Source organism: Nelumbo lutea, chromosome 6 (assembly GCF_056320005.1).
Source record: "Nelumbo lutea isolate HS-2025 chromosome 6, American lotus-T2T, whole genome shotgun sequence".
In the NCBI taxonomy this organism is placed as follows: Eukaryota; Viridiplantae; Streptophyta; class Magnoliopsida; order Proteales; family Nelumbonaceae; genus Nelumbo; species Nelumbo lutea.
In genome coordinates this window covers 40112194-40184282 of record NC_142689.1, presented here as the reverse complement: position 1 = coordinate 40184282, position 72089 = coordinate 40112194, and the positions used below count along the sequence as shown (strand labels likewise).

At 38.7% G+C, this 72089-nt stretch overlaps 3 protein-coding genes across 3 annotated transcripts; all 3 read right to left on the bottom strand.

The window, feature by feature from the left end:
* Positions 1 to 5384: 5384 nt before the first annotated feature.
* On the bottom strand, positions 5385 to 7791 carry LOC148848692 (cytochrome P450 87A3-like). The gene is made up of 8 exons (XM_088952283.1): positions 7544 to 7791; positions 7111 to 7435; positions 6873 to 7025; positions 6525 to 6776; positions 6350 to 6439; positions 6178 to 6256; positions 5980 to 6086; positions 5385 to 5864 (listed from the first exon to the last, which is right to left on the bottom strand). The coding sequence occupies exons 1-8, from the start codon at positions 7756 to 7758 to the stop codon at positions 5601 to 5603; spliced, it is 1485 nt and encodes a 494-aa protein (XP_088808409.1). The 5' UTR covers positions 7759 to 7791; the 3' UTR covers positions 5385 to 5600.
* Positions 7792 to 31224: 23433 nt separating this feature from the next.
* On the bottom strand, positions 31225 to 33301 carry LOC148848691 (aquaporin PIP1-2). Its single transcript, XM_088949248.1, has 4 exons — positions 32891 to 33301; positions 32346 to 32641; positions 31632 to 31772; positions 31225 to 31529 (listed from the first exon to the last, which is right to left on the bottom strand). The coding sequence occupies exons 1-4, from the start codon at positions 33216 to 33218 to the stop codon at positions 31434 to 31436; spliced, it is 861 nt and encodes a 286-aa protein (XP_088805374.1). The 5' UTR covers positions 33219 to 33301; the 3' UTR covers positions 31225 to 31433.
* Positions 33302 to 44693: 11392 nt separating this feature from the next.
* On the bottom strand, positions 44694 to 45953 carry LOC148848690 (uncharacterized). The gene is made up of 2 exons (XM_088951352.1): positions 45828 to 45953; positions 44694 to 45461 (listed from the first exon to the last, which is right to left on the bottom strand). The coding sequence occupies exons 1-2, from the start codon at positions 45951 to 45953 to the stop codon at positions 44694 to 44696; spliced, it is 894 nt and encodes a 297-aa protein (XP_088807478.1).
* Between the last annotated feature and the right edge of the window lie 26136 nt (positions 45954 to 72089).

Below are 72089 nucleotides of genomic sequence, written 5' to 3'. Positions count from 1 at the left end.
ATACATGGTTTGACCCATTCAACTTGGAAGTTTGAAGTGGTGACCCATGACCCAGATGCAAATACGATTCGACCTCTAGGTTAGTTTTTAAAACATTGGATCCCCATAAGACAAATGCAAACTCCTAATAATAAGCTCAAAAACGTCTTATAATTATCCCATGTGTGATTCAAACAAAACACTAGGAGACAAAGTACTTTAAGGAGTGGAGGGAAATTAAAATTTAAAATTTAACTAAAATAAAGTTTGTGTGGAAGTGGCCCCCATTGTATTGTACTTGTACGACTATAGTCAGCAGTTAGTTGGTAGTTGGCAGTTATTGGTAGTTATTTTAGTCAGTTTATAATTATTAGTCTTTTATGTTTTGCCATGTATGCAGTAAGGGTATTTCATCCCTTTTACCTTTATTTGAGAATTAATATAAATAGTAAGAGGGGCAGCAGATCCATGATCCTCTCCTTTTTTGAATCTCCCATTCGAATTCTTCTTCTCCTCTTCTCTTCTCTTCTCTTATCCTCTTCTCCTTTTTCAAATTTTCTTGTTAATTGAACACTAAAATCTAGGATGGATTGTAGTCTTATTCGACTACATGGTATCAGAGCCAACCTAGGAATTCTTACGGTAGTCTAATATGGCCGACTACATTAGAACTTCCTAGGATTGGAAGCTTTCAGCAAAACAAGACCATTGGCTGAGTCTTGGAGATTGTTGGCAGTGTGCAGCTACTACTCAAGAGATGATAGAGCCTAGGAGGGTGTTCAACAATCAGGAAGAGTCAGATGAAGGGAAGAACTTTCAAGATTAGGGTTCATACTTGGTTTTGAAGGTGGCACCCAGAGTTTCACTAAAGTAAGTTGAGTTTTTTGAGATTGATCTATTAAAAGAACCTTTTTTTTGTTATTCTAAGAGGTGTGGCTGAGAGATCTCTCTTCTTGGACTATTTTTTGAGATTGATCTATTAAAAGAAACTTTTTTCTGGTTATTTTAAGAGGTGCAACTAAGAGATATCTCTTATTGGACTAGTTCTTTGGGTTTTTCTTGACCTATGACTGGTTCTAGGTTTAAAATCCTAAATCTTTGACTGTCACCAATTCTAAGATAGTAGTTAATTCAGTTACAGCCTTGCAAACCAAGGTGTTTAGTTTTCTGGAAGATCAACAGAGTTGTTCTAACTTTTTGGGTGGATTGCCAACCTAGAAGGTAAATTAGGTTCGACTATTAGCAATTTCTAGGTGTAATTACCTAGTCTCAGTGATATAAGAGATGTTTTTTTACCTTTATATTGACAAAGAATGAAGTTTAAGAGCCAAGGGGAAAGTTTTTTGGGGGCTAGTGGTGCTTGTAGCATACCTGAGAACAATTTTCAAATTACCACTGTCAAGTTTAATGGATCAAATTACTTGGAGTGGGCCCAATCAGCCATGATGGCTATTTAGGGTGGAGAAAAAATAAATTATTTGCTGGGGGTTGTGAAGGAACCAGCCAAGGAGGACTAAATATATGCCAAATGGGTTCAGGAGAACTATTTGGTTATGACATGGTTGTGAAACTCCATGTAGCCACATATCAACTGAAATTATTTATGGGCAAAAACAACTAAGGAAATTTAGGATATCATGAAAGAGACCTACTCTCAACCCCTTAATGCTGCTAGGGCTTATGAGCTAAAATGTGAAGTAAATTACCTTAAACAATGAGAGAAACCAGCCTAAATTTATTTTTCAACCTTGAAATCCTGATGGCATGAAATTGATCATTTAGAAATAATTGAGTGGGAAAGTCAGAAGGATGCATAGGGCTTATGAGCTAAAATGTGAAGTAAATTACCTTAAACAATGAGAGAAACCAGCCTAAATTTATTTTTCAACCTTGAAATCCTGATGGCATGAAATTGATCATTTAGAAATAATTGAGTGGGAAAGTCAGAAGGATGCACAAACTTACATAAAGCAAGTTGAAACTAATAGTATGCACAAACTTATGACATTTTGAAACAACAACTTCTAACAAGAGATGTGTGACCTTATCACAAGCCTATTCTCTAGTGCACAGTGAAGAGAGTGGAAGGAAGGTTATGTTGCAACATCAACCCCTTGAATTATCTTTGGCAATAACTAAACCTAAGTTTGGGGGTGATAGGAGAGAGATATGAAGAAAGAAGACAAGAGGGACCTAATATGTGAGCATTGCAAGAAATCTAAGCATACCAAAGAAACCTATTGGAAGTTACATCCTGATTTAGTTCTATCAAAACTCAAAAACAAAAAGGGGAATGCTAATATGGTTGTTACTATTGATTGTGCAACCTCATCAGGTACAAACGCAATGCCACTACACACTCTAGCTACTTTGACCCAATTGGAAAATGAAGTTGGTAATTCAGCATTATCATCTCAGCCACCAATAACAACATCAGCTCCTCCCACCTCATCTTTTGCTCATTCAGGTACACGGGCCTCATCTTATCATGCTTTAGCCCCAGGTAACACTGAACATTGTTGGGTAATAGACTCAGATGCATCTGATCACATGACTGTCTTGTCATCATTGTTTACTACCTATCTAATGGAGATCGAGATGCTGGCCAAATGGCTCAAGCTAATATTCCCAAATATTCTCAAGATCCTTTGCAAGGAATCGGTGGTCCAATGACTAGGGCAAGGACAAAGAGGATGAAAGAGGCTTTATAAGGCTTAATCATGGAAGTGCATGACAAAGAGGTTGTTCTACAAGATTCTAAGATTGTTCTAGTAGTTCTCAAAACTTCACCAAGGATAATCATCTATCTTTATGTGCAAGACGATGTGCAAGACTTAGAAATTGAAGAACAAAGCTTGTTGGGCTTGGCACATGGGCATGATAAGAAAATGCCCAATTCGCATGCTAAGATGTATTGATGGGCTTGTTTTGTCTTGTTTTGTTTTACTTTGACTTTCCTATGCTTAGTTGTCATTAATTGTAGTCTTTTAGAAGGATTCCTATTTCAAAGCAGATTTGTTTTCTTAAATTAAAGGGATCCTCATCAGTTAGGTATTTCCTAATAAGATAATCATTATTTAGGAGTTTTCTTATAAGATAATGATGTTTACATGCCTATATAAAAGCCACAACTATGTAAAACGAAAATCATCAATAACGGTTCTCTCTCTCTCTCTACAACTTGCCGTTGCAACTTGCAATGACGGTTCTCTCTCTCTTGCTCGCTCGCTCACTTGCTCCCCTGTCTTCCCGCCATCGCCACTACAACTTGTAGTGGCAGTGCTCTCTCTCTCTCTCTCCCCTATCTTCCCACCACCGTTGCTGCAAGTTGTAGTGGCGATGCTCTCTCTCTCTCCCCTGTCTTCCCTCCACCGCCACCGCTGCTGCAACTTGCAATAGTGACGGTTTGATGAGTAATAATAATAATAATTTATAAATTATTATTATTCTTTATAAATTATTTTTATTAAATTTACTTGTATTATTAATTAATTATTAATTATTTTTATTAACTAGTAATTTTTAATTATTTCATTAATATTTAAAAATTATTAATTTTTATTTGTGTAAATTATTAATTATTTTAATATTTTTATAGTCATTAATTATTTTTTAATTTTAACCATTTCATTTATTAATTATTAATTACTAATTTTTATTTGTATTTGTATTGTTTCAATATTATTTTGAGGTTGAAAATGATTTTTTATTAGATAATGCAAATTGAACTCAACATTTCCAAATAGTATATTATAGGGGTAAAATAGTAAAATCAGTAAATATCAGATGTTAAAGAATTGATCCAAAATAAACAAAGTTATGAATTCAGAACCTCTAAAAAGTAGAAAAACACATGCTTCTTTTCAGATTTCAAACAAAATATATTTTTAACTTTTCAGATCTGAAATTTCAGATTTACCAAACGCCACCTAAAATTTTTGAATGACACCGGATGTTAACTATTAAAATTACCACATTCTTTTCTCTGAGCAACTTTCATTCAAGTTTACCTTTAATAGTTCCTGAAGTCATTTGTTGTAGACCACCGGCCTCAACCGACATTGACGAAATCATTGCCTCCTAGTTTTGACCGTAGCGTTGAGATGAATGTAGTTAAACCAATTGAACCGGTTCAAATTGCTCAATTCAACCAAATTGGTCTAGACCAGAACCAGTTGAGACTTGAGACCAATCAATTTAAATCAAATTTGGCACTGTTGCTCTTATCGTTACTGCGTCTACTCAGGCATTTTTGTCTTGGCCCATAGTGGCCCATCTTTGATTTAGCCTATTAAGGCACTTTGATGGCCCACTGGTCTTTATTGGTCATTTGGCCCACATTTCAGATTGATCCATTGTGCCCTGTTTCTATCAACTTAAGAAGCCAGCCCATGGTGGCATTATTGTTGATCTTCTAAGGTCTATTATTTTTGGGCCTGTTTCGGCCCATGTTGCCCCATTGATGGTTTTTGGGATCCTCTTGGAGTCTCTTTCTTGAAGAAGCAGTATTTGGAGCTTTAGATACAGCTGGAAGGTTTAGACACATCATCATTATTTGGAGCTTTAGATACATTATCATATTGTAGCAGTTTTGTCAATTACTTGCAGATCATTGATCTCATGTCTTTGAGGGAACGTGTTAGGGAATGAGGATATGAGATACAGATGAAGATAAGATATGTTTGGGTGGTTGAGATAAGATTGTAATGTAATGTTTGAGTTGGTTTAGGATACAAGAGATTGGGTGATTTTTGGATTTATCCATCTCAGTCAATAAATGGATATATTTTTCTTATAGTTAAGTAATGAAAAATTTTCTACATTTTTCTGATGTTTTATAGGTTGTGGGTAGGGACGACTGGCTCAAAAGATGTCAACATCTCCAGTGTAAACCATGGATGGTCCATATATTTTATCCTCATGTAATAATCACAACGTAGCATTTCTTCCATCCAAAAAGAGATAACCCCAGTTGAGTCAAGGTTTTGTAGCTGAATCAGTTTGTAATTGGTGGTTATAGAAAACATGTAACCATGGTTACAGTAATTCTTTTATTAGCTTGATGGGACCAATAGATTCAAGATTTTCTGTGGTAATAGAGTTGAAAAATTTTATATAGGAGTTACTTGAGTAACAGATTATTGCACAACTGTGGTTCTACCCTCAAGTGAAGGAACTTCAGTTCAGGAACTCAATCAGTAATGAATTGATATACTTCAACAGTAGAATAATCCACCAGTAGAGTGATTGCTATGCAATATTTATCTGTTGCACTGAATTATCTGACTTGAAAATTTCTATTATATATATGTGATTTTCAAAACATATGATTTTAATTAAATGACATAATTAATTCATTCCAAATCTCTCATGTCTTTGCTGTAAAGAACCTTAGTTGGGCTTCAAAATTCTGAAAGTGATATTGATACTATGTCCAGTGATTGCCGAGAGCACTTAAGCTTTCTTTCTTTCAAATTATTGAAGTTCCTTCAAATTAGCTAATTGACAGTACAGTATTACACACTGCAAACTAGGCAAACAACAATACCATTATAGCTTCTATTTTATTACCTTTACTTTGACCCTTATTCTAGACCTAAGAACTCTTTCATTATCTGCATCTAGTTTCTATAATCCTTTATTCCACCAATAGTAACTGACTGACTTCTTTTCTTTTCTGAAACTTGAATATGGAAACCATTAGGGAATGATATTGCAGGATTTCCAACTATTTCTCCTCCCTTGATTCTTTTCCACCTGTACTTTGTGACCAAGAAATGAAGAAACATCTCCATCAACATCTTGCTAAAGTCTGCTCCTGCACATAGTCTCATTCCTCCACCAAAAGGGTTGAAATTCTTGGACCAAGTGTTTGCTCCACAGCCCTTTTTGAAGAGGGAAAAGATATGATTATAATCCAAGTCTAAAATATGAAACCTGGCCAGTATCTGTATTAACAATCAAATTTGAGCCAAAGTATGAAGAAATACACAAACATACCTCCCATCTCCATGGATTGTAAGCAAGAGGATCTTTATACTTGCTAGGGTCGAAATGAAGAGTTTGTGGACAGATCATGATCGTCCAGCCTGCTGGGATTGTATATCCTGCACAAGAATTTATGCATAGTTTATTAAATTAAATGTTTGATGGGGAAACAGAGAGAAACCACTGGGTTTCAGATCTAAATGAACAAACCTTTTACTTGGATGTCTGTAAGTGCTCTTCTGAAAATCCCAGGGGCAACGTTGGACAGTCGGAGTACTTCGTTGATAACCTGTCATTTCAAAGGATGAACAAATTGAATAGAACCATGCACCAACTAGGAGAAACATGAAATACATTTAGATCACATTCATGCACTAATTACTTGAGACGTGAAGGTCATAGATTTGTATTCCTCCCATGTAATTGCAGAGTCTGCAGTTTCTCTACTTCTAAGTATTGCTTCATGCTCGTCCTGATGACAAAAGATCACGGACAAATGTGAGAGAGAGAGAGAGAGAGAGAGAGAGAGAGAGAGAGAGTGGTGGCACCATACGGACCGTTAATGCCATCAGCACTTGAGGATGGTCCGTGAGAAACTTAATGGCTAACGTTAGTGTTAAGGAAGTTGTCTCGAAGCTGGCAAACGTAAGCAGAAAGATAAGTTGAACAATAGCCTCCTCTGTTAAGAAGGCTCCCTCTTTCTCCATCTCTTCAATGAGCTTATCCAGGAAATCCCCTTTTATTCTCTTTGGTTGATTGCGTCTCTCCTTGATCAAATTCCTAAGCATCTTTAACACTTTCTCTCGTGCCTGCAGAACAAGCAGATTGATCGAGGAGCCATGCACGATCAGTAACAAAAGATAACAAAAAACGAATTAAATGATGATCAAGAGATTTTCAGTTACCTTGAGACACTTATAGAAAGTAGTACCAGGAATGTTTAAAGGGAAGGAGATAAGACCTTCCCAAAAGTCGGCAAACTTGTTCTTAATGATATTTTCTGTTGAATTCGATAAGTCAAAGCTAAATAGCTTTCTTGAGCCGAAATCAAAAAACATCTGTAGATGGAAACAGATGAAGTAAAAAACAAAGTAAAAAAGCAGTAATCATTCTCAATGGTTTCCTGGGTATCATAAAATTTACATCTTCTGTGGATTTTTTGACTTCAATGGTTTCCTGGGTAGACCAGAAGTGCAGTGTTTGACGTGCCATTTCTGCCACTTCAGGAACCATCTTTTTGAGGCTCTCGGGACCGAAGTAACTCAGAACCAAGTTTCTAAGGTGCTTGTGAATGGAAAGAGAGGAGGAGGTAGTAAGAACTTGATCACCAAGAAGCTTCATAAAGGAGTCCATGTACCACAATTCAACCAATTTCCCTTCTTGTTGTAAGATGTAATGGTTGAACTCAGAATCTGTGGATACTATAACTGGACGACCCACCAAGTTGGTTTTGAACAATGACCCATACCTGCATATATATTCATGAAAGAAGGAAGAGGTTAATTCGAGTGCTAGCTATAGCTAGTTTTCATCTATTTATGCAGGGATTTTGCGTCCAACTTAATTATAAGATTACCGTTTTATTCTCTCCTCGAGGAAAGGAGGAATATCGAAGGAGTAGTGGGGACTGAAAAACTGGAGGGTCTCTCCAATAAGTGGCAACCCCATGGAGCCTGGGGGCAGTCGTCCAGTACTGCATTTGGGGTTCCTCCATTTCTGCACTAAATGGACAATGCAGATTATCAAGGACGCTGCGACACATAAACTAACAGATACCAACATTTCAGCCATGAAGAGAGAGAGAGAGAGAGAGAGAGAGATTGCTGGGGTGCGTTTGATGAGCAAACCAAGATCTTTAAATAGACAAACCATCGAATCTAACGTGACGGCGCTGTAGGTGAAGGGCAAAAGAGTAATTGCATTCAAGAATCGACCAAAAAGGACCAAAAGGGGTATAAATGGGCTGACGTGTCATAGCCGAACCCTTTTGTTTATAGGAAAAGTTGACTGAAAAGTTATAATTGGGAATCACTCTCTCACAGAATTAATAGTAATACCACATAAGGAAATCTTTAACAGTAAAATTCGCTTATCTCAGTACAAAATGTAAGGTTTTGTTGTAGAATTTTTTTTCCCTTGAAATGACTTTTATTTAATAGTAAGAAAGACTTTTCATTCTTACTCTGAAAAGCAAACTTCTAATATATGTTTTATTAAAAGGTGCCAACCAGCTCAAGTGGTAAGATTTCCGATTGGTTGTAGCAAAGACTTGGGTCAAATTTCGACAATAATGGGGGAGGTCATGGGTTTGGGGGATGGGCTATACGGCTAACTAAAAATAAAAGAAAATGGCTCATTTGGTTCAAGGGAATCAGGGTCTGAAATCTGAATTGAAATGGGACATTCCAATTTCAACTGTTTTGTTAGGTGGAATCAGAAGCCGATTCCTATTCCCGGTGGAATGACATTTGTCCATTTGAGGGAATGGTCATTCCCTCCCCCTCCCTTGGGAATGGAATTCTATTTTAGTCTATTTTATTTTTCATTTAGATTCCTGTCTGAACCAACCTGATTATGGGACTAGACTGATCAGATTCTAATTTCAAGGGATTTCAATTCCGATTCTGACTGTGAACCAAACCAAATTCTAAATATTAATATGGTGAAGTAATGAGAAAATGAGAGACCTTGACTTTGACTTTTACTCAAATACATTTAAAATCATGAATGTCCAACCCATTTTTGATGAAATTGTTGGATTTTAATCTCATAAGAGATTAAATCCAATGGGTTTGATTCGTCAATTACATTAGAAATTGCACCAGCACACTTGATTGAAAAATTAGTTTTTCTCTTAGAAAACTCAGTTTTGAACTTGTCCCACATTGGAAAATTATAAGCTTTGTTTTTAGTATTTTAATAGGAGCTGGTTTACACTTCTTAGAAATAGTAGAGGAGAGTATTGGGGTTTGATATAGCGCAACATGCATGCACGCGTGTGTGTGCATGTGTGCAGCGCAATGAGGCACTTTAGAGGCACACTTTGCTCGCACTTCGTGTGCACCCGCGTGGCTCACGAAAGGTGGCTTTTGTTTTGGTGCGATGCTGACCGTTGATCACCGTTGATGAAATCAACGGTCACGATTCGATCGGTGTGATCAAGAGGCACAATTCAAAGTTAACAGTCATTAACACTTAACTACTTTTTAAACAGTCACAATGTTTGAAATTGTGACTGTTCAATGTGCCTTCTTTGAACCAGCACCTACCTTTTCATCATACATCTTCATAAACTATTTAAGGAGCATGAATCAGACTTCAAAAACACACAATTTCGAAATCCACTTTCTCTCTCTCTCTCAGTCCAGTCTGCTACAGTCTCACAGAAGGTTTCTTCAGAGATTCTTTAACTATGCTAGTTGCAGCCTCTCGCCCAAGGCCATCTTATATCCTGGGAATGGATTTGCCTGTAACCCAACAGCAAACTCGGTGAAACTAAGTGGGGCAAATAACGTTCTAAAGATAATGTCTTTAGACGCGCCTCAGAGCTTCTCCTCCAAAGATATAGTGACCCTATTTTTCAACAGAAATGGCGTTTCTCCATTTGAGAGAATGGTCATTCCCGGCCACTCCCTTGGAAATGAAATCCCATTATACCTGATTCCAATTCTCATTTTGATTCCAATCTAAACCTATAAAAATAGACCATTCTAATGCCAATTCCAAACCAATTGTGAAGCTAATTGGTGTTCCTCCATTTGAGGGAATGGTCATTCCCTGCCTCTCACTTTGAAATGAAATCCTATTCTACTTGATTCCAATTCTTATTTTGATTTCTATCTAAACCTATGAGAATAAACCATTCTAATTCCAATTCCAAACCAATTGTGAAGCCAATTGACCAGAAGAGGAGTCTCAATCACTTCATTTGTCACTCTCTGATTCCAAATATTAATATAACGATATAATGGCAAAATGGGAGGTTTTGACATTCACTTTTGCTCAAGCACATTTAAAATCGTGAATTGGACAAGTGACCAAGAATTATTTGGAATTTGCTGATTGCAGATTCTCGCCCAATGCTCTTTTGTATCCTGTGAACGGATTTGTCAGTAACCAAACAACAAACATGGTGAAACTGTGTGGGGCAAATAATGTTCTAAAGACAGTGTCTTCAGACGTGCCTTAGAGCTTATCCTCTAAAGTTACAGTGACCCTATTTCCCAACCGAAATGGCGTTCCTCCATTTGAGGGAATGGTCATTCCCTGCCTCTCCTTTGGAAATGAAATCCCATTCTACCTGTTTCCAATTCTCATTTTGATTCCTATCTAAACCTATGAGAATAGACCATTCTAATGCCAATTCCAAACCAATTGTGAAGTAAATTGACCTGAAGATGAGTCTTAATCATGTCATTTGTCACTCTCTGATTCCAAGTATTAATAACACGATGTAATAGCAAAATGGGAGACCTTGATTTGTCTTTTGCTCAAGCACATTTAAAATCGTTAAGTGGACAAGTGACGAAGAAGGATTTGGAATTTTCTAATTGCAGATTTTCGCCCAAGGCTCTGTTGTATCCTGTGAACGGATTTTCCAGTAACCAAACAACAAACTCGGTGAAACTGAGTGGGCAAATAACGTTTTAAAGACAGACTCTTCAGACGCACCTCAGAGCTTCTCCTCCAAAGTTACATGATAATATTTTCCAAAAGAAATGGCGTTCCTCCATTTCAGAGAATGGTCATTCCCTGCCTCTCCCTTGGCAATGAAATCCCATTCTACTTGATGCTAATTCTCATTTTGATTCCTATTTTAACTTGTGAGAATAGACCATTCTAATGCCAATTCCAAGCCAATTGTGAAGCAAATTGTCCTGAAGAAGAGTCTTAATCACTTCATTTGTCAGTCTCTGATTCCAAGTATTAATATCACGACGTAATGTCAAAATGGGAGACTTTGACTTTTACTTTTGCTCAAGCACGTTTAAAATCGTGAATTGGACAAGTGACCAAGAAGTATTTCAAATTTGCTGATTGCAGATTCTCGCCCAAGGCACTGTTGTATCGTGTGCACGGATTTGTCTGTAACTCAACAGCAAAATTGGAGAAACTGAGTAGGGCAAATATCGTTGTAAAGATAGTGTCTTCAGACACGCCTCTGAGATTCTCCTCCAAAGTTACAGTGACCCTATTTTCAATCAGAAATGGCATTCCTCCATTTGAGAGAATTGTCATTCCATGCCTCTCCCTTGGAAATGAAATCCCATTCTACCTGATTTCAATTCTCATTTTGATTCCTATCTAACCTATGAGAATAGACCATTCTAATGCCAATTCCAAACCAATTGTGAAGCAAATTGACCTGAAGAGGAGTCGTAATCACTTCATTTGTCACTCTCTGATTCCAAGTATTAATATCACGACGTAATGTCAAAATGGGAGACTTTGACTTTTACTTTTGCTCAAACACATTTAAAATCGTGAAGTGGACAAGTGATTAAGAAGTATTTGGAATTTGCTGATTGCAGATTCTCGCCGAAGGCTCTGTTGTATCCTATGAACGGATTTGTCGGTAACCCAACAACAAACTCGGTGAAACTAAGTGGGGCAAATAACGTTATAAAAATAGTGTATTCAGACGCGCATCAGAGCTTCTCATCCAAAGTTACAGAGACCCTATTTTCCAACAGAAATGGCGTTCCTCCATTTGAGAGAATGGTCATTCCCGGCCTCTCCCTTGGAAATGAAATTCCATTCTACCGAATTCTAATTCTCATATTGATTCCTATCTAAACCTATGAGAATAGACCATTCTAATGCCAATTGCAAACAAATTGTGAAACAAATTGACCTGAAAAGGAATCTTAATCACTTCAATTGTCAGTCTTGATTCCAAAATTAATATCACGACGTAATGGCAAAATGGGAGACCTTGACTTTGACTATTGTTCAAGCACATTTAAAATCGTGAAATGGAGAAGTGACCAAGAAGTATTTGGAATTTGCTGATTGCAGATTATCGACCAAGGCTCTATTGCGTCCTGTAAACAGATTTGTCTGTAACCCAACAGACAACTCGATGAAACCGTGTGGGGCAAATAACGTTCTAAAGGCGGTGTCTTTAGACGCGTCTCAGAGCTTCTCCCCAAAGTTATAGTGACCCTATATTCCAACAAAAATGGCGTTCCTCCATTTGAGAGGTTGGTCATTCCCTACCTCTCCCTTGGAAATGAAATCCCACTCTAGATAATTCTAATTCTCATTTTGATTCCTTTCTCAACCGATGAGAATAGACCATTCTAATGGCAATTCCAAACCAATTGTGAAGCAAACTGACCCTTAGAGGAGTTTTAATCACTTCATTTGTCACTCTTTGATTCCAAATATTAATATCACGATGTAATGGCAAAATGGGAGACCTTGAAGTTGACTTTTGCTCAAGCACATTTAAAATCGTGAAGTAGACAAGTGACCCTGAAGCATTCGGAATTTGCTAGTTGTAGATTCTCGTCCAAGGCTCCGTTGTATCCTGTGAACGAATTTGTCTGTAACCCAACAACAACCTCGATGAAACTGAGTGGGGCAAATAACGTTCTGAAGACAATGCTTTCAGACGCGCCTTAGTGCTTCCCCTCCAAAGATAAAGTGACCCTATTTTCCAACAGAAATGGCGTTCCTCCACTTAAGAGAATGGTCATTCCCTACCTCTCCTTTGGAAATGAAATCCCATTCTACCTGATTCCAATTCCCATTTTGATTCCTATCTAAACTTATGAGAATAGACCATTCTAATGGAAATTGCAAACCAATTGTGAAGCAAATTGACCTGAAAACGAGTCTTAATCACTTCATTTGTCACTCTCTAATTCCATGTATTAATATCACGATGTAAGGGCAGAATGGGAGACCTTGACTTTGACTTTTGCTCGAGCAAATTTAAAATCGTGAAATGGACAAGTGACCAATAAATATTTGGAATTTGTTGATTGCAGATTCTCGCCCAAGGCTGTGTTGTATCCTGTGAACGGATTTGTCTGTAACCCAACAACAAACTCGGTGAAACTGAGTGGGGCAAATAACGTTCAAAAGACAGTGTCTTCAGACGCGTCTCAGAGATTCTCGTCCAAAGTTATAGTGACCCTATTTTCCAACAGAAATGACATTCCTCCATTAGAGAGAATGGTCATTCCCTGCCTCACCCTTGGTATTAAAATCCTATTCTACCTAATTCCAATTCTCATTTTGATTCTATCAAAACCTTTGAGAATAGACCATTCTATTGCCAATTCCAAACCAATTGTGTAGCAAATTGACCTGAGGAAGAGTCTTAATCACATCATTTGTCACACTCTAATTTCAAGTATTAATATCATGATGTAATAGCAAAATGGGAGACCCTGACTATGACTTTTGCTCAAGCACATTTAAAATCGTGAAGTGGACAAGTGACCAAGAAGTATAGGGAATTAGCTGATTGCAGATTCTCGCCCAAGGCTCTGTTGTATCCTGTGAACGGATTTGTCTGTAACCCAACAACAAACATGGTGAAACTGAGTGGGGCAAATAACGTTCTAAATACAGAGTCTTCAGACATGTCTCAGAGCTTCTCCTCCAAAGTTACAGTGACCGTTTTTTCCAACAGAAATGGCGTTCCTCCATTTGAGGGAATGGTCATTCCCTGCCTCTCACTTGGAAATGAAATCCCATTCTACCTTATTCCAATTCTCATTTTGATTCCTATCTAAACCTATGAGAATAGACCATTCTAATGCCAATTTCAAACCAATTGTGAAGTAAATTGACCTGAAGATGAGTCTTAGTCATTTCATTTGTCACTCTCTGATTCCAAGTATTAATAACATGATGTAATAGCAAAATGGGAGACCTTGATTTGTCTTTTGCTCAAGCACATTTAAAATCGTTAAGTGGACAAGTGACGAAGAAGGATTTGGAATTTTCTAATTGCAGATTTTCGCACAAGGCTCTGTTGTATCCTGTGAACGGATTTGCCAGTAACCAAACAACAAACTCGGTGAAACTGAGTGGGCAAATAACGTTTTAAAGACAGCGTCTTCAGACGCACCTCAGAGCTTCTCCTCCAAAGTTACATGATAATATTTTCCAAAAGAAATGGCGTTCCTCCATTTGAGAGAATGGTCATTCCCTGCCTCTCCCTTAGAAATGTAATCCCATTTTACCTGATTCCAATTCTCATTTTGATTCCTATCGAAACCTATAAGAATAGACCATTCTAATGCCAATTCCAAACCAATTATAAAGCAAATTGACCTGAAGAGGAGTCTTAATCACTTCATTTGTCATATTCCATGTATTAATATCACGATGTAATGGCAAAATGGGAGACATTGCCTTTGACTTTTGCTCAAACACATTTAAAATCGTGAAGTGAACTTCATAAAAAATTTCTTATGCTGTTACATTTTGCTAAGTACTAAGCGAATGATCAAAATAGATAATGATTCATTGTGTTTTGTGGTTTTCGTAATTAATAGTTGAAAAATCAGTTTTTTTTAGGATGCTGAAAAGAAGAAGTCACCCACTGGAGAAAAATAAAAGGGAACCAGGCCCAATCCAGTTAACCCACATATATCCTCGAAACTAAAGGCCAGATAACAACTCGGGCCCACCCACAATACCGAAAAAAAGAAAACTCGGGCCCACCCACCCAACACAAGAAACTGAACCCCCAATGCGCCAATCACCTTCTTGTGAGAAAAGGACAATCACCAGAGCAAAAGCAAAGCGACAGACCTACATAAACCCGCACAGGATTATACAGATCTGTCACCTCTCTCTCCCAGGCCCCAGCCACCCCTTCTCTAACACTTCGTAACCCCCACCCTTTATTTTTACCATACATCGACATATCAGGGAATTCCTCAAGCATTTTCAAAAAAGAAAAAAAAAAAAAAAGACCAGGACTCAAAACAAACTAAAATAATAAAGATATAAAACTTACTATAAGAGGAATTTTTGAAGACAAAATGATGGAATTTGAGCCTAAAATCTGTAAATGAATCTCTTAGAATATTATATTAAAATGTAATGCTTGTGAAGATGATCGTTTTAACATATTATATGCCAAAAACGGATGTCTGAATCAAAAGTTATGGCTGTTTAAAGTTTTAGCCTAAATTTGAAAGTATTTATTTGAAAAATAAGTGCTTATGAACATTTGGTGAAAAAGCGGATAATATAGCCGTATAGGTATTTTGGAAATAATGCATCAGGCCAAAATTTGTCATAAAAGAAATAAACGCTTATTGAATGAACACTTAAAAAATATCCAAATTTTGGGCTTTTCAAATAAGTTTTTATTCTCATAGTAAACACTTATTTCAAACTTATTTCCCAAAACAAATAAACACTTATTGGTGATGAGGTGCCGCCCTAAATAAGCATCCATTTTTAAATGGGAAAATCCAGGCCCAACTCGGGCCCACCCACCCAATACAAGAAATTGAACCCCCATCGCCACCAACCACACCTTGTCAGAAAAGGCCCATCACTAGAGCAAAAACAAAACAACAGACCTACATAAATCCCCGCAACATTATACAGATTTTCCACTTCTCTCCTAGGGCCCAGCTACCCTTTCTCTAACACTCTTGTTCCCCATCCTTTATTTTTAGGGTAAATTTTTAAACTATCCTTATGATTTAGTTAATTGATTAAATATATGTTTATTATTTGAAAATTGATTGTTGTTATTTTTACTGTTTTTGACAATTGACTAACTCTTCCCTAATCATTAACATTATAATATTTCATTCAAACTCATATATAGGTGACATTTAAAATTCTTTTAAAACTCAATATTACCCCTCCCTTGTCCCCTTCTTCCTTCTGGTGGAAACCCGAACTGATAACCAGCGGCGGGGATAACCCCATCGACCTTCAGCCCCTCGTCGCCGTTGCAACTTTTTCTCGGACACTGAAAAGTGAAAGAGTAAAACGTAGAGCGATATATGAAGAAAATGGTCCGTGTTGACAGGTGAAAGAGTAAAAACGTTGCACCCCAACCATCTGGCTTAGTCTTTATCATCCATTACCATTTCTTATTAAAACTTCGTTAAGAGTGAAAAAGAGACAGTCTCCAAGAACACTTGTTGATCTTTTGACCCTCGTTGTCATTCAGCCAGTGATGAGAAAGAGAGAAGATGGTAAGTCAACTAAGTTTAGTTCAAGCGACAGGACAATTCATCTTTTGGTTCATGATTCTCTTCTCTACCCCTACCCATGTAGCCATACATGGAATGATTTCGATTCTTCTTATTTTTCTTCCTCTTCTGAATGGCTGGGTCTATGATTCTTTAGTTTGGGAGTTCTGTTTTTTTTTTTTTTTTTTTCGTTCCATCATGGCTGGGGCTACATGGTTCACTAACTCAAAATAGTGAAGCACTATTCAACATAATGCCTAATTATAGGGAAGTAACTCACCCACTAAGTCCATTAAGTTTGAAGCACTATTCAAACTTGACCATAACAGAACATTTGGACTCCATTAAGTTCAGTGGGCCAAAAGAGACGAAAAAGGGGGCCCCGTTGTCTTATTGCATCATGTAACCGATAGATTATTTAGCGGGAAAAAGAAAAGCAAAACACTGATTCTTAGACTTAGACGATGAAGGTTTTATTTTAAAAATTTGAAGAAGAATAAAGGGTAAAATAGTCTTTTTCATCTTTTTGTTTACGTAAGGAAAACTACTCAATTAACTAAACCATAACCGTAAAACATACCAGGGAATTCTCAAGCTTTTTCAAAAAAGAAAAAAAAAGAGACTAGGACAAACTAAAATAATAAAGATATAAAACATACTATAAGAGGTGTGTTTTTTTTTTTTTGAAAAAAAAAGACTCTTTTGGAGGACAAAATGATGGAATTTGAGCCTAAAATCTGTAAATGAATATCTTAGAATATTATATTAAAATGTAATACTCGTGAAGATGATCGTTTTGACATATTATATGCCAAAAATGGATGCCTGAATCAAAAGTTATGGTTGTTTAAAGTTTTAGCCTAAATCTGAGAGTGTTTATTTGAAAAATAAGTGCTTATGAACATTTGGTGAAAAAGCGGGTAATATAGCCGTATAGGTATTTTGGAAATGATGCATCAGACCAAGATATGTCATAAAGGAAATAAACGCTTATTGAATAAGCACTTGAAAATAAACCCAAAATTTGGGCTTTTCAAATAAGTGCTTATTCTCATAATAAGCATTTATTTCGGGCTTATTTCCCAAACACGAATAAATACTTATCGGTGTAGCATCGGCCCAAAATAGATATTTAAATAAGCATTTATTTTAAACGGGAAAATCTATGATGTAGAAAATATATGGTATGAAAAGAGTTTTGACCAATCAAAGCCCACCCATGAATTTTGATAAATAACACTATGTTCTCTACTACGTTTATGATTCTGGTTTATTGGTCCATTGTTTTTCGTATATCATATATTTTCCATATCATAGTCGAACCCTTTTTAAACACTCCCAGACTTTAGCCTTTTTGGCCTCTTTAATTTCTTCTTCTATAGGGGATGTTCTAGTAAATGACCCTTAGACACCTTTTATATTTCCATTTAATAATAGTCACATGACCTCTTAAAATGCATTGAAAATCCAAAAATGCCTCTAGTAGTATTAATCACTACTTTTTTATGGTTCGCATCAATTTATTTCATATGTACCCAAAATAAAAAAAAAAAAAAGAATACATAGAAACAAATTAATTTTTGAATGGAACACTTGAACTCGCTGAAGAAACAAACTAAAGAACAAAAACTTGATTATAAGGAAAAAAAAAAAAAAAAAAACCAAATTCATCAGAATAGGAACAAGACAATGAGCTAAAAAAAGGAAGAAGTTAACTAGAAGAGATGGATAAGGCAATCATAAAAATGTGATCTAAGGGTCTGTTTGGTTTATAGTTAGAATCAGAACTGAAATCCTTTGGAATTCGAATCGAAATAGTCTATTCCCATAGTCTGTTTGGTTCAGACAGGAATGAGAATTGGAATTGGAATCAGTATGGATGAGATTTCATTCCCAAGGGAGGGGCAGGGAATGGCCATTCCCTCAAATGCGGGAATGTCATTTTAGCAGGAATGGAAATGGGATTCTGATTCCACCCAACCAAACAGTTGGAAACCCACTCCGTTTCTAGACCCCTATTCTTACGAACCAAATGGGGCCTGAATGTAATAGGAGATAGAAAAAAGAGAATTTTCATAATATGTTCAAACGGCTAACATTTTCCTTAATCCAAGACCTATGCAAAATTACGATGGGGTCCAGATGTAGTAGGCACGTTAGGTAAGCACAATGAGTGAGCACATAATCACTGTGTGACACATATCTTAGTTAATATGCCTTTCATCCAAATGTTTTTGCTTTGTTAGACAAAAATTATCCATTATTTAATTATCTTTGTCAAAATAATTAAAAATAAAAAACAATGAAAAAGGAAAACGTAAATGAGTCCCAACTCCCAACATGTTTAGGTTTTCCTTTCTCATTGTTTTTATTTTTAATTATTTTGACAAAGATAATAAAATAATGGATAATTTCTGTCTAACGGAGCAAAAACATTTGGATGAAAGGCGCATTAACTGGGACATGTGTCACACAATTATTACGTGCTCATTCATTGTGCTTACCTAACGTGCCTACTACATTCGGACTCATTACGATGAGGTCGACCATCGCCAGGTTCATTTTTTGATTTTATTTTGGTTTGTGCCTTCACATTTTATTCTTATGGTTGGTAGTTGCTTATTGCTCATTTCCTCTGTTTCACACTTTTCCTTCCATATCTTGAGGTGCCTTATAGAAAGAACAAAGCCTAATTTAAATCAGATAGCAAGAGAGATAGGATAACCATATTTCAGTTTTCAATAGCAGATAAATTTAAGTTGTCTTCATTTCTTGAAGTTTGGCTCAATAAAGGTTAAGATTGTGATTCTAGTTTGAGGAGAATGAAAGCCTTTCTTCCTCTTTGAAAGTGTGAATTAAAATGGCTTTTAGGGCTTTTCGTATAGGCAATTAGGTGAAATTTGGGAGACAATAGGAATTAGGATATACTCCCCACATAGAGTACGTCACACTGACCTCATACTTACATCCCACCATGTATCAAGAACATTTCCCATGAATAATAAAACTAAGTTAAGAAGATGTCCCCGATACATGGTGAGATGAGCTTGTGAGATCAATGTGAGGTGTGCTTTGTTATACATGGTGACATGGATCTTGTTGCAAAGGACGAATCTTATGCTCCCTTATAATACTTTTCAACCTTCATGCCTGAAAGTTTGTCAAATCTAGACAAATTTCATATTTTTCTCTTTGAATTCACACTAAATTTGTTTAAAGATAAATATTAATGTGATTTTTCATTTTGAATATGTATAGATGCATTGGATACAAAACTGTTAAGTGTCCTTCCAATGAGGCTATGAATGATGTTTTTTGTAAAACAAAATGGGATTGTTCCTACTAGTTTTATCTATGGTGTTTTTTGTCAAACAATCTTGTCAAGGATAAGAAGCAACCCAACGTGCATAGATAGAACTTTACTAATACCCCATTCGCTTTTCGGTAAGTCACTTACCCATTACCCATGTTCTTTTATTTCCCATGTAAATAAGGCAATGACAATCTTCCCTAAAAATTCCATTATTAAAAGGGGCACTTTTGTCCCGTCCAAGTATTGGCAACCTTCCCCTAGATGAGAAAGTTAATTTACCCACCTAGGACTAGGAAAATAAAGTTTCGCTGGTCTCTACATAAATTTGAAAAATGAACATGGATTTCTTGGTTAATGGGAATCAAAATTCCATTGACCAACTTTCCCCCCTCTCAAAATCCAAAACAATAACACCCCCTAAGGGTTATCCATATCACAGTTGTTGTATCACAAGTATTTGTGTATATCTAGAATTCTTTTAGCATTTTAATTTTGACACCTACATTCCTTCACTATTTAAGATAATAGAAAAAACATGATCAGTGTGGTTTTCACTAAATTCATTATTCCTAATTTGGTATTAGAGCGGGATTCAACTGTCAATGTTCATTTCCTTCTCCATGGCTTCTCATGTCTCCAATAGTTCAACCCCTACAGCACAATTCAATCCAACTATTCTTGTAGTGGGTTCTTCATCAATTATAGTGGTTGGGCTATCCAACTTCACAAACCTCATCTCTATTTGATTATATCGACATAACTACTTGTTGTGGTCTGCACATATCACACATGTTCTTAAGGGACACAAGATCCTTAGATATGTGGGTGGATCTTTCTCATGTCCTTCCTAGTACCTTGATCGTTTTGGTGAAAAAGTTATCAATCCAGATTATGCAACCTGACACAAACAAGACCAACTAAATCTTAGGAAAAATTCCCGATTAGTACCCTATACTTTGGGCCTAGTGCCACTTTGGTCCTTGAACTTTAAAATGCAACAATTTAGTACCCAAACTTTTAAAACGTGACAATCCAATACCTGTCGTTAACTAGATATTAACCAACCGTTAAGTGGCATTCACAAATGTCCATTAAGTATTATTTAATTTTCTTTATCAGCCATCTAAACGTTGACAAAAAAATTAACAGTCCCAAATCTTTGCCTTTTTCATTCAAGAAAGTTGGGGTCACATTTGAGTGGGTGTTAGCACCCAATTTTTTGCCCAATCCCTTCTTTGACCCATCTCCTACATTTCGGATGCCCGATCAGACCACACCAATCACTTTAAAATATGCCAAAATCCTAAGAAACCAAATTTTATCCCAAATGCCCATAAATCCACCGTTAAATATACATGATTCCCTTTCGATGATCTTGATTATGCCACATCACCATACTTGATCCCCAGTCAAACTCCATCACGTGGAACAAAACCCTCAAACAAACAATCACACAAGATTTCAACCCTAAATTCATGTATTTAGCCAACATCCATCGAAGATTCCATTTCGACACATTTAACACTATAATGCTCCTCGAACCTAAAACCCGTGATCTACACATACCTAACACGATCAAACCCTTCCAATAGCCTCATAATCCCAATCCATACCTAACCACCAAGTTTTATCCCAAAATTTTCTCATTTGACCCAACATCAAGCCTTGATTCTGTTTTAGCAAACCTTATTGATTAAAAGTTCACCCATCACAAATCTCCATCATCCAAACCTTATTTGACCAATCATACTCCACCACCATGTTCAAAGACCGAAAGAACCCTAACACGTCAAATTTCATGACCAAACACTTTCATTTAACCGTTTAAAAAGTATGATTTTATTTCATTTATTGAAAAACCATAAGACCATGATATGAGCTGAACCAGTCAATCTACATCTTTGATCAAAGATCTATCACTTCCATCAGATTCAGGATACCCACCAAGTTTCATCCCAAAATTCCCCTGTTTGAGCCTTCATCAAATAAAGATTTTGTTTCGACAAATCTTATTGATCTAGACTTGTCAGCCATAAATTTCAATCATCCTGACCCTATTTGTCCAATCAGACCCCACCATTATGTTTAGAGACCCAAAAAACCCCAGCATGCCAAATTTTATGACTAGATTCACCAATTTGATCGATAAACTATAGAGATACCATTTTAATGCACCAAATTGAATCGCCACATCAGCTGTCCAACCTAGCATCTTAAGTGAGAGGGGAATAACGTTAGCTCCTTACTTAACCCCATTAAAACACTTGGACTAATGAATTTGAGCCTAATAGGCTTAAAGAACTCAAAATACCAATCAAGCCCCTACTTAAAACTAAAAAAGGGCAAAACATCTTTCAAATGTTCATCGAATTTACATTTTTTCCCACTATCAGTCCCAATATATGGGGCTGCAATGTCTACCACACCCAAATCTCTCATTGAATGCACGAAACCCATAAGAAACCACCCAAAATCGAGAAAATTTGTTACACAAAGAATGAATGGTCAACTATAAGCCTCTCTCTCTCTCTCCTCTCTCTGAAAATCCTTGCCTATTTCGGTTAAAAAAAACTCTGTTGAATCACAAACATTGCAGCTGGATAAGTTTTAGACCCATCTCCCTCCATTTTCTCTATAAACAGAGGCCCAACTCAAGCTTGAAGGAAGGAAGAGTTCCCTAACTTCTATAACATACGCAATTTGTTTGAAATCCCGAAATCCTTAAAACTAAGCTCAAGCCTCATCCCCTATTCCCTAATTTTAACTCTAGAAATGCCTAGCTCAAGTTTCATTTGAAGTTCTTTCAGCTGCAGGAGAATTTGTTTCAAGGTCATATATACGAAGAGGTAAGCCTCTCATTCCACCATCTCTTTGCTTTTAGTTAGTTTCAGGTTGCTTAAAACCCTGAAATCCTAGGAAACTGGCATTCCCAGTTTCTTCCAAATTGAGAAAAAGAGGTAGAGAGGCGAGGGTCTTAGGGAAACCAGTACCTAAGACCTGATAACATCACCTCAAATCAATTTTGGGCGAAACTAGGAACATCTTCACCAGATTTCAAAAGCTTTGAGCAATCCTATTAATTTGTGTTTTTCCAAAATTTGAGCCTAAAGTTCTTCCATTTTGAACCAACCATGAGCTTCTCAGAGCTCACAATAAGCATTTTGGTGACCCCAACTTTGTTGAATAGAAGAGGCAAGGATTATAGACTTAATTTTTTGTCAATGTTTAGATGATTGAAAAAGAAAATTAGATGACACTCGAAGGGCATTTGTGTCTTTTTCAAATACCATTTAAAGGCTAATTAACAGATAGTTAACAACAGGGATTGGATTGTCATGTTTTGAAAATCCAAGTATTAAATTAGTGCATTTTAAAGTTTGGGGACCAAAGTGACACTAGACCCAAAATACAAGTACTAATCAAGAATTTTCCCTAATTGTTGTTGGATGCTATCTTCTCTTATAGTCCATAATTCATGATCAAGTTGAACTTGCTCACATTAAGAAATGAGATCTTCTTCTCTCCGAGACTCCCACTATATTCAAAAGGTGAAAAGCATATTGCAAATTCTCTTACTGCATGCAGTTATATTATATCAGACTCAGACCTGATACATTATCGAATATGATACTTTCATCATTTTGGTGACCACACGACTCGATGAGAGCGCTTAGCTTGTCACAACACTCTTAGTGATTCTCCTTCTACAAATGTCGCTAGCAAAAAAAAAAAGATTATGGTAAACAATCCCCATTTTAGTATCCTAAACAGTAACAGAATTGTACATTTATACTTTCTCAGATGGCAAACGTCCTGTATCCAATTCCAAGATACAGGACTGGATTCGGTTCAATCCAATCCAGTCGAATGTGAATCCATTACTAATGGACCAGGTTCAATCCAATTCAATGAATATTTTGGATCAGTCCAATTCAATGTCTAATTCATCTAATCTGTTCAAATTCAATTTAATTTAGATTGGTTTCGATCCAAATCTGGTCCATAAACACCTATATTCTTATCTTATATCAATGGACCAAATATTGACTTAATCCAATTTAATAAACAATTTACACTGGATTGATCCAATCCAATATACCTTATTGGCCCATCCAATTTGTCCAAATTGATTTTGGATTCGACGAGGTCCAGTCAAAAACCGGTCCATCAACACCCTCACTCAAAGGGGTCTGACTCCAAAAATTCATCTATTGTATTGTCAAATTTGTGATTATTATGGTCACACTACTACCAATTGTCACCTTGTATAGAGCTTCTTGGTGCTACAAAACCAAAAAAAAGGAATAAAAAAGAAGATCTGCTCTTACGGCCGCCTCTGCTACTTCCTCCAATGATTTAGTATCGTACCTACACTGAAGTGCCACCAATCATTTGACTGCTGACCTTGAGAATCTGTGACTTCTTCATTTCATACTTCCACTGGTTCTCTTACTTTAAATTATAAAGGATAAAGCCATAAGGATAAGGAAGGACCAATTAGAGATGTACCTGCTCGTGCTTCTTCTTTTTCATTGAATAAACAAGCCGCCTTTGTTGAAAAACACACTAGTAAGGAATAATGGCTAGGCCACCCTAGTCATCACACTAGGGTAGAGATTTTTAGGGCCAAATCAAAACTGTCGCTAAAAGTAACTAAAACTGTGGTTAGAGACTTTATAGGCAGCCAGCAAATTGCTGCTAAAACAACTGTCGCTAGACATTCTAGCGGCAATTTTCACGGCTGCCGGTATAAATTTAAAGCTGCGCTAGAAGTTGTTTTAGTGGCAGTCGCCACTACCACTAATACTAATTCAACGCTAGTGCCGCTAATACCAAATAGACTGTTTTAGCGGCAGTCACGAGTGCTGTTAATACTAAGTGGGCTGCCACTATTTTATAAAACATTACATATCTATAATATTTTATATTAAACGACATGGCATGCATATAAACTTATTTTATACATTATATAATATAAAATATTATATATAATATAAATTATATATGTCATGTTATAATATTTATATAAAATATATAATATAATGTAAAATAACATGTATACACATGCATACATTATACACAAAATGTATAAGTTTAAATATATGTGGGTCGGGCTTGAAGTATTAAGCCCAAGCCCGGCCTTGGCCCTAAAATTTGTAGGCCTGGACCCAGGCCGGGCCTGAACACAAAACCGAGCCCCAAGCCCAGAATTTCGTGTTGGACTGAAATGATCACCCCTAGTCATGGGCATTAAGACCGTTAATGCAAGGGTAAGCGGAATTTTCTCAACAGAAAGATAACTATTCTCTTGAATGGTTATGCTGGGAAGATGACTAGTTATGCTACAGGCCCACTAATTATGCTGACTTAGCAGCAGAAACGTAGAAAAACTTTAGCTATTGGCTGCCAACAGTCTATATGCTGTTGAGAGAATTTCTGGAAATGCCATATTACCTTGAGAATGGATAAATTAATAATTACATCTTAATTTATTTTGACTAAAAATCAAAGCATTGGCATGAATAGGTGAACTGCCCAGAATGTGCCCAGCCACAGCCTGCTGTTGGGCCCAGCAGCCAAAGTTAACCCCAGAAACGTAAGGCTGATTGGCATGTTGGGCCCTCCAGCAGTTCTGTTTATTCAGGCCAAATTATTTAAAAAAAATGGGCCCTGCTCTCGTCTCTTCAAGCCTTTCCTATGAGCTCAGGATATGGATCATTCTCTAATCTTGGCCTTTCTCTGTAGCGGATGCGGGTGTGGGCCCAAGCCCACTCGCTTGGAGTTCTTGTTTTCGTCAAGAGTCTTTGGTGTCTTCATTGTTATGAGAGTCATCAAGGGCTTTTTGGCCTGGATTAAGGTAAACCTACGTCCAACCCTAAGAAATGGGCCCCCAAATTGAGCACACAATAAGGCTTGATTTTCCCAACCAAGGGCTAAGCCCAAACTGAAATTTGACAGTTGACACATTTATTTGGCCTTGGATTGGAACCAGGTTTGGGGTTGGTCAATCGGGCCTCACGCAAGCCGATTAAGCCCAATATAATAAAATTGCCCTAAACATTAATTGAAACTATGAAATAGGAATTTTATGTGTAGTTGGATCAGGTTCATGCTGGGGTTTTGGAAGGACCATACCAGCCCGAGGACCAAAAATCCAATCCGAGATCAGTCCATATGAATTCAAGATGGATCAAGCTTGGATTGGGCCCATAGAAATTGTACCTCCTAACTAATGAACTATGGGCTTTAGGCGAATGTATGCAGTGTTTTGTCTAATATGTAATGTTGGGTTGGGCCCTGTTGGAAAACTTCTAAATTGTAGATATTCATGAATTACAGGTCCAACCCACTTAAGATGGAGTGTAGGGTAGGACTGGATCTCAAATCTGATCCGCTCCATTTCATGCTGTACCCCGCCCAAATCCAATTGTAATCCTTCGTCACAGTGATGTCTCCAGATCTTGAGCCAGTCTAAACTAACCTGAAGATATGGGCTCTGACTTCTGAGAATGTCATATCTCAATACTCCCAGGGAATATATGCAGAACTAAATTTTAACTCACAGTTCATGGAATCACTGGATATAAAGTAACTAAAAGAAAATTATATCCATAGAATTCTACCAAATATAATATTCAGAAAGAGAGGAATTTTAGCCCTTTTTATATGTCAAAATTCAAAATAATTCTTTAATAAATAAAACTATTTTACATACTGGTATAGACATAAAATGCATACAAAAACTTTGGTGATGGCGTGAAAGTATCTTTCAGTTTTCTTCAGACTTTGGTACACTGCACAGCCCACTAAGATGGCAGAAAAATCATTAGCCCACAATTGCAGAGCACTAATTTGGGTTTCCATTCTAATAGATGATCGGAGGTGGGCCTCTGCCCATAGAAAAGATTAGCTTTATTGTCTGGATTCTCCTATATGAACCACCCCACATGCATACTTCTGCCATATGATGGAATCTCAATGTGTGATTCAGACCAACAACCAGACAACCAGTGACAGACCATATCAATCATATGGAGTTCATATCTACTGCAATTCTCTTTTTTTAATGTTATACTAGTAAGGTATCTGCTGCAATATTCGTTGTACAAATTTTTTGCAACCACTCAATTAAACCACGGAAACATCAGCAATCTAAGGCTCCAACCAATTAGTGCTTACAATTTAAAATTATAAATGGGATGTCACCATTTTCATATTTTATTGGATGTCTTCTGCAAGGATGATTAAAGCAGATTTATTCTATTCCATCTTCTAATTCCTCAAATCAAGGTTTTAAAACCGTCGTTGATCCGGATGGTCATATCGTTTCACCCAGAAATTGGTTAGGGTATTGGTTTCATTTCTGTCCCAACTGTTATTTTTTCAAAAAAAAAAAAACCCGTTGAATTCATCAGCGATCCTGACTAATCGAATCATCAACATTTTCAACCCTGGTCCCAAGCAGCGATTTTCTGGTTAGATTTTATTTTAATTATTTATTTTGATTTTTAAGGTATCATAGCCTGATCCATTCAGACTTAACGGTCAAAGTGGTTAGGTCGAGTTTTGATATAAAGTTTATGCATCGGCAACCATTCACATATTTTATTGCTCAGTTTTTGATAATTTGATGATTTCATTTTAACTTGCTCCTGCTAGAAGTGATTTGTTACCATGGTTTTTAAAACCCAACCGGTTAGGGTCCGGTTACTGGTTTGAATAGTCTGACTGTTTGATCCGATCGGTCAGCCCATTCTGACAAAAAAAATAAAAAAAAGAATTGAAAAAGGGTCAAAACCGTTCAAATGATTAATTGGCCAGTTCAGCAGTTTGTTGACCAAAATCAACGGTTTTGGGGAAAAACAAACCGGTTTCTAGTTTTTCCAGTCTGACTGTCTGGTCTCGTCTGGTTTTGAAAACCATGTTTGTTACATGAAAAAATACACCTACACACGTCTTGAAAAATATTTTTTCTCTTATTAAAACCAATTTTCAATTTGTCCCATATTAGAAAATTAAAAGAATTGTTCTGGGTTTTTAATAGGAGCTGATTTACCCTCTTTAAATATAAAGAGGAGAGTATGAAAGTTTGCTATTATGCAACACGCGTGCATGCAGCGCAATGAAGTGCATTAGAGGTGCAATAGGATTTACTGTTGATGTGATCAACAGTCAAGATTCAATTAGGTGTGATCAAGCCTAAATCAAGCATTTACATATACAATTTCAAAAATCACTTTATCAATCTTTCTATGTCACAAAAGGTTTCTCGGGAGACTTCGACTTTGCTACTACACCTATATAATAAGAATTCCACAAGTATATCATGAAAATTGGAAAATCCACCAATTTTTTGACCTAGATACAGTTCAGCAAAATTATAAAAAATAAGATTGGTGGAGAATGGGTAAAAAAAACAGCTAGTGTGGGCCTATGACAATAAGGGTGAGTTAACCGTAAAATCAGCATACTTTGAAGCCTTACGGAGGGGGAAAAAGTAGGGCCGTCAATAGGTCAGGTTAGAGTGCAGGTAGGGTGTCCCAGACCTAAACCAATTATTTAATTATTTAATTTGAATAAAATCATAAACCTAAAACAATTCGGATTAATAGTCGGATAATTGGGTCAGAATTGATAGACTATTACATTGACAGCTATATTTATTTATTTAATTAATAAGTTAAATTTTGAATTTTGATAATATAACCTTTACAAAAATAATAGTAAAAAAGTAAATTATCTATATGTTAACAAATAAATTCTTTTTAACTAATATTATCTTATATTTTTATCTATTAAAATTATCATTGAATAAAATGATCAAGGGTTTCTAGCATATAAGGGCAATATTTTGCCCTAAATATCAATAAAAAGTAATATTTTTATAAAATAAATAAAATAAGATAATGTTTTTTGAAAAATATCAAGAGAGGGCAATAACACTGTTCAGCATCTTCCTTTGTCTTCCTATTCATGTCAGCCACGGCCGGAGGCTCGAGAAGTCAGAAATACGATGGGCTATATGTGAGACTAGTTCTTCCAACATAAGTAGAGAATCTCCTTGGAAGGGCTGGCAAAAGGATCCCTAGTGAAGTTTGTTGGATTTTAATCTCATAAGAAATTAAATCCAATGGGTTTGATTGGTCAATTACATGAGAAATTGTACCTGCACACTTGTTTGGAAAATTAGTTTTTCTCTTACAAAATTCAGTTTTGAACTTGTCCCACATTGGAAAATTATAAGTTTTGTTTTCAGTATTTTAATAGGAGTTGATTTACACTCCTTAAAAATAGTAGAGGAGAGTATGGAGGTTTGACACCACGCAACGTGTGCACACATGTGTGCGTGCGTGTGTGCAACACAATGAGGCGCACTTGGATCGCACTTCGCGTGGCTCGCAGATGGCTCGCAATGAGATCAACGGTCACGGTTTGATCGGATGTGATCAAGAGGCACAATTCAACGTTAACGGTCATTAACTGTTACAGTTTCACAGAAGGTTTTTTCGAAGATTCTTCACCTCAGAGCTTCTCCTCCAAAATTACAATGACCCCATTTCCCAACAAAGTCAAGTTCACCGGTGGAGTTTTATTGCCAGAATTTTCGATGACACCAGAGGACATAAAGGATCTAAGCTATCACAGCAACGAAGGCGAGGGCAAATACAAAGATGAATCCGATTGCAAGGTCGCTTAGACCGCTCATTCTCCAGCAGCAGTAGTCTGGTTCAATCTCGGGTGTCAGCTGATTTAGAAATTGGCAGACCATAGAAACCCTTTATATTCGCAGCCCAGGTAGATGGACAGGAAGATGGGGTTCATCTATGGATGGGAAGCGAGCCAAACGATGGAAATAATGGTATATGGTAATAAGTAGAGAAGACAACACAGGATTGAACTCGTAAAACGGCATAAGGGATGCCGAAATCGGCCTCTTGAGCTTGTTTCTTTACAAGACAAGTGAAGGAGTCTTTTCCGACGGTCTCAAGTTGATGCAGCAGGCCATCTATGTCTTGGCGTTTGGAGTCGTCGTCAGCAGGCCATCCGTCAGAGAAGAATTCGAATCTGAGCTGCCATTGGCCTATGGGTGTTGCGCTAATTGTGCCGGGGATGTTGGTGGCCTATGGATTCAGTGGTAGAAAAGGTGAGCGAGAGACTTTCTGAAGCCAGCAGCTTGGTTAACCTTGGCAGGGAATTGACATGCCATGGATGGCAAAATCCTGATAAAACCGGGGCCCCGTCTTGCCCTGTTCCGAATGGGACGGGGACGAGTTTTGTATATTCTTCGTCTTGAACCCAAAAATAAATTAGTAAAATATCTTTAAATTTAATATTGATATTTAAAATATCTATTTTTTTATTTTTAAAATCTTAAGATTGTATAATTTTATTTTGATACCTCTCAAATATTATAATTTAATTCTAAAATATCCCTAAATTTCTATATCCTGCATATAAATTATTCATAAAATAATTATTCATAAAATAATCATATTCTAAAATATCCCTAAATTTCTATTTCCCGTTCCCAATGGAAAAGGATGCCCCGCCCCCCCGCCCCCCAACCGAGAACCGAGCGATACAATGAAAACTATCGTGACTTCGGGGCGGGATGGGGAGGGGTGCCCCCGCACGCACCGTTGCCATTCCTACACTGCATTCACCCTCTGGCCGCTGCCACCTCTTCACTCTTCACTCATCACCTCACTGAACAGTGTCATTTACCCGTTCACTCTTCACTCATCACCTCACTGAACAGTCACTGTCCATTTACCCGTTGAAACGACTGGCATGAATGCATGAATAGAAAAGAGAGAGGAAGACGATGCATGATATTTTTTTCAAAAAAAAGTTTTGTTATTTTAATTATTTTATAAAAATATTGTCTTTTTATTGATATTAGCTGATTAAATGAAGAGAAAATCATTAAACCAGAACCTATAATGTGCCACGTGTTAAAAATTTTCTTTGCTATGAAAGAATGAAGTTCGGATTTCCTCTCACAAGAGATGTTCTTAATCCTATTCAGAATGATAAATTGATAATCCTATTCAGTGCTTGTAATTAGAGATGTCCTCCATCCATACCCACAGCAGCACCACCACCATGAGGTCAATGACAAGGGAGATATTCTAGAGATGTGGGAACATTTCGTGGGTAGCAGATTCGAGTCATTTTCTCAATGCATGGCGACTGTATTTTGTAAATACCCGAATCATAAACTTTGGGCAAAGGAGACTATTTTGTAAATACCCAAATCATAAAATTTGGGCAATCTGGATTAGATCGGGTAATCACAAAATTTCAGCCACAATTCTCCAAAGAAAGTAAAAAAGCAATACCACGGTGCCACCATTTGTTTCACAAACAGATTGAGCAATTTCGCACAGCACGTCTGTTGTTGGATCTTTTTCCTTGAAAAGAAAAAGAGGTTTCGTCGTCTTATTTTGCTAAATTCTCCCACAGAGATAAACTGAAGCCAATTCATTCCTGATTAGATGCACTGTTAGGAGCTGTTTAACCAAATAATAACAGCAACCAAACTTTGTAATCCTTTTGAGACAGTTGAAAATGACCCATTTTCCCAAGACAGATGTGAAAAATCATCTCAAAAGTCACAACCCAGACAAATGACTTGACAATTTCTTTTCACCCCTAGAATGGGGACACTGTGAGAAGCCGTAATGAAAATGAAAACTCTTTGGTGGACAAGCACATGGACAAGTAGACTCAACCCAACCTAGAGAGAGGACAAGAATGTAGAAATAATTAACTCGGAAAGAATCTTCATTTTCCAAATCCAACCACAGACTGAAAACTTAAATCATTTACACGCATAATAAACAGATTTAAGAGTACCGATCAACTTGCATACCAAAGAGTAGGTTTACTTAAAAAAATGAAAAGAAATGAGATGGAGGATAAAAAGAAAACATCTAATGGTTAACAACTCAAACACATCACAGATTTTAGGCCCTGGTCTTGAATGGGATGGCTCTAATGACGATCTGGTGGTACACTGCAGCAAGGGCAGCTCCAATGAAGGGTCCTACCCAGAAGATCCACTGAAATACAAAAAAACATATATATTATAAATTATTGATTGATCATGGAAAAACATGATATTAATAATTAAAAAAAAAAACAGTGATTTATCTGGTTCTTACATGGTCATCCCAGGCGAGATCCCTGTTGAAGATAATAGCAGCTCCAAGACTCCTAGCAGGGTTGATGCCGGTTCCGGTGATGGGGATGGTTGCCAGATGCACCAAAAAAACTGCAAACCCAATTGGGAGAGGAGCCAAAATCTGCAATCAAGCCAAGAAATCCAGATAAGAACAACCATCAATGTTCATAAATTCATGGGATGTACAGACAAATGACTCATCCTGCTCTTTCTTTCTTCTATTATAATTTCGGGACCGCACTGAGTCAAGAATAAAAAAAGAAAAATAAACACTTCACAGCTATACCTCACCAAACAAAACCACTTTTATGGCAATTACCCATCAAATCAGAAATAAAAGAAGTAAACGACACAACCCACCGAATCCCACTGGAAGAATTTCTAATTCAGAAGACAGCTTCTGGTTTCATAGATCAGCTCGAAAATTTTCTTAATTCACAGGAACCACAACGACACAACCCACCGAATCCCAATGGAAGAATTTCTAATTCAGAAGGCAGCGTCTGGTTTCATAGATCAGCTCGAAAATTTTCTTAATTCCCAGGAACCACAACCCAAATAACTACCTTGTTGTAGTCGACAGTTCCATCCAATAGATCCAGAAAACCCAGAGAAAATAATAGATTTTTAAACTCTCAGAACAAGGATGACAGTAATAATAATCCGATTTGAGAGGCAAGGTATATATACTTACAGGGACGTGGGAGTCTCTGGCATTTCTCTTGGCGTCAGTTGCAGAGAAGACGGTGTAGACAAGAACGAAGGTGCCGACTATCTCAGCACCAAGGGCGCCGCCCTTGGTGTAGCCGTGCTGAACAAAGTTGGCTCCACCGTTGAGTAGTTGGTATTGATGCCTCTGGAAGCCCTTGACAACACCGGCACCACAGATTGCACCAAGGCATTGCATTATGATGTAGAACAGCGCCCTGACTAGGGAGAGCTTCCTTGCCAACAGCAGACCAAAGGTTACAGCCGGGTTGATATGCCCACCTGCCCCAAAGATACACTCAGTACAATCAGCAAACCCAGATACATGAAAAGTCTACCAGAAGAATTTACAGGCAGAGATGAAAAAACCGAGGAAAAGCTACGAAATACTAGTGCAAAAATTCAGATAAATCAAAGGAAAGGATCCAAAAGACAAACTAAAAACCCCCCACAGACACAACTCAAAGAAGAACTTCTAGGGATGGCAAACAGAAAGATTCAAGAATAAAATGAAGGAAACATATTTCTAACCTGAGATACCAGCGGTGCAGTAGACAAGGGCAAAGATCATGCCTCCAAAAGCCCAGGCAATCCCTTGAATGCCCACCGAAGCACACTTGCTGGGAGCTCTTCCCACACCCATGACGGTTAAAATTGTGATGTACAAGAAGAGAAAAGTGGCCATGAACTCTGCAATCCCGGCTCTCCAAAACGACCATGATTTCAACTCCCCAGGCTCAAACAACGGAGCTGGTGGTGGCTCCTTGTAATCCTTATCTGTCTGTGCTGCAGTCCCAATGGGCTGCCTCTCCGAGAACTTGTTAGCTCCGAGCTTAACATCTTCTTCCTTACCCTCCATTATTACTCTGTAGTCTGTATTTTCTCTCTTTCCCCTTTGGAGAACTCTGAAACCACAGAAGAAGTTAGGTCCTGAGCTTATCCGGGGGACAGAGCAGACTGGTCTGGTTTATATAAAGTGAGTGACAAGTGATGAGAAGCAGTAATGGTGTTTTTTGTTTTATTATTTTTTACACTGATCAGTGATTACTGTATCACTAAAAAAATGTGAAAAAAAAAAGATGGTTCTGGAATGAATAGCAGGGAGCTGTTGACATATGGCCTTCCGATGCTATATTTGTTCTTATCCTTTTGCAGATTCGATGATGGTCTAATTTTTTCCTTCAGTTTCTTGATTATTTCTCCTGGGCCGTCTGATTTCACCTAACGAGAATAAATTAATAGAAGAAGTTTCGTGACTTCTGTTCCCTCAGAAAAAGACAAAGGAAGGTTGAATTACATAGGATGGACGGTTAGGATTTGATGTTGATTCGGTAATCTTCTATTCTATTGTCAAAATAATCCCGGTCGATATGAACTAAGCTATCCTGCGGTTAGGATTTAATATTTTCGCTTTTCCCAAAAATATAGGGGTAAAACAGCCATTTGACTAAGATATTGTAATGAAACGATACCTTTTGGACGGATAGGATTTGCGATGCATGGAAGATCGCGATCACCAAAGTAGGACCCAGGTCATTGTTCTTTTCCGTTAAAATGAAAACGGAGAGAAGGTGAGAAAATGCGTGGACAAGAAAGCTCGGCCGTTTTCTGACCGTTGGGAAAGTGACAGCCTTGAATCCCATCGGACTCGATAAAGTGGGGGGGTTGTACTGCGCACATGGCCAACGTCCAACGGCTATCTAGCTCGTGAAGTTAAATTACTGAAACACCCTTTTGGTAAATAGATCAGTTTTTTTATCAATTATCATAAGTGGGTTACAACTGGAATCGGGTCTCACCAGATCAGTACAGGTCAGGTGGAAAGGGTTAGAGGGCCCACCCGTATGATCCGGATTTAGCATCTTGAGCATCTCTAATGGAATATTTTCCATTACGTATATTAGGTTATATTATGAAGTGAAGGAAAAATAAGGGAAGGGCATTTTTGTTCTTCTAATTAAAGAAAGCTCTCCTTCATTCTATTTGGTACCCAAAATGGGCCCTTAATTGCTCTTACAAAAGAAATAAAAGATAAAAAGAGGAAAAAGAAAGAACAGCCAATCATGCCGGACAACTCATAGTCGTGAGATGCCCTCTTGGACACATGTAGGCCTAGGCCCACGCCAACCACGATGACAATAAAAGGAACAATCATTTATCCGGCCCAAAATCTTCTCCTGCTGCCATGCCACCTCACATCAACCGCTCAAGCCCATCATCTGATGTCATCAACCTCAAATTCGTCCCATCCAAGAAATCTTGGTGTGCCACGTGGCTATTGCAACAAACAAGTTCATTGTACATATTCTAGATAATTCATGAAAAGTGCCACGTGTCATGAACCCTTATAGATGTCTTGACTTTAAGCAATAGCAATAGTGATGCAATGAAAGTTACATGTTATTTCTCTTCATTTATTTATTTTTATATAAAAAGAGATAAGGGATTAGGTGGTGGCATTACAGCATCAGCTATGGAGCAGGAGAAGAGGTTCATTAATGGATTATAGAATTATAATCACATGAAGGCTCTGTTTTCTTTCACTTTAATTTAATGGTTTTAAATGGTGATTTCATTATTGGATAAGGGTTTGCTACAACTGCAACTTCTATATAAATAAATAAATATACCTGGAGGAGACATTCCGCCCATCAATGGGCTGTTCTTGTGAAGAAGTCATGGAAGCTGAATCAGTTGTGGACCATCTTTAGGGAGCCATATTGGCTGCAGCAATAACTTCTTTGGAAGCTTTTATGGCATTTCCAATCTGCAACTCTACGTCTCTGAACTATATAATTACATAATTACTGTGACTGTGTGCCCTAGCATAACAGAACAAAAATATTGCAAACACCCCCCTAGGGGTGATCATTTCAGCCCGGGCCGGCATGGAAAATTCGGGCTTGGGCCTAGGTTTTTTTTAAGGCCCAGCCCGGGCTCAGGCTCACATCAGGCCCGCAATATTTAGGGTCGGGCTCGGGCCTAAATTTTTAGTTCAGCCTGGGCTCGGCTTAGCCTAGATATTTATAAATTATATATTTTTATGTATATATGTTATTTAAAAATATTTGATAATTGATGTTTTATATATTAAATAGAGATTAATAGAGATTTATAAGAGATTAAAGATTTTAATCCTACAGTCTTAGATCTTACCAAATTCTAATCTAGTATTTAATGAAATATAAAAATTACTAAATCCTAATCTTCTCGGTTCTCTCTCTCACCAATTTCACAAAACCACCGCCGCACCCAATCTCTCTCTCTCACCAGAAGACAAATCTTCTAGTGATGAAGACTCCATTGAAGAAGATAAATCTGAAGTTTAGAGGGGTTGCAAGTTTTAGGTAAAATTGAAACAATTTTCAATATTTTATCACTTATTTATTTACATTGATTTTAACTATTTAATCTTAGTTTGCTAATATCTTTTTTATTTCACTTTTAATTTTTAGGAGTTGAGTGGAAGATGGAGCCTCTTATAAAGATGTTTAAAGTTGTTATGTGGATATTACATGACAATGGATGGTTATCTTTTGATAGAAGAATTGGTTTGTTAAAATTATCGTTTTTAGCATACTAATGATGAATTAAAATTTATAAGTTACAAGGTATAATTATTTAATTTCTTTTATGTTAGAAGCTTTTATCTTGATATTAAGTTTAAAGTTTCTTATAGGTTATTATAGTCTCCATGACAATAAATGAAAAAAGTACAATTGTTTAATTTTGGAACTGAAATACAATAATTAGGCTTGAAATTTTGGCTTGGCCCAGCCCGAGCCCGAGCCCGAGCCTGAGCCTTGGCCTAGCCTAAGCCTATTGTTATGAAGGCAAAGCCCAACCCAGGCCCGGCCCATGATCGCCCCTCCCCCCCCCCCAAAAAAAAAAAAAATAGGGTTTTTCTTTTTCTTTCTTCTGGTGTGGGAGGTTGAGGGTTCCCAGTTTTAATCTAATCTCATTCCACTTTCAAAAAGTTTTCAATAAAACAAGAAGCATGGTAGTATCATCTAACGTGAAAAGTGAAAAGTACATAATTCATAATTCTACGGCAATGTTTTAAAAATTAATCTGGAGGTCGAACCATTTTTGTCCGGTTAATCACTTATATCGGGTCAAATCATGCCATATTAGCAATATATATATATATATATTTAATTTTATAGTTTTATTTATAAAAAATACTAAAATTTGTAATTTGAAGCAAAAAAAAAAAGGGTATTTTGGCAAAAAGAGTGAGATTATGACGCCTTGGGACACATAGATATCAAAAAGTTACCCAATAATAAAAAAGATCACCTCAATCGGACATCAAAATGCAAAGTTTTGGCCTCTTGAAGTTTGCATATACATTTAGTATGCAACCTGTGACCCAGTCACTAGGTTGAATGGGTCAATAGTCCAACCATCTAGGTTGGACAGTTTTTGAGTAAATCAATGATTTTTTATTTTTCTATGGATTTTACTAAAACCGGACCTAGAATCTTAGTCGAATGACAGTTTAAACAATTCAGTCAACAGTGTGTTGAAAACACTAGTTATAGGAGGGGGCAATTTTTTTTTCCAATTGTAATAAGTGGAATAGTACGAGGCTGATGTAAATACTGAATAAGCTGACCAAGAAATTGCCTAACAAGATGAATTAGCGAGACTAACCTTGCTAGAACATCTATAAACTTTTAGGCCCACATGAGGGATGAAGTAGTATTTTTAACCTACCATTGATCTGGCTGGTTGAATCGTCATTTGGTCAAGATTTTGGGTTTGGTTTTAGTAAAACCCAGAGGATGATAAAAAACCGTTTGACCCAGATAGTTGGACTATTCGACCCATTCAACTCGATCACAAGTTGCAAACTAAATGTGTATACAAATTTCAGGAGAACATAACTTTGCACTTTGATGTCTGATTGAGGTAGATTTTTTATTTTGGATAACTTTTTGAGATCTATGCATCCGAGGGAGCCATAGGCGCCTTGCCCAGAGAGAATAAAAAAGTATACTTTATAATATATTATGAAAAAAATATTTTTATATATTTTATATAATATAACAACATACTATGTATTATAAAAAATATATCATATATAATATAAAAATATATTCATCTTTGAGCTTCCGAGCCAAACTTGAACTTATTGAATATTTAATCGAACTGACCTCAAACAAAAAAAAAGTATAATTTGAGTCAAACTCGAACTTAATAGTATTGTAGTCGAGCCGATCCAAGATATTTGACTTGGCTCAGCTCGATTTTATCTAGGGGTGCAAATGGATCAGATCATGATCTGATCTGATGTATTATATATTTATAAATATAAATATATAATAACAATAATAATATATGTTATTTATTTATTTATAAATATATTATTTATATTATAATTTTATAAATTTGTTATATTATTTATTTATTTATAAAATATATGATGTAAATAATTAAAAAATATTTATATTTTTTTCTTTTTTTCTTTATTTAAATGGATATATTTTATTTTTTCTTTTAATATTTATTAATTAAAAAAAAACAAGTAGGTGTGGATAATCTCGTGGACATGAAATCTGGTGTCGCTTTTTTCTCCTTTATCCACAAGAGTGAGCTGAAAAATGAACAAGAAAATCATGAGAAGTAGAAATGAGAGATCTCTGCAATCGACGTGTGTAGTCAGAGTCAGTCATCTTTGTCCACTATCACACTAATAATATCTTGACAAATCCTGTTTCATTGGATGAATGTGATCATGTGAATTAAAGAATCAAACTGAAGATGAAGATTTTATGGTGCATTAGTCAGAAATAGAAATCTGGCCAATTAACTAAACGGTTCTGTCATCGGTATTTTATTTTTTATTTTTTGTCATTTTTTGCCTGACCCCTTCCAGCAACCAACAAGCAAGACCTGTCAACGGGTTAGTCTACTCGATAAAAGTGAACCGATTGATTATGTCGTTTGTGTTTAGGGATGGGTGGGGAAGGAAATGAAAGAGTCTCTGCCTCGCCTTGGGGTTTGTGCGATGTATGGAATTTGTTAAGCGTAAGCAATAGAAATATACTAGCGGCGACAAGTGCTAAATAATAGAAATAAATAAGATTATGTAATTGTTTTATGTTTTTCATTTTTAAAATAATTAATAATTTTTTATATTTTATATACTATTTTTGATAATTGTTTTATAATATAAAAATAACAATAATTAATTTTAATTAAGGTTGATTAGTTATGGTTCAATAATTGTCTTAGTCTAAAATATTTTATATCATAAATTTTATCTTCAACTTTATTTTTTAATAATGCCATTTTATTTTTTAATTTAAATAAAAAATTAACTCAAATCGGTGTAACTTGAGTTGACCGATTTTCACTAATGGTGAGTCGATTTTGGGTGGTTATGGGTGACCAACTCCCCAACTTGACCATGTCGATTTGGTTGGCCAAAATGCCTACAATCAAACTGAACTAACCCATAAACGCTACTAATTCTAGCTAAATTAATACTTCATTTCTAATAAATAGCAATAGTTTTTTCTCCAATAATTATTGAAAAATTATAGTGAAGATACACAATTATTGAAAATATATTGATAATGAAAACACAATAAATACAATGAGTATAATAAATTAAATTTAAACAGTTAAGTAATAGTAGTTTAATCTCCAATAATTATAAAATTTTTTGTGTTAAATAACAAAACAAACGTATATTTGTACATAATTATTGAAAATATATTTATATCAAAAAGATAATAAATAAAATATTAATTATTTTGAAAATTATTTTCTAGAATTAATAATTGGTATAAAATTAGAATGCATAATAAATTTACAATATTACTAGCGGTTGGCCCCTGCGAATGGAATTGTAACATTGCTATTTGCTACATTACAATGACTTTTTTATTTAGAATTATAATTATAAGTACCCAAATCTTGAAACTCATATAAACACTTAAAAAAATCATCATGTGCTCATTTTTTAAATATTGCTTCGGCAAAGCATCTCATATAAAAGAATACGATCATACAATGATAGTTCTAAGTTCTACTTCATAGCTGTCCTTTATTTCACATTGAGAACTCCTGGTTGACCCGGACAATAGGACTGTTCAGCCCGAGAACCGTCTAGGCAACTGATTCCGCTTTACCCCAAACCCGGTCCTGGCCAAAAATCTTTGAATCAGTCAATGACCCGTTGGCCCAGGCCATCGACTCATTCAACAATTTTTGGCCTTTTTTATTTTTTGTTGTCAGAACGGGCCATCCATTCGAAGCAGACAATCGAACCATCAACTTGGAAACCGATGGCCAGAACGGTTCTGTTTCCAGGCTATTTTTTCTAAATGTCAATAATTAGATGAAATAACTTTGTAGTCATAGTCATGGGAAGGGTGAACATTGCAAAGGATTCCGAAACCTTGAAAGATAAATTCAAAGTGAACTTAAACATAGAAAAAAATTGGCGGTAAATCCACCAAACTTTAAAAACTAAGGAAAAAAAATCAGCAAATCGAGTCCAAAGTTCCACTTTGACACGAAGCTAAACATACATTCAATCAAAGAAAGACCAAACACACAAAAGGGAAGGAAGACCGTAGACCATTTTGGAAATAAAATGGTGGTAAACCCTAGACCATTTTGGAGGATCTTGAAGAAGAAGACTAAACACACAAAAAATAAATAAATAATAAAATAAAACAAAAGCAAAAAATGAAAAAAAAAGGGAACATACCGCACATACTCAAATAAAGCCAACATTAGAAGAAACCTTTGAATTGTGAAAATCCAAAAGCACAAAAAACCATGGGTTTCAAACCACCGTTGACCCGGATGCACAAACATTTTGGCCTAAGAACCAGTTCCGTTTTACCCCAATCCCGGTCCCTATCCAAAAACCATTGAATTGATCAATGACCCATTGACTCGGGCGGTCGAACTGTTGACCCGTTGACCCATTCAATGGTTTTGACTGTTTTCTATTTTTTTAATTGGGAACCATCCAGGCAATCGGTTCCGTTTTATCCCAACCCCAGTCCTTAGCCAAATTATTGAATTGGTCAATGATTCATTGACCCGAGTGGTCGAATCGTCGACCCGTTCAATGGTTTTTGGCCATTTTTATATTTTTTTAGTTTTTGTTGTAAGAACGAGCCGTCCGTTCAAACCAGAAGGTCGAACCATTGATCCAAAAGCTAGAGGTCAAAAAGGTTCCATTTTTGGGTTGTATGAGTCACACACTCGAATGATATAACACATTTGATACTGCTTAATGGACCTCACACACTCAATTTTTTGCCTATAATTTTTGTTGTCAGAACGGGTTGTTCATTCGAACTGGACGGTCGAACTGCTATTTTTTTTATTTATTTTTAATTAGGAACCTTCCAAGAAACTGGTTCCATTTTACACCAATCCCAGTCCTTGGCCAAAAACTATTAAATCGGTCAACAACCCATTGACCCGAGCAGTCGAACCATCAACACGTTGACCATTTAATGGTTTTTGGTCATTTTTTTATTTTTTTTAATTTTTGTTGTTATAACGGGCCGTCCATTCGAACTAGACAATAGAATCATTGACCAAAAAATCGGTGGCCATAACGGTTCCGTTTTCGGGTTGTATAAGTCTCGCACTCAAATGATACTACTTAACGGGTCGTCCCTTCGAACTGGATGGTCAAACCGTTGACCCAAAAACCGATGGTTTGAACGATTCTGTAATTTTTGTTGTCAAAATGGGCGATTCGTTCAAACCGGACAATGGAATTGTCAACCCAAAACTAGTGGCATATATATATATATATTAAAGGGCATCCATTTGGCGAAAGGGGAGACCACCCCTATCCCTTTAATAGATATGTACTAACGGAGGGACCCCTGCCTACTTCGCAAGGGCTGGAATGGAATTGTAATATTGTTATTTGCTACATTAAAAAAGATAATGGTTTCTTAATAAGAAACTTGCAATTATAAATATTCAAGTCTTGAAACTTATATAGAGACTTAAAAGAGATAATCATGGGCTCATTTTTTAAATATTGCTTTAGCAAAGCATCTCATATAAACGAACACGGTCATATAGTGATAGTTCTGAGTTCTACTTCATAGCTTTCCTTTGCATCACATCGAGAACTCCTAATTGACCCAGACTGTAGGACTATTCGGCCCCAGGAACCGTCTAGGCAACCGGTTCCATTTTACCCCAAACCCGATCCTTGGCCAAAAATCGTTGAATCATTCAATGACCCATTGACTCATGCGATTGAATCGTCGACCCGTTGACCTGTTCAACAGTTTTGGCCATTTTTATTTTTAATTATTTTTTATTTTTTAATTTTTGTTGTCATAATGGGCCATCCATTTGAACCGAATAGTCGAACCGTCAACCTAGAAATCGGTGGCCAGCATGGTTCCATTTTCGGGTTGTTTTTTCTAGATGTCAATAATTAGACGAAATAACTTTGTAGTCATAGTCATGGGAAGGGTGGACATTACAAGGGATTCCAAAGCCTTGAAAGATAAATCCAAAGTGACCTTAAACACAGAAAAAAAAATGACAATAAATCACCAAACTAGAAAAACCAAGGAAAAAAAATCAGAAAATCGAGTCAAAAAATTCGTTTTGAGACGGAACTAAACATACATGCAATCAAAGAAAGAGACAAAGCATATTGTCTTATAGGAAAATAAGAAAAAGAACATTGCACAAGAAAATCCAAAGAAAAAACAAAAGGGAAGAAATAATATGGTTGTAAACCCTAGACCGTTTTGGAGGATCTTGAAGAAGAACAAACAAAAAAGAAAGTAGAAAATGAAAAAAATGAACATACCGCACACGCTCGAATAAAGCCCACGGTAGAAGAAACCTTTGAATAGTGAAAATCCAAAAGCATAAAAAACTATGGTTTTCGAACCACCATTGACCCGAATGGACGAACATTTCGACCTGGGAATCATCCAGGCAACTAGTTCTGTTTTACCCCAATCTCGATCCCTGGCCAAAAACTGTTGAATCGATTAACGACCCATTGACCTGGGCAGTCGAACCGTTGACTCGTTCCATAGTTTTTGGCCATTTTTTATTTTTTTAATTGGGAACAGGCAACTGGTTCCGTTTTATCCTAATCCAGGTCCCTAGCAAAAAACCGTTGAATTAGTCAATGACCCATTGACCCGGTGGTCGAATCGTTGACTTGTTCAATGCTTTTTGGCCATTTTTTTAATTTTTGTTGTCAGAACGGTTCATTCGTTCAAACCTGATGGTCGAATCGTCTACCCAAAAATTGGTGTTCAGAACAGTTTCATTTTCGGGTCTTATGAGTCACATGCTCGAATGACATAACATGCATAATACTGCTTAATGGACCTCACACACTCAATTTTTTTCCTGTAATTTTTATTGTCAGTACGGGTCATCCATTCGAACTGGATGGTCGAACCGTCAACCTAAAAACCAGTGGCTAGAACGGCTTCGTAATTTTTTGCTTGTAATTTTTGTTGTCAGAACGGGTTGTTCGTTCAAACCGAATGGTCAAACTGTCATCAACATCTTCAATGGTTATTGGTTGTCTGTTCGAACCGTCGACCCGAAAATCAGTGGCCAGAATGGTGATGTTTTCAAGTCGTATGAACCACACGCTCAAATGACATAACACTTATGATACTGCTTAATTGACCTTACACACTCAATTTTTTGCCTATAATTTTTCCTATCAAAATGGGCCATCCGTTTGAAACGGATGGTCAAACCATTGACCCAATGAAGTTTTCCAAGGATTGGGCCTTGATCGTAGGCTGGGGTACGTAATCGATGTCAAAGTCACTTAGCTCGATGCTCCACTTGATTAGGCAGCCAGATGCTTGCGGCCTTTGGAGAACCTACTTGAGGGGATGGTCAGTGAGCACCCGAATGTTGTGGGCTTGGAAGTATGGCCTAAGCTTTCTGGCTAAGGTGACCAACGCCAGGGCCATTTTTTCTAGGTTGGAGTATTGGGTTTCCATGCCACCGAGGACTTTGCTGGTGTAGTAGATTGGCCTTTGTACCTGGTCTTCCTCCTTGACTAGCACCAAGTTGACGACCTCATCTTCGGCCGAGAGGTAGAACAACAACTCATCCCCTGGGCTCGGTTTGGTGAGGAGAGGTGGCGAGCTCAGGTACTATTTCAGTTCTTGAAAGGACCGTTTGCATTCCTCGGTCCACTAGAAGTCCTTCAGTCACTTGAGGGATTTGAAGAAGGGCAGACACCGGTCCACGGATTTGGGCATGAATCTGCTAAGGGTGGCTACTTTATTGGTGAGGCGTTGCACTTCTTTGTGAGTCCGAGGTGATAGCATGTCAAGGATGGCCTGTATTTTCTCCATATTGGCCTCAATCCCCCTCTGTGTCACCATGAACCCCAGTAATTTATCGGAGTTGACCCCAAAGGCGCATTTGGTCGGGTTCAGCTTCATCTTATATTTCTTGAGGGTGTCGAAGACTTCCTTTAGGTCAGCAAGGTGATGCTTGGCCTTATTGCTTTTCACGAGCATGTCGTCAACATAAGCTTCCACATTTCGGCTGAGCTAATCCTTGAATACCTCATTCACCAGCTCTATTAGGTGGCGTCAACATTCTTGAAACCGAAGGGCATCACCTTGTAGCAGTATAGGCCATGGTCGGTGATGAAGGCCAGTTTCTCTTGGTCATCTAGGTGCATTCGAATCTGGTTGTACCTTGAGAAGGAGTCCATGAAACTCAATTGTTCATGCCCTGTCGTTGCATCGACGAGTTGGTCGATCCTCGGTAGGGGAAAGCTGTCCTTTGGGCAGGCTTTATTCAGGTCGGTGAAGTCGATGCATATCCTCCACTTCCCGTTGGCCTTCTTCACCATCACCACATTGGCCCGCCAGTCGGGGTATTTTACTTCCCAAATGAAGCCAACGTCGAGTAGTTTCTGCACTTCATCGGTGATCACTTGCCACCGCTCTATAGAGAAGTTTCTTTTCCTTTGCTTGATAGGTCGATAGCGAAGGTTAGCGTTCAAGCGGTGTGTGATGACCTCGGGGTCAATCCTTGGCATATCCGCTACCAACCAGAAAAACATGTCGGTGTGATCTCTCAACAGGTGCACTAATTCACCCCGGAGGCGATCATCCAGGAAAGAGCCGACCTGAACATTCCTCTCGGGGTCTTCCACATTGAGTGGCACCTGGATGAGGTCTTCGACAGGTTGGGCACGCTGTGTCTTCACCTCGTCCCACAGATCATAAGCTTTTGCCATCAGCGTTTTTGTGGCTGGGCGCGGTCCTCGGCAGGAGGTTAGGTATCACTGTCGTGTGGTCCTCTAGTCTCCATGTGCTACTCACATGCCATACTGGGTCGAGAACTTTACCAGAAGGTGGAAGGTGGAGACAGAGGCCCGCAGAGCATTGAGGGTTGGCCTGCCGAGGATAGTGTTGTAAGAGGTTGGGCAACGGACCACGATGAAGTCTACCATGGCCGTTGCGGTGATGTTGCCATCTCTGATTAGAAGGGGGAGGGTTATCCTCCTGGTTGGTATGAAGGACTCCCCGAACAAACCCATCAGGGGAGTGTTGACGGGGGTAAGGCGATTTTTGTCGATGCTGAGCTTGTCGAATGCTTCTTTGAAGAGGACATCCGCTGAGCTACCTGTATCAACTAGGATGCGGCACACCTCAAAGTTGGCTACTTCTGTCGTGATCACTAGGGCATCGTCGTGTGGGGTCTGTACCCCTCGGAGGTCATCTTCTATCAAGGTGATTGGATCATCTCGCTGCTTCTTTTGTCCCCAGTTGTCGATCTCGCACAGCCGTGCATATTTCTTGTGCCCCAAGCTGCTCTCTCCTCCTACAGCGATCCCTTTGGATATCACCTGAATTACACCAGCAAGAGGAGCTCGGGGTGGTGGCCGAGCATTTTCTGTGTGTGGTTCCTCCTGAGCTGGCTTCTCACTCTTGTCGATGAATCCATTGAGGTACCCGCGCCTGATCAGGTCCTCGGTGTGGTTGCGAAGGTCAAAGCAGTTGTCCTTATCGTGTCTGTGGTCCCTGTGAAACTCAAAATATTTTTCGCAATTCCTCTTGTTGCCCTGTATTTTCATCTTTTCAAGCTACCAGACATAATTGCGGTCACTGATTTGCATTAGAATTTCAGACTGCGATAGGTCGGTGGAGGTGTCTGTGGTCTGCGGTCAGGCCAATGATCCTACCTCCTATGGTCTCGATCCGATCTCTCTGATTTCTACTCCTTTGTGTCCCTCCTCTTCTTGTCTGGTTTTTCCTCTTTGTCCTATAGCTGCGTCTAGGCCTCTTCTATGTTGATGTATTTCCGCGCATGGCTCATTAGCACAACTAGGGTTTGGGGAGGATTTTTGAAGATGGAGAAGTTGAACGGTGAAGGGCGGAGCCCGTGCTGTATGGTGGTGATGGCCACAGATTGGTTTAGGTTCTTGACATGTAGCGCTTCCTTGTTGAACCTCACCAGGTAGTCCCTGAGAGATTTTGCCTTCCTTTGTTGCACTTGCATGAGGCTGGCCAAAGTTTCCCAGTGCTTCTGGCTTGCTGTGAACTATGCCAGGAACTGGGTTTCCAACTGCTCCCATCACGCTATGGAGCATGGGGGTAGAGAGGAATACCAAGCCAGGGCCGGGCCCTTGAGGGTGGCCACGAGGGCTTTGTACATCAGGCCCTCGAATGATCCATGCAACATCATCTAAGCTTTTAGTGCCGCGATGTGGTCGGATGGGTCAGTATTTCTATCGTACTTCTCGAACTGGGGTGCCCGCCACCCCGCGGGGGTACCTCATCTATTATCTCCTGGATGAAGGGCATCTCCTTGTTGGGCTGGGCGGTTGGCCACGTGGGCTGATCTACGGGTGGTGTCGTGCTCTTCTAAACTTGGTTGTGTTGTAACTCCTCTAGATGTTGTCGAAGCTCATGGATCTTGGCATCCCTATTGTCTGTGGCTGCGGTATGTGTGGTCTTTTCCTTCTTGGGGTGTGCAGAACATTCTTTACCGAACGGGACTTAGCGAAAGAGACCATACGGGGTGGCGTCCGCTTGCTGAGTGTTTCTTTGGTGGGGATCTACACAAATTGATGTGTCCTACTATAGTTGTCCGGTTTGCGAGAGCGGGTAGAGGAGGCGGATCTTCTTGCCATTTCTTGTCTTTCTTGATGAGACCACACTCTCCTCTTGACTAGTCGATACGTTTTGGGGTCCTCGGGACAAGGATCATCCTTCGTATGCGTTAGGGCAGGAGGAGGGACGACCTGATTGGGTAGTGCCACGTAACCCAAATTTTTATGGGGGGAGGGGGGAGGGGCTGGAAGTGTACGGGGTCAACCGCGGCCGAAGGCTAGGTTTTTTGATGGGGAGGGCTGTGGCAACGAGATTCCCGAGATGGGGATTGGCCGGTTGATCGCTCAGGCTAATTCTTGGGCATCATGATCGCTTTCTTGATTGTACGGTGAGAGATAAAGATTTCGGGAAAGGATTTTTGTGCATTTTCCACTGACAGCACCAATCTGATGCTGCTCGATCCGAGGTGGTGCACGAACCGAGGAAGGCAATCAAATAGTCCTTGCCAACTGGGTGGAGCCGAGGTGGTAGGACGGAGCCATGCTTCCAGACCTGTGATCAAGAAAGAAAAGTTAGAGGCCCGAGGAGTTATCCCCGGGTAGGCACTCCGACCCTCAAGTCAGTAGAAGGTGGTGGATGGTTGAGCCGAGCAATAAGGGTACTGGTCTGAGCAGAGTAACAATATGGGTGCTAGAAGTTGGAATCCCTTACCTTGAATTGGAGATACCTTTTTATAGGCAGAGATCTGTCCTGGTCGGATGGGCTTCCGTTGTTGTCGTGATGAGGTTAACTGCCGAGGTCCTATTCCCTAACGGAGTTGTCCTCATCCCTCCTCCTATCCTTGATCGTGCTTATCCGCGTGACATGTAGCTGACGTGGCTGAGTAGATAAGATGGGGGGCTATAATGATAGCGTAGCACGGCCAGGGCCGCGGAGTCGGTGTATGCCACGGAGCTGGCCAGGCCGTGCCGGCGTGGCCGGGGTGATTGGGCGATGATTGGGCAGCCATGTGTCACCTAAGGCCAGCTCAACCATGACTCGAACAACAATCTCTATCACATTCCAACGATCCATCTTCCAAATTCTTCACTAGAGAGCAGCAATCACTTTCAAAAATGACCATGTTCCAACCTTCTTGTATAGCAAAACTCAAACCTTCTCTGATGGCTAAAGCTTCAGCTTGTTGAGCAGACAGAGCATAGCGGGAACCCACCGGTTGAACCACTGATTTATTTGGCCTAACCAATGGGTCATTGCTCTGACATTAGTTCTCTTTATATTTTTATAATTTTAATCATTTCCATCATTAATAATAATGATTCTCATTTATTGCACTTCTTTTTGTTTAATATGATGAATATATAATATTAGAAATGTATGAATTTTTTTCTACAATTTTCTATATTTTATGTAACATTTTGTAATTTTATTTTTTCATTTTTTTAATTATGATATCATGGATTAACCCATTTACCTCAAACAATTAAACTATTGAGCTACTACTTGGATGAAAAAAATGGGTGTGATTCTAATAAGTTTTAAATTTTATATTTCATTTTCATCATTAATAAAAAATAATTCTTATTTATCGCACTTATTTTTTGTTTGGTGTGATGAACATATATTATCAAAGAAGTGTCTAAATTTTCAATAATTTTTATATTTTTATATCTTTTTTAATTTTTTATTATTTAAATATAGCATCCTCGGTTGACCCATTTGACCTCGGTAATTGAATTGTTCACCCACCACTCAAATGGGAAAATGTTTCATTTTTGGGCCAATATTAAATTTTGTGTTCCATTTCCATTGTTATTAAAGTACTTTCTATTTATCATATTTGTTTTTACTTAATATGATCAATAGATAATTAGAAATGCACTCAAATTCTTTGATAAAATATATGTTTTTTTTTTGTAATTTTGTTATCTTTTTTTAGTTTTAAATTATATTATTTAATTATAGCATCATGGGTTGAACTAGATGGTTGAGTAGTTGACAACTTGACATTCCACTTGATGAGAAAAAAAAAAACAACTTTATAAAGTTAGTTTTAAATTTTGTATTTCCATTTCTATCATCATAAAATTCTTTATCAATTTAATATATAATATTAGAGATGTGCAAAAATCTTCTGCAATATATTTGTAAATTTCATTTTTTTTATTTTTTAATTTTATTATTTAACTATCCATGGGTTAAGGTTGGATAGTTGGACCACTAACATGCCGCTTGGATGGAAAATTAGTTTTATTTCTAACTCAATTTTACATTTTGCATTCTATTTTCAACATTAACAAAAATAATTATTATTTGTCACACCTATTTTATATAATATGATGAATATACAATATTAGAGACATGCAGATTTTCTTTTACAAAACTTTTTACATTTTTAAATTTTATCTACTTCTAAATTTTTATTATTTAATTATAACATCATAACTTCATCCCCATGATTCTGGGCAATTGAATTTCTAACCAGCCACTGATAAAAATTAAAAATAATTCATTTCTAGCATTAGAGATGTTCTTAATTTTTAAAGATTTTTCTATGTATTTTTTTTCAATTTTATTATTTAATTGTGATATAATGGGTTGCTCCATTTGTTTGAACAGTTGAACCAATGTCTGGCCATCCAAATGGTAAACAATTTTCTTTTCTAGCTAGCTTTACAATTTATTTGTATTTTTATTAAAAAGAATATTGATTGCAATTACTCTTTTACTCCACACCCATATGATGCATATAAAACAGCCAAGCTTATCACCGTGATGACCCCTACTTGTGATTGAAGGAAGATGACAATGATAACTTAGAAAAGAGACCCATTTTTACCTCAATCTACATTCATCATCATTATCATCAAAGACTTGTCCTGATTATTTTGGAGTTGGGTATAGGAATGCATATTCAAAGTTGTTGAACCCACACCCGAATACATGAAATATTAAGTTTTTTTTTTTTTTTAATTTAATATTTTTAGGGGTAAACCTTGCTAATACCGAGTCCAAATCACCTACCAACAAAATGCGTTGCAATACCCTACCAACATCATCTATCAGTCTAGCACTGCAAATCTCATGCATGAAAGGTCCCGCTTTTATGGTGGGCCCTAGTTTATCTTGTAAAATTTTGAAAAGAAAACTAAATAAAAAGGTTTTGTGTTGTTCAAACCCTTTGTAAGTATGGTGGTCAGGCTACGTGGAAATGGTCTCCTTGAAAGACAAAGGAAGACCAGATGCAGGGAGTCAGCTGGGAAGCTAGGGTAAATGGGAGTGATGAGACGACTGAGTAGAATGATCGAATGATCCAATGATTGAATGAATCCGCTATGAGGATGACCCTCATTTATAAGAAATGATCTCGAGGTCCCGAAAGGAAGGAGTCAAAAGTGTTTGATTCCCATTAGGAAAGGGAATATTAGATTCATTGTCGGTCATTAAGGAGCACTGCTAGGGTTTCGCCATGCGTCCTATGAGATCTCTCAATGACAAACTTCCCTTTCATCTAGGGATTCTCATAACCCGCGTGTGCTACTTCCTTTTGTGACCTACTTAACCAAAGTGGCGTTGGTGACGTCATTACTTAGCGGGCGCATTTTTACTTAACCTACGTGGTGCCTCATCACGTGCGCAACTTAAAGTTGCACGTGTAGCCAATATTTAACTTCAATTCACAGTGACCCGCGGTTCTGTAATGGTTTCGGTTTCATCGCAAGACCATGCGTGTCCAAAGTTCATCGCAGAACCGCATGTATCTGAGGTTTATCACAGATAGGGGTATAAAAAGATCGAATTTGAATCGAATCAGGCAATATTCGAATTCTAATCCGATTAGAAATTTGATATCCAAATTCAATTCGATATCCAACGAATATTGAAAATTAATATACAAAGTCGAATCCGATTAAATATTCAAATATTCAATTCGAACTTGATTAATTAATTACTTTAGATAATTAATAAATATATAAAATAAATATTTATTGATATAAAGTATATAAATATATAAATTATTTATATAACTTAATTATAATAAATAAATTATATAAAATATTTTATATATTATATATAAGAATTAAATAATTGGTCGAATTCGGATATTTATCAAATCAAATCAGGTCATATCCAAATTCGAATTCGATTAACTATTCGAGAAGAACATGATATCCGAATTCGATCGATTAGATATTTGAATTATCTGAATTTGGTTCGATTATATCGAATATCGAATTCGAAATTGGATTTTCGAATACCATTGACACCCCTAATCGCAAAGCCGCACGCATTCAAAGTTTATCGCAGAACCATACGCGTCTGAACTCCATCATGTGTTTATATTAACTAAGGTTTATCTTGACTTGTGTTGGATACAAGTTTATCGCAAACGTGCGATAGGTCATATGTTCATCGTAGACAATCGATGAGTTATAAGCTCATTGCAGGTAAATAATGAATTATGAACTCATTGCAGGCGTCCATGTGGTATCAATTTAGTATCTTTTGTACTTTCATGGTGTTGAGTCATCACTATGTACCTACTCCCTTTTACACACCTTTAGAGATATCGGGTGTATTTGGACCTTGCACCCAACTAGTTAGATTTTTTGAAGCCTCAAAACAACCCCAATTAAGGGGTAACCACTGTTAAATTTTATTAATATGACAAAAAAGATCCAATGAGGCGCGGGGGGGGGGGGGGGGGACATAAAATCCTTACCCCTCTTAAAATTTATATAACATATTCCATAGGAACTAGGGGTGTCAACGGTATTCAAAAATCCAATTTTGAATTCGAGATTCGACATAATCGAATCGAATTTGGATAATTCGAATATTTAATTAGTAGAATTCAGATCTTTTGTTCATACCGAATAGCTAATCAGATTCGAATTCATATATGACCTGATTCGATTCAATAAATATCTGAATTTAACCGATTATTTAATTCTTATATATAATATATAAAATATTTAAATGTATTATAATATATATAATAATAATAGTTAAATTATATAAATAATTTATATATTTATATACTTTATATAAATAAAATATTTATTTTATATATTTATTAATTACCTAAAATAATTAATTAGTCAAATTCGAATTTGAATCAAATATTCGAATATTTAATCAGATTCGAATTCGAATATTAATTTTTAATATCCATCGAATATCAAATCAAATTTTCTAATCAGATTCGGATTCAGATATTACTTGATCCAATTCAAATTCAATCCATTTACACCCTTAATAGGAACTATATATTCCGAACACAAAGGAACTATATATTCCGAAGACATGGAAGACCGGAAGACCCATACAATCATTCCAAAATGCTCCCAGAACCCTCGAAGGTAGACCAGCGACTTGGCGAGAGAAATACACGGTATCACAAGTTGTGTTGTGTCACACCCCTCATTAGCAAGAGAATTAGCCACTAAATTTGCTTCTCCATAGCAGTGGATAATAGCATGGTTTTCAAAACTGGATTGGACCGGACAGTCAAACTGAAAAAATCAGGAACCAGTCACCTCTGTTTTATTCTAGAATTATCATTTTGACCAAAACCATTGATTTGATCAGCAAACTATTGTTAAAATGGGCCTTCCGTTCAGTTCGAACTGTCAGACCATTTGACTCGGAAGCCAAACCCCTATACCAGTTCGATTTTAAAAACACTGGATAATAGTGAAGTTCACTTCTGCAAAGAGAGTCGACGGAGGCAATACAATCGTACCCGAGAGGTACGAGTCCACGGACCAAAGTAAGATTATCCAAATAGATTAGGAGGTTGATTACACACTTATACCCATGGAAGATGCAAGTTGAAGTCCGTCTCTTAAAGCTGCCCATAAAATTTGGAGAAAGCACAAAAAAAATTATTTGAGGAATCCCAAAAGACTCCCCCACCGCCTCCCAAACCTGGGTTACCCCTAGCCACGCGGCCCACACCATCAATGTTCATGGCTATTAAGTTGGGCTTAGGCCTCTAGGGGTGTTAGTTGAACTGGATTTCGTCCGATGTGAGTCCATTATAAATGGATCAGGTCTAATTCAACCCGACAAATATTTTAGATTATTTTGGAGCGGTCCAATTTAATGCTTAGACTGTCCAATCTGTTCAAATTCGTTTTGATTTAGATTGGTTTCAACCTAAATCCGATCCATTGAAGCATACATTCTTACCTTATATCAATGCATCAGATATTGACTTAATACAACCCAATTCAATATAAATTTATTACGGATGGACCAGGTCCAATTTAAACTAATAAATATTTTGGACTGAATTGGTCCAAACCAATATATACTATTGGTCTTAGACTGTCCAATCCGTCCAAATTGATTTTGGACTGGACAGGATCCAATCCAAAACCGGTCCATTGACACCCTTAGTTGGGTGGATCTAGAACTAAGTTGATTCCAAGGGCTTCTAATTGGATCTGATCCTCCCTTAATATAAGTTGGAAATTTTAGCAAACTTTCAAAATCCACTACTCTTCAATTTGCAAACTTCCATTGCCTCCAAAACTTGGACTACTTTTTTTCTATCACATTTTCAAAATGACATTATTTTACTCTCCCTTTGTCCACCGGATCAGCAAGGTAATTGAAGGGCAATTGCTTCCGTACAAAACCCGTGCACCGTTCTATGATTTGAATCTTGTTAAGGCTGAAGCCTAGTGAAAATGATAGTCTCATCTGTGGCACTATTGGGCATCCCCTTCTCATGCTATAGCTATCAACTTCTCCGTTCATCACCAAGTTTTTCAGCCCTCTACTCAACATTTCCTCAGCTAGTATGAATGAAAAAGGTGATAGAGAGTCACTTTCTCTTACCCCACACGAGAATTTGAGGAAGCCTTGATCTGATCTGATCCATATACTATCATTGAAAGCTAGCAGTTTGTCACCGTTATTTTGACCAAATCTATCCAGTAGCTTGAAAATCTAAACCAATCCAACATAGGTGATGAAGCGTGATCTAACAGTTCCCTACTAGCTGATGACTCGGAAGCTAAGCTGAGAATTCTTTGTTGGATGATGACTCGGTTGCTGAGCTGAGTAAGGCTGAGCTAGACGGTAGTTCGGATGCCGAGCTAAATTAACAGTGAACTGTGTTGTTTTTCTAGGAAAACTGTAGGAAAATAGCATTAGAGTGCCCTGGTTACTTTACCCGGGGTGGATACTCCGATGCTTAAGTTAGCGAGTTGGAAATTTTGAAGAGAATTAGAATGCTTAGGTGATCAAAGTGTGTGAAAGCTGAATCACGCGTACCTTCTCTCAGGAAAGTGATGCCTTTCTATAGATGTAAGCAAGGTTCAAAATACCGCAACGTATCAGTCGATACATATTGTTCCAATAAGAACCCGATACACGGAACATGTATAAATCATTCGTTATGTTTCTTTTCATACCGAATCTCTCATTATTGTCGTTTATTTAAGTCTAATTTCTCTTTCATTAATTATCCAATTACTCCAAGGCAAATTTAAATTTAAATTTGAATTTTAGTGCCTAATTCAAATTCATGATCCCTATCATTAATTTCATTTTGTTAGTGTAAAAACTCCAAATTTTAGCTATAGCAAGATCCGAACCATGGCCACTTGATTTTAAGTTTTAACAACAACAAGTTCGCCAATGAGCCACACATATTTGTTTGCTATGATTATATGTATTTTTAATTTTAGTAAATTTTCACTTTTCTTAATGAGTGATAAGTTTTTATTAATAAATGCTAGAATTAATTATTAAAATTTATATACTAATAAATATTAAGATTAATTATATTGGTTTTTGAAAAGTGGTATTCACATTTTACTTTCTTTTTGTTTTTTTACATTTGAGTTATTCCATCAGTTTTTCAATGGTTACTAATTGGATCCCGATATGTCACACTTTATATAAACTATTAAATTATGTTTTTTTTTTTACAATTAAATGACTTATTTACAATCATATAAAATTTGTAAATATAGTTAGTAATATATTTTTTAAGATTTTTTTGATTTTTTTACCATATTTATGCATATCTTGATTTTTTTTTTGTATCCATATGTATCCAAAGATTATCCTAATACGTTTCTTAAAATTGTCTTTTTGAGATTCCCGATGAGCCACTCCTGTTAAGTTTGGAGAGAATATCTTAGTCAGTTACATGATCCGCATAGAGGGCTAAGATTCGTTTGTTCAACTCTGATGCGGATTATTTGGGTAGGTGGCTTAACGGTCAAGCGTTGTTACCTCAGAAAATTTGGTCTTGATAACGGGTTTCAGGAATAAGTCGGTGAGCACGTCTCGTAGGTCACTACTTGTACCCTGGTTAGCTCGACATGTTTATTAGACAGTTTTGTATGCCCTTAGCTTTAATCCGATTTGATGTACTTTTGTTATTTAGTGGAAATAAATTAAAGTGCATGTTTGATTCATGTTGTTTGGTATAATTCTGTGTAAGACCCTAAAACTGGACACTTATAGAGACTCGTGTTAGTTTTAAATGTTCACAGCCATTGGATAAGTCTGGGGAGATTTATCCTGCCAAGGCTGATACTGGTGTGCCACCAAATGTTGGGATGGCCTGTCTCAGCCACCAGGGTAAGACCCAAAGCACATGCAGTATGGAATTACTTGAATCCTTGAACCGGACCAGATTTTCAATATTGCCTTGGACCTTGGAGACAAATGGGCAAAAACTGGAAAATTACACCTGACCCCTAAACTCAATTATGACACTTCACTAGGTGTCGGATCAGACTATCTTTGATATGCCAATCAGTGAGATCCTTAGCGGGGATCAAAACCTGGGTATGTTGGGACAATCCGAGAATTCATCTGAGTGGGTGATCATAGTGACAGGATCAGCCCCTTTGTCGGACAAGAGTAATGATCGGGAAAGGCACTCTCTCTGATGGAAACCAAACTGCCGGCAGTTGATTTCAATCGTTGGAATTTTGTTTTGTAAAATTAATATATATATATATATATATATATACATACGTATATGTACGGTTTCAAAATGTTTGCAAATGGTTTTAATTCCTGGTATCCATGTGAGTAGAGAGTGCGGCACTGTTCCTTGCAGCCGAGGGAGAGGTCCTCTCTTGTCGGGCAATGCTTGATCATTATGGGCTGAGAGGTTAAGTGTAAGACCATTTAGGATAGTACCTGATGGGCTAATCTTGCACCTGCCCATAGTCCCTAGGTTTTTATAAGATGGCTTGGCCTAGGGACCACTTAATGTAAGTGTTGGGCCCATAGGGTCCATATGATGGGCTCAGGGATTTATTGAGTTTTTCAGTGAATTCGGTTGGGCCTTATAATAAAAGCTGGGCCAAACCCATGTGGCTAGTGTGTAGATCAATGCTTGGGTCCCACGCCACACAAAGAAGCCCAACTAGGCAACATATTGGAAACTAGTTAAACACTGAACACTTAATGGGCCAAAAGCCCATTTCGAAATGGACTGATATGATCACCTATTCATGGGGCGAATCTGAGATTAATGTTAGTAAAAGGATTGGGCCTTTAACCTTATCCACTCTAGGAGACCAAATTCAAATTAGATTTGAATATGGTAACCTCCTAATAAGATCAGGAGTAAGCTAACTTAATCTGCAGATAGGATTAAGATTATCCCCTATCCAAATACTGATTTGGATTGGGATAACTCCCAATCCAGAGGTTTCTTAATCAAGAAGAAAGAGGAGAAACCCTAAGAGAGATATATCAAATTTTGAACCAGGGTTGGTATGCAAGGTATACCTTCTGCGAATTGAGATTTGATCACACACAGACTCCAGAGAGAAGAGAAACAGTTTAGCCCTCTTCGTCCTTGGAGTTCTCCTCCAGCCGCCGCCATTCCCTCATGCAAGATTGGATCTTTGCAGCAATAGAAAGTCAAGAAATCAGTTCTTGACATCAGTCTTGCATGGAAGACTGAAAAGATTCGGTGTTCAGAGTTTTCCAGAGGATTCTTGTGAAGGATCCAGTGTGTAGGACGCATCCTTCTGGTTCTGTTCCATCCACAGTTGTGTCATCTTCAGCAGGAGCAGATCTTGGTTTCTTATTTGGGCGTGAACACCAACTTTGGGAGATACTGCTTCTCCGGATCAGGTATATTCCTCGCTTTTGCTTTTGGTTCAGATCTGGTTCGATTATGGTTCAAGTAGGATCCTAGAATATTGTATTCTAAATTTGGGAATGTGATTCCCAATTGGAAGAAGGTAGGAAAATTTTTGAAATTTGCCCACACATTCCGCAATCCTTTATGGCATCCATTAGATGGATCCTACCATTCTTGCAAGGTCTTCGATGGAGGTCACTTCTCACACTGAGGTCCTTTAAGCCAAAAGGGCCGAAGTATAATAGGTCAGCCCTAGATGAGGTGTTGCTAGTTGCTCTGTCAGATTGATCTGCTTACTCAGTGCTAAGGTTTCATTCAGCTGTTCAGGGATGCCATGTGTCATGATATCATTCGGAGGATCAAATTACCTCTCATCAATTGCCCCCACTCCCAAGTTGACATTAGCTCGATGAAGGGAGTAGCTCATAGTCGCCTTTCTCACTTTGGTAATTTGTTTGACTGGTCTGCAAATCACTCGACTTAGTCACCCAACTCGGCTCAAAGATGCATGACCAGTCCATGCGTCATGCAGTCTTTTCATCTGTTGCACCAATAGGGCATCTTAGTTGTCAACTTTTGTCGCTAGCAAGCTATAAAAAGGGGGGTCTCCATTGGGATCCACTTGCACTATTCTGAACTTTTTACTAAGGGTGAGGGGTGATCAAGTGGAGGGGAGTTCCATCGGGGAATTGTTATTAGGTCACTGGTTGAAGCCTTGCTTGCTGTCGGTTTCTATTTGCTAAAAAGCTGATGAGTCCTTTTTCCATTCTATAATCATGTCTTCAGGCAGTTCTAAAGGAAGGTCCATTTTCCGTTCGGCCTCAATGAGCTAAGTAGGGAACATATAGTGAACCTAATCTCAACATTCCAAATTCCTACTGAGTTCAACTACATCCAGCCCAGCCTGGATCAATTCCTGTGGAGCTATGTCCGTCTTTAAGGAGGCATTGATCGCTGGCCTCCATTTTCCTCTACACCCTTTCATACCCGTGGCGCTTTCTTTTTTTGGTATCTCCTTGGGGGAGTTCCATCCCAATGCTATCTGGACCCGTGTGAGGATAATTTCTTTGAGCCATCATTTAGATTTTCGTGTGGACATAGAAATCTTTTCCAGGCTATGTAGTATAAAAAAGGTCCCTAATGTGCCCTGTTGCTTTTATTTGCCTTTCCTTCAAAGATTAAGGATTGGAAGGGTAAGGTTGTTGAAGTAGAGTTCGATGAAGAGCTGAGTCATGAAGTTCAACTCCTCGTGCATCAGTAGTTTCTAGTGGACCGGTTCCTAGCCGAACCTATGCTCGTCCATGCTGGCCTGAGCCCCATAGGTAGGTCGGTTGAATTGTCCTTTGAATTTATTTCTAAAACTAATTTTTAGCTTGTCTGATCTTTTCTTTGTCTTTTTTAGAGATGGCGAGTACTGCTTCTCTCTTGGCAGTGACAAAGAAATCCTCAAGGAAGAAGAGGAGGACGACCAATCGTACGTCAATGAAGGGGGCGTCAGTGAATGCCGTGGTGAGGTCTGCAACACACATGCCTAATGTCATCAACCTTGAAAGGGGGGGGGGGCGATCTGATGTCGGTAGAGCTCGAACAATCAGCCTCAGATCTGGCCTCTTCCCCACTTTAGGTCGGCCAAGAGGAGTGCACTGCCGTCCCCCATTACTCAGACATACCTTGCTTCATCCCCAATGTTGATGTTTCCATTGTTGACCTGATTACTGACCCCTTGGGAGCTCTACACATTGGGAGAGCTATTATTCTTCCAAAGGATATGTGGTTCTATAGTGGGATGGACCCTTCCGAGGTCATCACTAGGATGACTCAATGCATCCTTTAGGTTTGATCTCCATACTTTGATGTTTCAAATCTCCTTTCTTCTGAGCCTTGTTTTGACTAGTCTTCTCTTTTCTCGCAAATGGGCCAAGTACTGCTGAACCAGGTTGCCTCGTCCCGATAGGAGAGGTGTGAGATGCAAGTGAACATAGAGGCTTTGTAGGCTCAAATGGAAGGAGCTCGCCTTAGTGTTGAAGCTGCTCACCGTATTGCTGAGGAGGACCGCTAACGCTTTATCAACCTTAGTGTTGGCATGTAGCACGAGCTAGATGAGGCTAGGGGGAGCATCGCCACCTTGACCGATGAAGTGCTGATAAAGGATCATCAATTGGAGGAGCGGAGGACTAAGTATACTAAGGATATCCACTGTGCTAAGGTCACAGCCATTGAACGTTTCCGTTCGTCACCCGAGTACACCCATGAGAAGATCGAGAATGTTGTTCCCTCAATGAAGAGGGGACTCAAGCTTTGTCAAAGCTATTTCAAGACCCTACACCTCGGTTTCAACTTTGCCAACCTAACCATTAGGGTGGTGCCAAATGAGCTGGCCGTGCAAGTCAATCAGAAGCCTTTGACTCTAGATGAAGAAGAAGGAGAGGTCGACAATGATGTGGGTGAGGAAGCAAACGATGTCGATGATGAGCTGCAAGATGACGAGGAAGAGTAGTGGTCGATCAAGACTTTCTGTTCTTATTCTTCTTGGGATTTGCTATTTCCTGAAGCTTGCATGCTCCTAATGATTTCCAAACTCTATTGTTTCTTAGGGGCTTGCATGCTCTTGTTCTTATTAGTTTTTTTTACAATGTACTCATCAATTCTCCAATAAAATCATATTTTGGTACATGCCGTGTCTTTCCTCCTTATGTTTTCTCCTTCTAGAAACTCAGTTCTTTGAAACGTCCAATACGATTGAGGTGACGTGGTGCAAGGACTGTCTAATTGCCAAAGTGATTATAATTTTGGCTAAGTCCAAAATGTGTCGTGGTATCAACTTACTAACGTGCCTCAAGGTCAGCTTAGGGGGCCTTAGAGCTAGAAGTGATTCGGCTTCCCTTTGAGTTTATTTTGGCCGATGTGATCGTAGGTTGGCAACTAGACTTGTATTTTTGTCTTAGTCAAAATGTCACTGAGGTATCAACTTGCTGACATGCCTCAAGGTCGGCGTAGGGGCCTTAGAGCTAAAAGCAAATTGGCTTCCCCTTAAGTTCATTTTGGCCGATGTGCTCGTAGGTCAGCCAAACCAGGTCGGAAGATGGGTGCTCATTTTTCGTACTTAGAAAAATTTTGTAATTTCAGAGGATGCAACTTGATACTTCCAATCTTCTTCACAATTAGTACCTCCTTAAGTTATCTATGTTCCACACGCGAGGCACCTACTTCCCTTCTAATGTTTCAAGCTCATAAGCGCCTTCACTAATCACTTTGAGAACTCTATAGGGGCCTTCCCAATTCAGACCTATATTTTCTATGTCAGGATTAGGTACCATAACATTCCTGAGTACCAATTCGCCAACTCTAAATTGGCGTATCTTAACCCGAGCGTCATAATACCGAGCTACTCATTGTTGGTATGCAGTGGTTAGAATGTAAGCCACGTCATGGACCTCTTCTACTAGGTTGAATTTATTCTGCAGGTCGTCCTCGTTAGCCTCGCCATCATACTTCTTGGAACGTAAGGTCGGTAGCTCAATTTCAGTTTGAATTACAACCTCGATCCCATACATTAGGTTGAAAGTGTTTCCCCGATTGCCGTCTTGATAATAGTTTGGTAGGCCCATAGGACACTGGGCAGCTCATCTACCCACAAACCATTAGCTCAGGAAAGCTGAGCTTTAAGGCCACAGAGTATTGCCCTATTCATCACTTCGGCCTAACTGCTTGCTTGGGGATGGGCCGTCAAGGTGAAGTTCTATTGTATACCCATCTTGGTACACCAATTCTGAGACTTTATATCTTTGAACTATTTCCCATTGTCTAAGATCAATACCTTGGGGAGTCTGAATCTGCAAAAGATACTTTTCCAGAAGAAGCTCTATACATTCTGAGTTGTGGCTCGGCCTCTACCCACTTTGTAAAGTAATCAACTACAACGACCAAGAACCTCCTCTACCCTATCGCAGGTGGAAAGGGATCGATGATATCAATCCCCTACTATGCGATGGGCCATGGGCTGGTAAGGTACCTCAGGTCAACCATGGGTTGGTGTAGAATGTTGGCATGCTACTGGTAGTTATCGCACTTCTAAACCAATTGTATTGCATTCGCTTTGAATGTGGGCCAATAATAGCCTTGCTGCAATGCTTTTTTGGTGAGCACCCTACCCCCCAGGTGTCCCTCGTAGAGACCTTCATGGATCTCTTGTAGAACCTGGTCCACTTTAGATCAACTCAATCAACGCAGGTAGAGGAGTGTGAATGACATGCGGTACAGCTGCTTGCCAATGATTACATAGCGAGCTAATTGCTGCTCTACCCTCCGAGCTGCATTATGTTCCTTTGGTAAGGTCCTATGGTGTAAATAGTTAACAAGTGGATGTATCCTGCTCGGCTCTGCCACCAAAACATGAGCAACCTCTTCTACCACCCTTTCTAGGGTAGGGCATGGCAAGTTTTCTATGTAGCCCCTTCGTGGAGTTTGTTGCACTAGCCAGCTTTGAGAGCGCATTGGCCTTAGTGTTCTCTGACCTCGGAATCCACTCGGTGTACCAAGAGTGGAAGTTGGGCAAGAGCTCTCTAACCTTGGCCAAGTAGGCCGACATGGTGGGCTCTTGGGCCTCATACTACCCATTCACTTGATTTATGACCAGCTGCGAATCACTACACACTATGAGATGTTTTGCACTGACCTCCTTCACTAGCGATAGCCCGGCTATTAGCGTCTCATATTCAGCTTCATTGTTCGAAGCTCAGAATGTGAATTGGAGAACATACTCTAATTTTACCTTACTAGGTCCATAGAGGATCAGTCCAACCCCGCTTCCACACTAGTTGGACGAGCTATCCACATGGAGGACCCATGGTTCCTTGTCCCAGATCGGGATGTGAACCACACTAGTTAATGCCTCCGAGGTAGTCACTAGCTCGACAACTTCAAGGGTTGGCATGCTAAACGTACACTCAGCTACGAAGTTATCCAGGACCTCATCCTTGATTACTAGTTGTGGTCCAAACTGGATATCGTACTCCCTGAGCTCAATTGCCCATTTTGTTAGTCTACCCGAGACCTCAGGCTTTTGAAGGATCTACCTAAGAGGTCGGAAGTTAAGACTATGATGATGTGGGCCTAAAAATATGGTTGCAGTTTATGGGCTGCTAACACTAGCGAGAAGGCCATCTCAACAGTGTGCATCACTTTACTTGCATAATAAACAGGTCATTGTACTTTTTCTACTTCCCAAATAAGGACCGAGCTGACTACCTCGTCACTCGTAGAGAGGTAGAGTTTGAGCTCGTCTACAGGTTTTGGCCTATTTAACATAGGTGACAAACTGAGGTACCTTTTTCGGTCGTCAAATGTAAGCCAACACTCTTCATTCCACTCGAAGTCTTGGTTCTTTTTTATGGCCTTAAAAAATGGGAGACACCACCCAACAGAGTTAGACATAAACAGGTTTAGGGCAGCTATCCGACCTGTTAATTTTTGTACTTCCTTAACCGTTTTAGGTGGTTGCATATCTACGATGACTTGGATTTTGTTCGAGTTGGCTTCAATGCCACATCGGCTCACTATGTACCCGAGGAACTTACCCGATGCAACCCTAAAGACGCATTTATTTGGGTATAGTTTCATGTAATACTTGCTTAGAATGTTAAAAACACAGTTCATGCAACAATTAATGAATTTGAAAATTAAGTTTTTACAACCATATAATCAACATAAGTTTCAATTTTATTTCTGATTAAGTCAGAAAAAGCATTGTTTACAAGACGTAGGAAGGTCGCCCTAGCATTTTTTAAACCAAAGGGCATGACTTTATAATAGTACAACACCATCTCAGTTATAAAGGCAATTTTCTCTTTGTCAGCTAGATCCATTGAGATTTAGTTGTAGCCGGAGTATTCACCCATGAAACTCAATAGCTCAGACCCTGAGGTCGCATCTACCAGGCGGTCAATTCCAGGAAGTGGGAAGTTGTCCTTTGGGTAGGCTCCATTGTGGTCTGTATAGTCAACATACATGCGCCACTTGCCATTAGCCTTCTTGACGAGCATTGGGATTCCAATCCAGCTCAGATATTGGACCTCTTTAACGAAGTCTACTGCGAGGAGCTTCCCTACCTCCTCATCTACCATCTTCCATCTTACTTAGGCAAGGTTTCTTTTCCTATACTGGACTAGTATGACTAAGGGGTTAACATTTAACTTTGAGTTATAATAGAAGGGTCCATGCCAAGCATTTCTACTGCTAACCAAGAAAAAACACCTAAATTTTCAATTAAAAAACTCACTAGACTGGAGCGCAATGGTTCAATAAGGCGAGCCTCGATCTATAGTGTCTTCTTGGGCTCAGTGTTAGAGACTGGCACTAGGACATTGTCTTCCATGGGGTGAGCTCTCTCATCAATTTTTTGGGGGGTAGCTCCAGGTCAATGTCAGCCTGTTCTCCCTTACCTTTTAATGCAGCCACATAGCATTTGCTAGACTTGAGCCAATCACCTCGCATGACTCCTACTCCAATGGAAGTTGGAAACTTCATTGGTAAATGGTAGGTCAACACTACCTCTTAGAGGGCATGCAAGATAGGTCAGCCTAGAATGGCGTTGTAGGGCGAGGGGGTCACAACCACTAGGAAATCGTAATCGAATCACGTAGAGTTTGGCGTTGAGCCCACCACCACTAGAACCCTCACCTGGCCTAAGGGCCGAACTACTTCTCAATTGAAGCCAACCAAGGGGATGTCAGTCAGCTATAAGTCCTTGCCAAGCTCCATTCATGCAAACACGTCTAGGAAGATAATGTTGCCGAGCTCACTGAGCCAACTAGAATTCATTTTACTTTGAAGTCATTAATTGCCAATTTAACTACTAGGGCATCATCATGCGGGTACTGGATACTTCGCACATCGTCCTCTATGAAATTTATTACTTTGTCTCTATGTGGGTGCTTCAGTGGATTCTCTCAACGGTGCTCGAGGTTCCAAATTGAACTCCTACCTGCTGAGGTGGTATACCCTACTTCTAACGACCTGCCTATGATCACATTGATGATAGCATGAACTGGCCATTCAGCCAACAGGGGGTCTTAGGGAGGTTGATCTCTATCCTGATCTCTGCTTGACTGTGGTGCATCTTTGGGCATCTCAGTAGGTTGGCCTTTGTCTCCTCTCTTGATGAATTGTTTTAGGTTACCTCGGCGGGTCAACTCCTTGATCTCGTCCGTGAGATCACAACAGTTCTCAGTGTCATGGCCTATATCACAGTGGAAGTGGCAATATTAATTTGGGTTTTTGTTGATGAGGTCACTTTTCATCCTAGGTGGCCATCTCACATATTCGGTCGTCTTTATTTGCTTCAAAATTTCCCCTCTTTAGGCATTGAGGGTGGTGTAATTTCTATTATGTACAAGAAAAGTTCAATAACATCATCCTAAAGACCGGTTGCCTTTGCGTGTAGACCTTCTTTTCCATGGCGACCTACTACGTCCATTTCAGGGCTACTTGCTATGTCTTGGTGACTTACACTTCCAACATTGCTTACTACTTCCTAGTTCTTCTTTAGTCACTTTTCACTTTTCGCTCAACTCTAATCAAGATTCGAGCGCCTCTTCGGCCTTCGTGGACTTGGATGCTTGGTTATGTTACTCCTCCATAAAGGCTAGAGGGTTCAACTCAACTTCCCAATGCAAATCTAGATGCCAGACACCATTGACCATTGTAGTGAGCTAGACAGATGGGTCAAGGATAGGAATTTGTAGCCACTTCAAATTGAATCTTTTAATGTAATCCCGAAGTTTCTTGTTTGGCCCGTACACAACATTTAGTAAATAGGTCACCGATTTTGGGCACCTCCTACTTGTTGTGAAGTGCGTGGTGAATAGGTTGGCGAACTGGTTCTATCTTCTTATGGAGCCTGCAACCAATCCCGAGTACCACATCCAAGCTATGGCTTGGAAAGTTGTTAGGATGGCCATGCACAGGCTCACACCATTTGCCCCATGTAATTGCATTAGGGCTTGGAAACTGTCGACGTGGTCGACGGGGTCTATTGTTCCATTATAGGATTCCAAACTAGGGGCCTTGAAGTCTTCAGGCTGCGGGGCTGTGAGGATCTCGACGACTAGCGGTAAGGTGTGGGATACAGGTTTTGCCAATGAGGTACAAATCTAGCTAGCCTCCTTCTTCTTGTGGTCGAGGCGATTTGATTCTTTCTTGAGGCGCGGTGTGTGCATTTGTAGTGCCTCCTTTGGGACCTCTCGGTCGAGCTGGTGGCTTCGGTCCCAATGGGTGTTGTAGCTCGACTCGGCTCTTCTACTAGGTATCGGTTCAAGTTTTGCTCAAGAATCTGGTCCTAGTTCTGGTGAAGAACCTGATTTGGGTTCAGTTTGACGTTCTGATTCTGTTGTTGATGTTGTTGTTGTGGCTTCTAGTATCCCTACGAGGGCAGCAAATTGTTCCTCCCATGTTCTCATCTATAAGTTCATTCCATGGACATACTACACCAACTCATGGAACTGACGCACATCAATCCCTACAGAAACCACTGAGAGCTCAACTGGAGGGAGAGGCACATTCCCTTGATGCAGTAGAAAAGCTGGGTTTGTCATAACTGGGACAACTGGAGGGTTAGGGGCACAGTGAGTTTTTGATGGTCACTAAGGGGACCTCTGGGAGTGCTACTGGCTAGTCCTGCCCCCCTGTGACCCGGATGTTGTTATTGTTGTTGGTAGGTTGGTTGCTTGGAGAAGCCATTGATATTGTCATGATAGTGATGAATAGAGATGAGAACTTAGCATTTGTTGTGGATCCCATAGATGGCACCAATTAATGAAGTGTGATCTAGAAGCATCCTACTGGTTGATGACTCAAAAGCTGAGCTGGAGAATTCCTTTCTGGATGGTGACTCGGTTGCCAAGATGAGTAAGGCCGAGCTAGAAGGTAGCTCGAATGTCAAGCTAAATTAATAGAGAATTTAGTTTTCCCAGGAAACCTGTAGGGAAATAGTATTAGAGTGCCCGGGTTGCTAAACCGGGGTGGGCACTCTGATGCTTAAGTTAGCAAGTTGGAGGTTTTGAAGAGAATTAGAATGCTTAGGTGATCAAAGTGTACAAGACCTGAATCACGCATACCTTCTCTCAAGAAATTGATGCCTTTATATAGGTGTAAGGGCCCTGAGGCCTCTTGCAATGGGTCCGAGATTCCTCGGGAGCCACTCCCGCTAACTTCAGAGAGAATGTCTCTCTCTGTTACGTGATCTGTGCAGAGGGCTAAGGTCCGTTCTATCAACTCTAATGCGGATTATGCAAATAGAATATTAATCTATCATATCTACATTTATATAAAAAGATGATTTTTAATATAAAAAAATTATACAAATAGAATATTAATAATAGAATAATTATTTTAATACTTAAAATTTATAAATTTGCACATGATATAAATCTTAAAATTTTTATATGTTGTTATAAATTATTAACTAATATTTTAATTTACATTAATAAGTAATAACAAAATACTTATTATTTACAAAAAGTAAAAATATTATAAACAAAAGTATTGAAGAATATAATATTAAATTGAATCTATCAAATGCACTAATATACATTTATTTCAAAAAATGATTTTTATTTCATAAAATTTATAGGAGTAAAAATATTAATAATGGAATATTTATTTTAGTAATTAAAATCTATGAATTTGTATATGATATGTATCGTAAAAATTTAAGTTAAGATTATATTTTTATAATTTTTAATTCATATTTTAATTTGAGTTAATTTTATGTTAATTTTAATAAATTAAAATAGTAAAATAAAATAATAATTAAAATATAATAGGTGCCTATATTTAGTGTCTTGGATTCTTGATTGATCCATTATAATATATGATAACTAACAAGGAGTAATTTGGTACTCCCAATCGTTTAGCGATACGTGGCCTTCTGATGACACCTCTGCGCTGAGTCAACTGACTAGCTCGGTAAGTTAGCTTAGAGCACCTTGCTCAGGCCAACCTTCACCTCGACAAGGCTAAGCTAGCAGACCCGTAAGATTACGACAACCCATTTTAGGAGTCGACCGAATTGAGAGGGCCTAAGGTGACCTACAAGGAAGAGATCGCTAACCGCCCTCAACAGTTCACTACCAAAGACGCCGATAGCGCAATCATTAGAATGACTCGCCATGTCGTTCACCTCGACTTTACTTAGAAAAATTGTAACCCTTGCGAGGATCCAGTAACTTACACATTAGTGTGTTGGGAAAGCAGGAAAACGGCTCCACAGAGAGCTCAAAGCTATTACATGGAATCCCCTGAGTCCAAGGAACTATAAAAGGCACCCAAACCCACTCAAAGAGGTACATGCACTAAACCTTTTAGAAATCTCTCACTCTTTCAAGAAACTTCCCAAACACCTATTGACTTAAGCATCAGAGTGCCATCCTCGGGTGAAAGACACCCAGACACTCTCATCTTCCATTCATTGCAGCAAACTTCAGCTCAGACACTCAAATATCAACTCTACCCTAACAACTCAACCAGCCAGGTCAACATCTAGTTAGAGTCTGAATCACAATACACGAGGGAGTGTTCAGATTGCACGACATAAATTGGCGTCGTCTGTGGGAAAACACTACAAAAAGCGAAGTTCTCTATTACTATTTTTTAAAAGTTAAGAAATGGCTTCCTCAAGCAACCAACTTTCCAATAACAACAACAACAATGACTGATGAACTTACAATTTATCTATAATTTTTGAGGACTTTAGCATGGATTTTTATGCCGGTTTTATTAATTTTTGCCTTAATTTAGCTTAATGCTAAGAATAAGTTCAGGGATAATCAATCCAAGAAAATGAAGGAAAAAGGCAAGAAAAGAAGGTTCAAAAAGACCAATTTCAGTCCAGCCCGGTCGTGGAAGCAAGAGAGAGCACTTCGGCCCAAAAAGAGCAAGTGAATTCCTTGAGAAAACCCAAGAAAATAAAGCCTAGCTATGAGTAGAATTCGGCCCAGCAAGGAAGGCCCATTTTTAGCCCAAATAACAGCCTAGAGTGTAGCCCACATGAGCTCAAAAGCAAGCTAAGTTGTAGCCCAAATAGCAGCCCAAAGGGAGCTAGGGGCGGCAACTCCTAGATGTTTCTTGAAGAGAAGGAGGGAGCACTCTAGAAGGTTCATGAGGGGTGTAATACACCCCATTCTAGAGGCTTCAAGAAGGGGCAAGAGCCCCCTTGAAAAACTATATAAGGAGGCCTCTAGGAGAAAGTGGTTCAATTGCTTGAGAGGAAGGCTCTCCCACTCTTAGAGGTTCGGCCACCTTGAGAGAAGAGAAGAGAAGAAGGCTAGGCGCAAGGAAGAAGAAGAAGAAGGGCTGAAGGAAGTTCAAGACAAGCAAGCTAGAAGAAGAAGGTGAGTTCAAATTGAGGGTTTGTGATTCAAAGATTTTTTGTAATAAATCATTTGTAGTTTCATTCTCTTTTGATTTGAATTCAGTTTCTTAGTTATATGTTCTTTCTTCTTTCTCCTTGTTTCCATTCTTCCTTGATGTATTTCAGCTTGTAAAATTTCAGTTCAGCAATCTAATTCTTTTTGATTCATTCAAATGGTCATGCATTGTACTTGAAGTTTCTTGAATAAGGGTGTGATTGTAGATTAATTCGGCCAACTAACCTTCAAAACTCAGATCTGAATTCTCAGATCTGAGATTGCAAGATCTGAATTGCTTGAAAGAGAATTCAGATCTGAAATTTTCAGATTGGGCGAATTAATCTACAGCTTGGAATTCCTAGAGTGCTTGAGAGAGACTCTAGGAATTCAGATCTACTATTCAAGAACTGAATTGAGTGCAAGGTTAGAGATAACTTGCACAATTCAGTTGGTGATCAATTCAGATTTGAATTGATGCCTTAGAAGTGTTTGAAGAAATGCATGCATGGGGATTAGATTCTTGCTAGAGATAGAAGAACCGTCACTCATGCATAGGATGAACATGCGCTTGAGAGAGGCTGTTCATGACCTTGGGGTTTCACCAAACCAAGGCTCAATCATGATTCATTCGAATGATCCAAATTGATAGATTGCTGAATTCTGAGATTGACATTTACTGCTTACTCTTCTAACCTGAATTGAAGGCAATTGGGCCAATGATTTAGATAGATTTTAATTTAGGATTTCTTAGCTTTCATTAGAGTTTTGATTTATTTGTTGATCAGATAAGAAGTGCTCAATTTAGTATTGGTAATTGTTTCCTAAATCCTCGTGGGAACGATACTTCACTCACTACTTTATTACTTGAACGGCTAGTGCACTTGCTAGTGTCACAATGAGCCACACATCAATGACAATGGCCGAATCCCCACTGTTACTATTGGGCAGATCGACGTTCCTCTATACCCCACTATTGTACCAGAGAATGTGAACGTGACTCCTCCACGGTAGAGTCCGTAGCAGCTCTTGGGGCAATTGATGCGTGCTAGTTCTATGATCTGGTGCACTACGTGTAGGGAATGAGCAAGCAACTCAAATCCTAGGAAAATATGTTTGCCTCTGTAGCAGGATAGTAGCAGCAACAACGGCAACAACACCAACAACAAATGCCTCTGGGATAGGTATCCCAACACAACTAGTGGGTAACTCTCCATCAGGTACCCTGACAAAACACTGGCCTGAATTAGGTCGGCCTAGATGAACTAGCCCCATCCCGGGTCCGCAGCCATATCCAAGTCTTCAATAGGGAACCGATAAATACCAACAACTAGCCTCGCATGGATGACGCAGCTCTCGACAACAATTAGTTACCGGTGAAAAGTCAAGCTATGGCTCCCATCGAGATTGAGGCCACTAGCTCGTCCACAGAAACCAAGAAGAAGTGCGGGAGGCATATGCTCACCACCTTGGGAAGAAAAGACACCTCGCTCCAACCAAGGGCGCATCAGGAAGCAAAGCGAACAATGAGGAAGAAAGCAAGGTAAGCAGTAGAGCAGTAAGTTAAGCCGGGGTGCCACCAGGCCAGCCACGACTGACTCAGGCATCCCCTTTGGCGCCAAAGATTCTTAGCGCACCAAGACCTAAAATCTTTAGGGCGCCACCCCTCGAAACATACAAGGGAACCACAGACCCAAATGAACATGCAGACAGTTTTCAAGCTCTCATGTTACTCCATAGGGCTAACAATGCAAGTATATGTATCACTTCCCCTATCACATTAAAAGAAGAAGCCTGGCTTTGGTACTCAAGGTTGGCCCCTGGTTCCATCTAAAACTGGGACTAGCTCGCCAATATGTTCACCAGCCAATTCGCCACTAGCAGAAGACACTCAAAGTCTGCGACCTTCCTACTCAATGTGGTCTAGAAACCAAATGAGACACTACAAGAATATGTACAGAGATTCAACATGGAGCACTTGCAGATTCCAGATATGGACCCAACCGTGCAATTGGCAACAGCCAAAAATGGTGTATGCCATCCCAAACTACGTTGGGAAATGGAGCTGAACCCACCGGAGCAAGAAGAAGAAAATTAGTTCATGAAAGCAGAAGAAGAAAAATGAGACAATGCGGCTTGCTTTCTCGTTGTCGCAAATTAGTTCATGAAAGCAGAAGAAGTCGTGGAATTGAAGTCTGACCTGATCGGGAAGAGAAAGCAAGCCGAGGAAGAGGCAAGCAGCAACAAGAAGAAGAAAATAAGCAAATCTCCAAGAAGGAGCAGGTTGTCAAAAAGCAAGCGCAACAGCTCACCGTGGAGGAAAAGTAGATCACCACCTCGGAGTTTGAGTCAAGGACAAGCTACTCCACCTTTGTCTAATAGGACTTACCCCCCCCCCTCCCTTGAATACTAAAAGGGGAGAGATTTTAATGCACATAAAATCCAATGAGTACATAAACTGGCCGCCCAGGATGAGGGGTGACCCAAATACCAGGAACCCCAATAGATACTAACACTTCCATAGGGATGTCGTCCATGGCACTGGAAATTGTTGGAACCTTAAGAATGAGTTAAAAGACCTGATCAAATGGGGTTACCTGAAATAGTTCACCAAGGATGAACAATGACCTAAAGATCAATGCAGAGAGGTGCCCCAAGCAAGCCGGGAGCAAGATGTGGCTCCCAGGAACCAGCAACAAGAATGACCTATTCGGGGAACAATCAACCTGATCACAGGAGGATCGGTTATCGTCAGGTGAACCACCTCGGCAAGTAAGAACTCAGTCAGGGAACTAGAGTAAGAAGACAGCAACTCGTCAAAGCGCCCAAAGAGAGAAGAGGTAATCTACTTTTCCGAGGATGACATGCATGGGATTCAATACCCGCATAACGATGCCTTGGTAGTGAGACTACTCATCAATGATTTCAAGGTGAAGAGAATCCTTGTCGACTCCGGCAACTCGGCCAACATTTTGTTTCTAGAGGCCTTTGAGCGAATGGAGCTCGGTAAAGATGACCTATAGTCTGCCAACATTCCTTTGATAGGCTTCAGTGGAGAGGTAGTTCGGCCTATTGGCAAACTGACGATACCAGTAGAAGCAGGTTCGCCTCCCTACACGATGTGGTTTGACCACAACTTCCTAGTGGTCACCACACATTCATCATACAATGCCATATTAGGTTGACCTATCTTGCATACCCTACGAGCTATTGTTTCAGCATACTATCTGGCTATGAAATTTCCTTCCGACACAGGCATTGGAGTATTGTGAGGGGATCAACTAGAATCCCAAAAGTGTTATGTGGCGACCTTAACCATCAACGTTGACTTGGAGCCATTGCCTGAGAGTACAGAAGAGCGAGCTCGTCCTACTGAAGAAACCACTTCGGTTCTGGTGTCCCAAACGGAGCAAGATAAGACACTACAGATTTGAGCTTGCCTGAAAGACCTAGTATGCTCTGAGTTGGAATGTTTTTACTTAATAATTCAGATGTTTTTGCCTGGTCGGTTGCAGAAATGCCTGACATAGACCCAGAGCTAGTAACTCATAAATTAAATGTTGACCCAATAGTTAGACCCATCTAGCAAAGGAAAAGGAACCTCGTCCTGGAAAGATGGCAAGTAATAGATGAGGTGGTGAGGAAGCTGTTGACAGCAGACTTCATGAAGGAAGTCTAGTACCTGAGCTAGATAGAAAATCTAGTGCTGGTAAAAAAAGCCAACGGAAAGTGGTGCATGTGCGTCGATTACACAGACCTAGACCAAGCTTGCCCCAAAGACAACTTCCCCTTACACCAAATAGATCGCTTGGTGGACGCGACCTCTGGATTCAAGCTGTTGAGTTTCATGGACGCTTACTCCAGCTATAACCAGATCTTGATGGATCTATAGACCAAGAAAAAATGGCCTTTGTAATAGAAAAGGGCTTGTATTGCTACAAAGTCATGCCCTTTTGACTAAAGAATGCTGGAGTTACTTTCCAACAACTTGTGAATCATGTGTTTTCTGAATTAATTGGAAATAAAGTGGAGTATTATGTGATGATATGGTAGTAAAAACTTGTTTTTCAAATAATTTAGTTTCCGACTTGAATCTTGTCTTCAATGTTTTAAGAAAGAAT

Excerpts from the sequence above, each read along its gene's own strand:
- LOC148848690 (XM_088951352.1), bottom strand. The coding sequence starts at position 45,953 with ATGGGAGCAGTTGGAAACCCAGTTCCTGGCATAGTTCACAGCAAGCCA. Across the intron at positions 45,462-45,827 it reads CTCAGGGACTACCTGGTGAG|CTTGAAAAGATGAAAATACA; the intron begins GTTCAACAAGGA and ends TATGTCTGGTAG.
- LOC148848691 (XM_088949248.1), bottom strand. The coding sequence starts at position 33,218 with ATGGAGGGTAAGGAAGAAGATGTTAAGCTCGGAGCTAACAAGTTCTCG. Across the intron at positions 32,642-32,890 it reads CTGCACCGCTGGTATCTCAG|GTGGGCATATCAACCCGGCT; the intron begins GTTAGAAATATG and ends TCTTTGGGGCAG. Across the intron at positions 31,530-31,631 it reads ATCTCGCCTGGGATGACCAT|TGGATCTTCTGGGTAGGACC; the intron begins GTAAGAACCAGA and ends TTTGTATTTCAG.
- LOC148848692 (XM_088952283.1), bottom strand. The coding sequence starts at position 7,758 with ATGGCTGAAATGTTGGTATCTGTTAGTTTATGTGTCGCAGCGTCCTTG. Across the intron at positions 6,257-6,349 it reads CTATGACCTTCACGTCTCAA|GTTATCAACGAAGTACTCCG; the intron begins GTAATTAGTGCA and ends TTGAAATGACAG. Across the intron at positions 5,865-5,979 it reads ACAATCCATGGAGATGGGAG|GGCTGTGGAGCAAACACTTG; the intron begins GTATGTTTGTGT and ends CTCTTCAAAAAG.